The 60,948-nt window shown below is 42.0% G+C and overlaps 3 protein-coding genes across 3 annotated transcripts in view; all 3 read left to right on the top strand.

The window, feature by feature from the left end:
• Positions 1-2,311: 2,311 nt before the first annotated feature.
• Positions 2,312-20,711, top strand: LOC115380954 (oxysterol-binding protein-related protein 3-like). The gene is made up of 22 exons (XM_030082276.1): positions 2,312-2,386; positions 8,479-8,584; positions 8,693-8,809; positions 10,286-10,339; positions 10,420-10,533; positions 11,860-12,012; positions 12,114-12,204; positions 12,409-12,512; positions 12,620-12,709; positions 12,803-12,962; positions 13,111-13,235; positions 13,330-13,461; positions 13,887-13,977; positions 15,377-15,612; positions 16,241-16,378; positions 16,709-16,772; positions 17,206-17,284; positions 17,408-17,552; positions 18,342-18,486; positions 18,654-18,780; positions 19,299-19,421; positions 19,506-20,711. Exons 1-22 carry the CDS (start codon positions 2,346-2,348, stop codon positions 19,600-19,602), a joined length of 2,532 nt encoding a protein of 843 aa, XP_029938136.1. The 5' UTR covers positions 2,312-2,345; the 3' UTR covers positions 19,603-20,711.
• A 2,063-nt stretch (positions 20,712-22,774) lies between these two features.
• On the top strand, positions 22,775-29,728 carry LOC115380970 (gasdermin-E-like). The gene is made up of 10 exons (XM_030082312.1): positions 22,775-23,046; positions 24,619-24,853; positions 24,966-25,158; positions 25,247-25,415; positions 25,582-25,702; positions 26,798-26,917; positions 27,123-27,244; positions 27,704-27,875; positions 27,959-28,029; positions 28,552-29,728. The coding sequence occupies exons 2-10, from the start codon at positions 24,646-24,648 to the stop codon at positions 28,783-28,785; spliced, it is 1,410 nt and encodes a 469-aa protein (XP_029938172.1). The 5' UTR covers positions 22,775-23,046; positions 24,619-24,645; the 3' UTR covers positions 28,786-29,728.
• A 27,682-nt stretch (positions 29,729-57,410) lies between these two features.
• Positions 57,411-60,948, top strand: part of LOC115380971 (gasdermin-E-like) — an 11,774-nt gene continuing 8,236 nt past the window's right edge. The window contains exon 1 of the mRNA XM_030082313.1: positions 57,411-57,608. The gene's annotated coding sequence lies outside the window, so the exon portion shown is untranslated. The remainder of the gene's footprint in view (positions 57,609-60,948) is intronic.

Raw genomic sequence — 60,948 nt, 5'->3', positions numbered from 1 at the left:
AAAAACAGTGTTTAGGAAAGTGCTTTAAATGAAAACAGTCACAATATGTATACTGTCAAACTAAGATCAAAGTAGTTAGTCTATCCATGGGTGGATTCGGGGTCTAGTCAGCCTCTCTGCAAAGATTACATGGTTTTTGCCCATGTGAGGTCCAGCAATATCTCAGCATTTTTAGTAGAGTTTAGACAAGAATGAACAAAAAACAGTCAGTAGGTATTTGAATTCTTCAAAAATAAAGTTTGTGTTGCAAAAGGTTGACATTACAATGAAACATTTGTGGCATATACAACACTGAGGTCCAGCCAGCATTTCAGCTCCTCCTTGGCCACCAGCTCCTCAGTGTGCAATAACCACGGCTAACCTACAGATGACACTGTCATACACACTCTGCTGGCACAACTTCTGTGTGTCTATCCCTGAGTGGTTCAGAAAGCTGATGAGGATTATAAATAATTTTACTTGCATACACAGAAGCTTCATGTTTCAACTTGTATCACATTGTACAAGTGAAGCTTGTTTCGCTGTTTCTCCCTCAGCTCTCTAATGAAGACGTAAAACTTCCATAATGATAGACATTATTCGAAAGCAGTCATCACTATTTTTTTCTGCTGCATTTTCTTTGCAAGCTGATTGCACCTTTGTGTATAGACAGGCGTAGTTCAAAGTGCCTCCTGTATTATTTGCTCGGGTGTGTTCTCTTGTGTCACAGTTGTGTTCTGCTTTGTACACAGACTCCACTCAGGTTTGACCTAAAAGCAATGATACAGGCACACATGAAAGCCTATTCTTTCCTTCAGCTCTATTTTCACAGTCTCTCCACTAAATGTCTACAATCAGCATTTTCACACTCTCATATTCACTCCTGACCGAGTAGACCAACATTCCTTTCAGCGCCAAACACCGCCATTACTTTTAGTTGCTTCTAAATAACTGGACACACCCAGCTCTGACTCTTCTGTGCAAAGGCATTCTTCCCCCCTTCTTATGTTTTCCCTTCCCGCTGTTGCCATAGAAATAAACCCTGCCAGGAAGTGACTGCTTCATGCCCATGCAAAGGAGGGAATTTGCTTTGTTGGGTAAACAAATCCACATTATGAAGGTGGTGGAAGAGAGCAGCAAGGACGATGGAGGCGAAACCTATACGTAGGATGGTTTTAGAGAGAAAAGGCAAGGGGAGTGCAATATATGGACATCATAAGGAGAGACGTATGAACACATGCTCATTTGTTCCTCTGCTCACTCATTCCATCTGGGTGCAACCACACAAGTCCTCTCACTTACTCATCATTTGGGTGAACAGTTAGTAGTCATCAAGAAAGCAATCTTTTGCAAGCGAAACGTCTGACGATAACTCGAAAGCAATCTGTTAGTGAAGTGCTCCCAGTCTTAAGATGCATTTGACTCTCTTTATTTTACTGGACGCAGTTGGATTTATCTAAGCATACTGTAAATATGGCCTGTGGTTTTTAAGCTGCATGTGGCTCTTCTACCTCTCTCTGGCTCTCTGGCATTTGTTTTTCCGCTTGTCTTGGAACTTGAAGTGACACACTTAAATAACATATTTACAACTAGTCAGTTAAAATATATGTCACCTGCTTCAAATGGAGGATTTGCTCATAGTATGCTTTTACTGCCAACGATGCTGGATTACCTTAATGTCAGGTATAGGAAAAAACACAGATATGATGAATGGCAAAATAGCTAAATCCAGCTATAGCTTTCCAGAAGTGCCCAGATGGCTTAAAAGTGGACCACCTAAAGAAATCTGATGAAATCACCAGAGGGTTTTGTGTAAATAAAGCAAAACTTTATGTAAAACCTGACCTGTCAAGAGGCCTTATTGTTCCTGTTTAGTCCACAAAAGCAAATGTTGTGGTTGGAATTTGGAGAAATGACACACATTTACTTTTGATGTCTCGCTTTAAAATCAAGAAGAATCTCTTCAGGGGGAAAAAAAAAAACGGAATCGGTCAGTCTGAAGTTGAGGTGTGATTGTTGTTACAGCCTAATATACGTCACGCCAATGCAAAGAAAAGGTCGTGTGGTTGAGAGAATGGATATTAGGTCAGAGGTTTCTGTTCGTGTGACTTCTACCTGCCGTCCTCACGTCAGACTCTCACCTTGATATATATTTTTTTCCTCTCTTCCACATTCCTGTCCACGTCACTCAATGGCCTGTTCAGAAACGTGTTTGCCCTCGCCTCAAGCCCCGCCCCTTTTTCCTATGTACGCCGCTATGATTGGCTCAGATGACGTCACTCACTCCTGCCTACCGCACTGGCCCCGCCCCCTCCGCGCGCTGAAGCGAGGAGCGGCAGTTCACACAGACAGGTATTGTGTGTCCAATGCCCTCGCCTCGGGATGCGGTAGCTGTCTCCACTCAACCGTAAGCATTTCTTTTGTTTTTGTTTTCTTCTTCTATTTTTTTTTTTTTTTAATCTGAATCCTGTGAGATTATCTCCTCGCGAATGTGTTGTTTTCTGAATGAAACGGAAGAGTTGACAGCGCTCGTGTCTGTGTCTCGCGGACCGTTGTGACGATCTAACGCATCGTCTCGTTCGATAGAATTATTAATGGACTACTTCTGACACGACACAGCTCTTCTGCCGAGCTTCACTTTAGTGATAAACAGGTGTTTATGTGTCTGTAATTCGTGGCTGTGTGAGCGCAGAGTTCAGCGCCACATGGTATATTCTGGACATTTTGTCTCCGCTCACAAGTTTGAATAGCCGTGCTGGCATTGCTGTGGAGGTAGACGGGACACCTGTGGACACTCCTCTGTGGAGTTTGTCCTCAATATATAATTTATCTTACGTCGATCAACTGCTTTAATTACGTGAACAATGTAATGTTGCCTATCTGGTGTTGCTTTGTGTTTATATTATTACAGTATTTACAATAACCGGCGTGTTTTTCAACTACAGTGCATGGGATAGTCTGTTGACATACAGTATATGTACTGTATCTATTCATACCCCTATGTTAATTTAATTCAAAATGTGATATCAGCATGAGAAACTGCCATCTATCTTCTGAACTGCCTTTACCAATTCATGGGTACTGATTCAAGTGTACATCCAGGACAGGTTGCCAGTCACCTATTGACCTCAAATACATGTTTTAGGACTGCGGGAGGAAATATTTGAAGATAACCCACACACACATTTAAAGAACATGCAAACTTCACAGGCTCCCATCCGGACTCGAGATCGATCTGGTGAATAAATAGATAATAAATACGGGTTATTATACCTACATTTTCTTGATTTATGATTTTAAAAATATTCAGTGGGGAGCTTTTGATGGTACTTTGTGGAAAAGTTTATTCAAAGTAAAGTATTTGTCGGGGCGTTAGACACCATTTACTTCACACTTATTTTTTTGTGCTACTTTACCTTTTTTCTATGATACTGAAAGCCAATACTTGACCAATGGATCTCAGAGTCTAGACAAGATAATTTTATGCATGAATGGCGATGACGTAACTGTCAGGGTGCAGTTCAGAGGGAGAATGTGGGTGCACACTGATGATCCAGCACGCAAGGCCTACAACTTTTTTTGACATCTAAGTTAATTAGAATTCAGTGTAAGATATGTAAATGTGAGTGCTTTCACTTTACAGACAGGAACGGTGGAGATCTTAGTGGCATAGGCAGAGTTGAAATGACAGGATGTAACATCCATTTAATTAAAACAGTAGTCATGACGCCATTCCATTGATGCCTGTGTCGTGTTGTGTGTATGTAAACTAAGCTTAGCAAGCTTAGCAAGCTAGAACCAGGCCATCCAGTCTTCTGAACCCAGCACCGAGTCTCCTTAGTACAACAAGAGAGATGAAAAACTGAATAATAAAACAACAGAGGTCATAGCAATTTAAAAACTGGACTAAAAAGCAAACTTTGGACTACACTGACTCATTTCTGTCTTCCAGTGCACAAAACAGCTATTACTTAAATTTCACATACTTTACTTGAATCTCTTTCTATGATGGGGTCTTTCTCTTTTGTGGTATTACACTCTCGCCTTCCCCGAACTCTCTTGTTCTGTATGTGTTTGTGAAGTTTGCATGTTCTTTCTGTGTTTGCATTTGTCCTCCCCTGTTAGCCCCACCTTCCTCACGCAGGCTAATGACATGACTTGTTGAACCTCTGAGTTATGCATATGTGCCTTTGTGATTTTCCACTTCTAACACTCTTTACTTGTGATGGGCTTTAAACTTGCAGGTTGAAACCTGCCTTTCCCTCAGTGCCAGTATCAAGTATTAAGTTCGGTGATGAAACTGTGAATTTGATGTCTTTAAATTTGATGTGTCCAATGTTCGAGGAGAGAAGTCAACACATTTGTTAACAAAAATCAGTCTTCATTACAAAAGACAGTATTAATAACAAATGATGGTCCAACAGCAATCTGTAGCTTGTAACATTTGTTGGCCTGCTTTCTCCCTGTGGAAGTGCCCTTGAGATTAATTTCCTACTCCAGGTGGCGCTGTTCCAGGCTGCTTTCCCAGCTCTCATCTCATGCCAAAGAAGGATTATGATGATTTTAAGTCTCTCAATCAGCTCATTGCCGTCCAGCTAAAATGTTGTTTCACTGCTGCAACATTTTTGGGGCATAAACATCCAGCGTGGCCGGCGGCATGACTCACAGGGTTATCTCTGTGTCACCTTTTCCTTTACACAACACCCACTTTAAACCTGGTAAATACAGAGCACTCCTGCTTTACTAATAAAGCAAGTGGTCACCCTGAGAATAGCCCGTCTGGTTATATGTTTGCGGATGTTTTGCCCTACTTCCATTCAAGTCAGCTGGTCAGCACTGACTCATGTGGAACCATGTATTTGGTGGTAGATGTTCTATAAATAGTCCGTAGATAGTCTATAAAAAGTTTTATCCTGTCATATTTTTCATTAAGAACAAAGCCAGTGAATCCTTTGTATCCATAGCAACTAGTGATTGAGCAGCAACACAAAGTGTCCCTTGTCTCAGCAGGAAGGAGACATAAAGACATCTTTTGTGATGCTGTGTTTTAAAAATACATCGGTCAGGATTGTGAGGGCACGCTAGTTTTCAGGCTCATTCTGTTTCTGTCTCTGTTTGAATGAAAATAGCTGAGTCCTGAGTGGCAGATTGGGGCTGCTTTTCATCTGTTTGATCACTCGCAGATACTCACATTTAGTTTTTCTCTGGGTGCGCTCGGAAACACACGGGCGCTGGCTTTCTTTCAGATAGAAATGTGTCGTTAAAAATAACTTTAAACAAGTCAGTGCTGTCAGCGACGCGCTCAGACAGACTTGAGGTCAGAGGTCAACTGAGATAAGTGCTTCTGCTACCAAGCAAATTAAAAAAACATATGGTGCCACTGTGCCACACGTCTACACTCTATTTTTGCCATCAAATTTGAGCAATGCAATGTGAAATGAAAGGAATGCTACCAAATGTGGCTCTGTTTAAAGCGTCTTATGTCATCATTATCATCAAAGGATCATGTATAGATTTAACGCAGTAATTCTGTAAAGAAGCTTTCTCAGAAGATTGAGAGGTAAAGTCGCAGATGTGGACATCTATACGGACCTTTTTGCCGTTCCAGTCAGCCAGTAATGGAGAGGATATACAGCTATGAGCACTACAAGGGTTTATATCTGAACGCTTATTGCAAGAATGTGTGGCAGAAAGCAGATGGAATTGCTGCGAAGTCAACGTCTGTGTGTGTGTGTGTGTCACGCCAGGACTGGAAAGTCCAGACTGACAATTCCTCCAGGCTTCAGCCTGAAACTGAAGAACAGTACTGCTTTCTGAACAATCAGTGTATCTGCTCTCCTTAAACCAGATTTGTTAAATTATTTGCGTTCTTTGACAAACCTTCGCATAAAAGAGCTTCTGACAGATGTTTTAGTGAACACAGTTGGATTTCTTGTGGCTCTGATTGTCCCTGATTGTTCTGTGAAGCATGGGGACAAAGAAAAATGTTGTTGTTATTGATATATCATTTGAATCCTTGTACTTTGAAATTGGACTTAATGCAGTGCAGTTTTAGGCTGAGTCCAGACATGCACAAAGACATCACTTCAAGAGAGAAGTGTTGTTGCTATTTTAGTGTCAATGAACTGTGAATGGGATAGCTGTCACTTCACTCTGCATTCATGTTCCTTCATGTCACTTTCTGGTCGAACATTACCAGATAAAATGATTTTTATCTCTGAATGCCTCCTGTGTTGTTTGCCTTCTCATCAGCTGATCTCATATATTTTGACCCTGTTGTGGCCTTGAGAGTCAATGTAGCATTCAGCATTGCCACGAGAATGACCCCTTTCCATCTTAACAGATCATTTACAAGGTGTTGTGCTATTAATGATTCACTCACATTACATAAGAGTGAAGACAAAACCCCAGCACTTCTAGTCTTACAGTGCAAGAGGGCTCAGCGGTGTACAATCCTCCAGTGTTCGCTCAGTCTGGGTAAGTAGGGCACACAGTGTGATGTTCAGGTACTTTTTTCCACACGTAATTTACAGTTTATGTAAAACAGAAAGTCCTTTGGTAGGTGTCAAAGATATGCACCGTGTGTTGGGAGGTAGTGAAAATCCCTGCACTGATGCCGAGGCAGTTTTTGAGGTTTTCAGAGGAAGTGTGCAAAAACCGTTTTTTTTTTTTTTTTTGTCTGTTAAACGATGCTTCTTTCTCCCCTCTCCTCTGAAACATCTCCTACGATGTATCTATTGAAAGAATTTGGCTGAATCACGAATTTCCCCACCAAGTCTGTGAGCATCCACACTGCAGGCCAATACAGGACATGTTATAGTCTCATGTGATATTTGTTGTTTCAAGTCGTGGCTTATTGCTAGTATGTTAACAGCTGTATTGTGGTGAAGTTATGTGGAGTAGATTCCTGCTTTCATTCCTGTGCACGACGCTTCCCTGCGGCATGTCACAGCCTGAAAAGTACAAACATAACAGCTTGATGAGCTAAATCAAGCCTCCTGAGTTTATCATACAAGGCCTACTCAAACATGTTGTCTGTCCTTTTAGCCTGTGCTCCAGAGCTGTGAAGTAAGTGGGCCGTCCATGTGTTTCAGTCTGCTTTTAGCCCGCTGTTGACTGTGGCTAGCCTTGTGTTATGGTGTGTCGGGGGTATCGGGGCACGGAGCAGCACATTCTTTCCTGTTGATGACTCACGTCCTGAGCATGGTGCTGACTGCAAGCAAGGCTTTGGGGAACTACAGAATATGCACACACACACACACTAGCTTAAACCACCAGAGGGCTTGCAGAGGATGGAGATAGCAGCATGCTTAAAATCCAAAGGTTTACACAAATGTGCATGCATGGAAGTACAGACAAAGCCCAGAGGCATTCCCTCACTGAACTCATCCGCCAGGCAGCAATGTGCCCCTTGCATGTAGGGCACACAGATTTGTAATGTAGAAAGGGAGTGGTATGAAAAGCACAGATAAACACAGCCAAGTTGGAGCATGTCTTTTCTACCAAGGAGAGGAGTGATTATTACTCCATAGTGAATGTGTAGTCTCCCCACTTTACTGAAACAATCGCATTAAATTCGAATTAACAGTCAAGGATTAAGCCAAAAATTCTTAAACAGGGTAAGCAAAATAAGGGATAGCGATTGATAAGCAACATGTTTGGGAAAGATTTAAACTGATATGGAAACAGGAGTTCAATCTGCCAAAAACAACCAGAGATGTAGGAGCAAGAAACCAGTTTTCATTCTAATGGATTAACAACTGTGTTTATTTTCTTAAGTTTGGAAAAAAAAACAAGCAAGAAACAGTTTTGAAAGCACATGACCAGATGGTAAAAGAAGCATGTGACTACAGATACCTGGCACTGCTGAACTGCAGAGTTGTGGTAATTTCTAACCTTATCATTATAGCCTCTTTTTAATAGATTGTTGGGAGTTTCATAAGGGTGGCAGGTGTATGACTGTATGACTGAAAAAGACCTTTTGCAGCTCATCTTGTATAGTAGGGCCAAAACACATGACTTGTTATCTAGGAATCCAGATGTAGTTTTAATTTTCTGTTTGGCTTCAGGTCTTTGTAGTGACAAGTTTGCACATTCTCCCTGTGCAGTGTTGATTTTTGGCCTCTCGCCTGATGTGAGCTGGAATTAGCTCCAGCGTCTTGTGACTCTAATGTTGTGGGAGTGAATAATGGGTGCAGAAATCCAGTCTGTGCCTTTTGCAAAAGGCACAGAATCTACTCATATTTGAATGATTGTTTTTTTGGAAATGTATGTGTCATTTCCCTCCAAAAAAGTTGTTACTTTAGTCTTTATTTAGACAGGATGAGTAAGAGATCCTTCCTCTGTGTTTATCTGTCAGACCTGCATGCCGGTGTGTCGTGTCTGAATCTTTTTGCTTTTGACCTTTCTCCGCAGTGCTGAGTGTTGGCGTGGCCTTCAAAGGTCAAAGTGATGCTCCTAGCGGCGCTGCTCTGATATCTGTTGCCGCGGTTTCCACAGAAACGAGACAACGGTGGGCCGAAAGCTTTCGAGTCGCGGGAAGATGACATCGCCGTCGCCCACTCACAGCGACAGCAGCGGCTCCTCCAAACATGACAGCAACCAGGTGTGTATGCGCGGCACGTCTCTCTCCGGCGACAGTAGGTCTGATGCTCGTACGCACATCAGGAAGTTGGCTTGTCTCACGCTGCACTGCTCCCGTGTCTCCCCTCAGGACAGCTGGGAGATTGTGGAGGGGCTCAGAGGGGCTCCTGCCAGCATGCAGGAGCCTGACAGACAGCAGGGCTTCCTGCTCAAGAGGAGGAAGTGGCCCATGAAGGGATGGCATAAGGTGAGGGCGTCAAAAGGAAAGAAGCATCACAGTTACCACCTTGCTGCTGGTGGTTTTTATTGAAAGTTGCTTCTCTTCATACCTTCAGGCTACTTCTACAATGCTCAAGTTGGATTTACTGTTCAAATCCGATTTTTTTCTTTTAGACGTGCGGTTACATGTATTTCATCAGTGACTCATATCTGATTCTGGTGATCACGCCTGCCTACGACGTCAGAAACATTGTGCATGCGTACGTGTAGTGTTTACCAAGCTCCAGGTTACTTCTGAACCAGGTGCTAACTGCGAAACCAAAACAATGGATGATGAGAAAAGTTTGATACTGATGCAGCGGTGCCTGAGAGGTTTGACAAACATTGCCAGGGATTTTAGGCGGAGAAGGAGGGACAGGGCCATAATTACATCTTATGCATGCGGTAGCGTTGCCAGGGCGTGCTATGAATGAATCGCTGAGATTTCCTGTTGGAAATTGTCTTAGCTTGCAGTGTGAGACCTCCACTGGGTTTTCCTCTTGTCAGTTGCCTCCATGCTTCTCTTTTATTTACACCATATTCACTATTTATGTGACAAAGTAAGCTAGATCTGATGACGTTAGAGACTCTGTGTTAAGAAAATTTGATCAGCATGGTTACATGGCAGTCGCATCGGCACTTATCCTGTACATATCACATCACTTATTTCCACATACGAATGAGGCTTTTATCCCATCTCGAAATATCTTAATGCGTGTGTATTTTTCCTGCTTTCACTGTCTAAAAATCATATCCAATCTGTGCCATATAAGAGCAAAAAAAATCAGAATTGGGTCAGATTACTCTGGCAGTGTAAATGTGGCCTAACTAGTTTTGTTAGAAAGCGTAGTAGACAATGTACCGGAAGAATCAGCACCTCAGTTCTGTAGTCGTAGTCATCCTGGGATTTCTCAGCAGACAGATTGTACTCATCTGTACAGTTTCCTGTTTTTCCCAAATTTAAACCAACATGACTTTTAGTCCTCCGTAAGGTTCTGACCTATCATCTTTTAATATCTCGTGCTATTTCCACATTTCCTCCTCTTCACTGTTACAGTTCTTTGTATTTCCTTCTTTCCATTCTTTTTACTCCCAGCTGATTATACAGTAATACTGACTCACCTTCCTCCCCCTCTCATTTCTGTAAGTGTGCTCATATTTACCTGGAAACTTCTGACTTGCAACATGATGGAGCTGCCACTTCAATTGTCCTTGTTTTACCTGCTAAGACGTTCATAAGTTCAGAGCACCCTTTCAGTAGATTCTGTTTGCTGTAAAACTGGTTACGTCTACTCAAGATAATTATGCACTGCTAGCGTTGTAAAATCTGAATGTCAGCTTAAAAGGGAGATCTATAATTGGTAAAAGAAAAAAAATCCTTTGTTGTTTAACTCTTTATATAATAAGTGGTGAAGTAACCCTGCCAGTCCTGTCAATTAACATTGACCTACTTCTTTCCCCTTAGAGATTCTTTGTGCTGGAGAAAGGCATCCTAAGATATGCAAAGCGTGACTCAGATGTACGTATAACCTCCTGATGTCCATTTACACACCCACAAAAAACGCATTTTTACTGAAAATAAACTGTTTTATTGTGCAGTTGAAAAAGGGAAAGATTCACGGCTGCATCGACGTCGGCCTCTCCGTTATGTCAATTAAGAAGAAAGCCATGTGTATCGACCTAGACACCGAGGACAACATCTACCACCTTAAGGTAACTTTACGCTCTACATATATGTATATATATATGTGTGTGTGTGTGTGTGTGTGTGTGTGTGTGTGTGTGTGTGTGTGTCTATTTATATATATATATATATATATATATATATATATATATATATATATATATATATATATATATATATATATATATGAACTTTATTTCAGACATACTACACACAAACACTGAATCAAATGTTTCCAAAAGATGGATGTATATCTTATACTACTCTTAATAGGCTCAATTAAAGACAAAATTATTCCATTTTGTGACTCTTTTAGCTGACCCATAAATTTTTACATAAAATTTCTAAGCACTGCATGCATGGCGGATACATTTCGACTAACAAGCATTTGACTTGCACTGGTCCACCTGGGGAGTCTCAACAAGATTCTGAAGGAATCATTATACGCCACTTGGAGCTTTTTCAGCTTGGTCTTGCTATACCTACACCACAGGTGGGCAGTGTAGAGTGGAGTGCAGTATGATTTAAATAGAGATACTTTAACATCCTCTGTACACATATAAAATTTACGTGCGAACATGTTGGCCTGTGCGTATAATTTGCAACACTGACGCTGCACATCATCGTCATCACTGAAGTCATCCCCGATTATGTGACCCAGGTAATTTACTTTGTCTATAACACTGAGTACTTTATCTTTCAGGTAAAATACAGGAAACTTTTGTTTCTGGTCTTCTTTTGTTTTCGCAATCATGACAACGCTCTTTTTTGAGTTAAACTTCAAATTGTACTGCTCCCCATCCCATGAGCATACTCTTAGTAACTGTTGCAGACCAGCGCTGTAGGGAGATAGCACCACTATATCATCAGCATATAGCAGATGGTTAATAAGGCTTTCTCCCACCATACATCCAGTTTTACACTCTTTTAATCTCTTAGATAAGTCATCCAAATACAAGTTGAGCAAGGCAGGATAGAATTCCACCTTGTCGAACCCCATTTGTGACTTGGAAAGGTGCAGACACACTATCGCCCCACTGGACCTGCATTTTTTGATGTGCATACCAAAATACCAAAATCTGTATTAAATATGGGGGAACTCCACGCTCTCGCAGCTTTAAAAACAATTTACCATGGTCTGTACAGTCAAAAGCTTTAGACAAGCCTTAGACAAGTCTAAAAAGCACATAAACATTGTGGAATTTTGCATTCTGTACTATTGCATAGTTCAGCGGCGTCTGAAATGTGCGCACATAACCAAAGATCACACCGTCTTCATTTCTTTGGCCTGTTTTAACACAATCATGGTAGCATTCTCCAAGTTGCGGCTCCTAATTTAACTTTATGGCACCCAGGTGAAGTCTCCGGAGCTCTTTGAAGAGTGGGTGTCAAAACTGCGTCATCACCGTGTGTTTCGGCAGAACGAAATTGCTATGTATCCCCACGAGAGGCACCTTTTCCACCCCCACGCCTCGTCCTCTCCCTCCCTTAACGACTCTCTGCGAAAGGTAAGCTGCCCGAGTGCTCTGAAATGCATTTGTTGTAGGAGTGTGTTGGATGACATGATGTCTGTGTCGCCCTTTCTCATTTGTCTTTTTGCCTCAATCAGAGGGCCACTCTCACCAAGCAGACGTCATTTCACCAGGCGAAGGTCAGCTCCTGGCTCCACTCCTCAGAGGACATGGACAAGTGCTGCAAAGGTTGTTGTTTTATCTTTTCCTCTCTGCTTTGTTAAACAATTTGTTTCCTCGCTGTGCTTTGTCACTTGTTTTTTTTTTTGTCTGTTTATTTCGCACCCTGCTCCAGTGAATCTTATATTCTTTGTTATATATGTGTCATCTCTGTGCATGCACACCAACATTGTTCTAATAATAATATTATAAATATCTTTTCTTTCCTCTCAGACTTGGAGGAATGCGAATCGCACCTGCTTGAACTCAACTTGCTGCTGAAGAGCATGGAGGTTCTCCACCGCACATACTCAGCTCCAGCCATCAGTGCACTACAAGTAATTTAGCGATTTCCAGTCATGTCAAAGTAATATTTCCCAACTTTGTAGATGTAATAAAATAGTCGACAAAGTATTCAAGAGATTTTCCTGTTTTGGTTCCGCAGGCGTCAACTTATGACATTCCGAAAAAAGAGAAGAGACCAAGGAGGTGGCGATCTAAAAATAACGGCAAAGAAGCCAAGGCTACACTACAGGTACGCAGCTAACTTCTTTTTCATGTGATACAATTCATAAAGAGTACAATCAAACAAAAAATTAGAGCTCATCTGTCTGTGTTTTTCCACCAGGTCCCAAGCTGCATCTCCTCCAACTCCCCTCGACTACATGCCTCCAATCCCAACCTTTCCACCACAGAGTCCACCACGCAGGAGGTGTGTCCCGAATCTCCAGACTCGCCCACCGACGCCTCACGTCTACAAGAGGACTTCTGCCAACTGGCCAACAAGAGTGAGTCCCCGCTAGGGCGTCTGCTGGGTTGCTCGGGAGACGCATGTGCTGGATATAGAAAAACCAACTTCTCTCATGTTTGCTTCTTTATAATAAAATAGTTTCCATGACGACTCTGTGTGTGTGTTTTTTTTTTACTTCCCTCCAGTCCATGTCACACTGAAATCAGCCTTTAGCTCCCTGGCTGCAGAAAAAGACAGGCTGAGGCACGCCATCGACCTGCAGCCCCCTCAGCCAGCTCAGGTTATGGGCCTGAAGACCGCTTATGCCTCAGTGAGTGCCACTGTCACTCTGAACTCGAGTTTTCACTTCAGTGTGCCACTCCTGTCCACAGTGGATCTCAACTCATCTCCCATGTTCCTCTCAGGAGTGCGCAGGCAGCCCCCATTCCCTGGTCCACCAGACCTCCAATGAGAGCAAAGCATCAATCCCAGAGTCAATATCGGAGTTCTTTGATGCTCAGGAATATCTGCTCTCTTCTTCTTCATCTGAAAATGAGGTCAGACATTGTTTGTTTCTCTGTCTCGATTTATGTTTCTTTAACATTGAGTGTGTGTGCGTGCAGAGCAGTGTGAGCAGCATGTTTAAAACGCCGGACAACAGCGTTTTCACAGCACTCCGCAGCAACACGCATCAAACAGAGTGAAAGAGACTTCAAACCTAAAAAGCAGCTCATGTCTGCATACATATTGCATGCATTTCAGTGGAGCTCTCGCAGCAGCTGTATTGATTTACAGAGCGGCCCATTGTTCTGTCAGGTGTGTGTGAAGGATGATGGAAAATGCTTCTGAAGGCTTATAACCCTCCAGTGCGGTAGAGACGAGGGTTTAGTGATGTTTTCTTTGCAGACGTGTGTTTTTGTGCTTTTCTTGTATATTTTCTGGTGGCTCGCTGACCTTTCGCCACGGATTTTTCTGTCTCCAGGTGTCCGACGATGACTCCTATATCAGCGATGTCAGTGACAGCGTCTCCATGGATACCTACAGCGGGGGAGGCAGCGAGAGGCACAACTCTGGTACGGACTACAGTCACATGTTGTGTGGCCATGTGTGAAATATCATACAAAACTTCCCGATCGTACAGAAAGACGAGAGACGGTGTAAAAGAAACCTTATTCTGTCAAGAGCCAGGCAGCGATTGTCTGCGTGCGACTCTGATGGCGCCCCCGTTTGCATTTTTCACCAGCTGTCTTATAATTTATGGATGTTTGAAGCAGTGAAATTACTCACCCGCTCGGAAAACGTGTTGAAAGTGACCAACGCCAACTTCCAGGCATGTTTACAAACTCAGCGCTATGTTTTATGACGGCGTCTCTGTAAAAGCATCTGCGAATCGACATCATTAAGTCAAAGCTTGAAATAGTTCTTATGTTCTCACTGCATGAATGGCTGCCTCCAGTTGAGTGACACAAAAGAACCAATCATTTACTTTCACTGACGGAGGCCTGTTTTATCTCGACTGGATCTGAAAAAGCAAAACAAAAGTGTCCATATCAATATGTCGGTTTGTTTGAATAAAGATTTACAGATTATATCTTTAGTAGGCTTTTACCACTTTATCTAATTCCAGTCGTTTGAGCTGGAGCCACTCTCAAGGAAGGGCGCAGGTCACCAGTGTTTTCAGATATTTTGTTTTTGAAGTACTTTGAAAAACTGGATCCCCAGAGTTTTTGGATTTTCATTCACTTTTGTCTTAAGAAGCCTCAGAAGGAACATTTAGACCAAGGCTGTCAAACATAAGGCCTGTGGGGGGGGGGAAATGGCCTGCAAGAGACTCCAATCCAGCCTGCCTTCAGAGAGAGCATTCGAATGGCTACAGGAAAAGATTTTTGGACATGTCACTTCATTTTACATCAGAAGTTGTCTTTAAAATTGATTTCATGTAGGCATTTTCAATAGTAAGTGTTTAGTTTAGTGAAAATATGAGAAATTTTCAACTCATATACAGTATTGTGTGCCATGACAGAAAAATTAAAGTTAACTTGAAAGCTTATTATGATAAATTAGATCATCATGGAAGGTCTCAAAAAAGTGATCCTGGCTATCAGAGACTTGAAAGTATGACACTTTTACTACAAGCATATATGAGCATTATTACAGCTAGTTCATTGAAGGGAAAAAAGTATTTCTCATTATTCCACTTGTCATATCAACATGAAAAAGCCTTAAAGCCTTTAACTCTATAATTGAAGTGCTCCGTTTATTTAAAATTCTCAGAAACAGTTCGCACTAACAGTGAAAGATATTTAAGTTTTAAAAAAATACCTGTTCAAATTAGTTCTGAATAACGTGACCTAATTGCATCATTCTTCAATAAGTGTATTTATAGAGCCACCACGTCGTTTTTACTGCTCTCAAAGATGCTCTCTGTCACTACTCATTTAGAACATTTCTTTTTTTTTTCCCCTCCTCCAGTGAGCAGCGTGATCACTCTCACTCGACGGCGCTCCACGCTGCCGTCCCCCAGCCCCACCAGCAGCGTGAGCCTGTGGAACATCCTGAGAAACAACATCGGGAAGGACCTGTCCAAGGTGGCCATGCCGGTGCAGCTCAACGAGCCGCTCAACGCCCTGCAGCGGCTGTGTGAGGAGCTGGAGTACAGCGACCTGCTGGACATGGCCAACCAGACTCAAGATCCTTATCAGCGCATGGTAAACAGAAAGAACACGTGCATGATAACGTGCGCTCGTCCAGATCAAAACAACTGAAATTAGTCACACATGCTTGAAATTCATAAAAGCAACATTTCAAAATCTTCAAGTCATGTCACATGCGTGTTAACAGCCAAGGCCTTTTGACTCCCACTAATGGTTTGTATCTATCATGGAATTAAGCTGGAATTAATTCACAGGTATTTTGTTGACATTTTAAACCGTGAATCCTCTTTACATTTTGCCATAGTCCACGTAGGGGAAAATACCCTTGCAGCACAGACAGACGTTTCAACAGGAAGAACTATGAGATGGCCAAATGAGCGCGAGCTTGTTGCCTGGTAACCACATGGCTTATCTTCATGTTAAGCATGTGAGTTCATCTAGATGATTTGAGAAAGATCAGATCGCCTCAGGTGTACTAATCTTATCCAGAGTTGAGCTTTAGGTGAATTTGGCTGCCATTTAGATTAAATATTAAGTGGCTATATTGTCCTTCCTTGTGTCAGTAATTCCTTTTTTTAAGGTGTAAAATGGTTGGAAAGCAAAAACAGGAGCTGAACAAACCTCATTTTTAGTCCAAATGCTGTTGTAAAATGATCCATTTTCTTTGTTGTTTTTTACGCAGGTTTATGTTGCTACTTTTGCAATATCTGCCTATATGTCCACCTACCATCGAGCGGGATGTAAACCCTTCAACCCCGTCCTGGGAGAGACGTACGAATGTGACAGACCTGATAAGGGCTTCAGGTTTATAGCTGAACAGGTAGAGGTCACACAGTTCATATTTTGAATGGAATATGTACAGTATGTGTGTACTGCATCTTAACACCTTTAGAAAGGTATCAGTTTGCTTCTTTTTTTTTTTTGAAAACTGAACCCACTTCCTATTCAGTACCATTCATTTTTTCAAAAAAAAAAAAAGACTGGAAGCTAATAGTATAAACCTGTAAAACGTACCTGCTGACAGTGAATAAAGCTCGCTCACAAACTAAGGTGTAGTTTTTCAGATGGCGTTACTTTACAGACAATTTATCAAGACTGTAAGAAAACTTCTAATTGTGTGCAACCTTCTTGTTTCTTTGGAACTTTCCAGGTGAGCCATCACCCACCTGTGTCAGCATGTCACGCCGATTCAAGGAACTTCACTTTTTGGCAAGGTAAGCGCGACTTACCCTGTTTATTATTAAACATTGGATTTCCCCGCTGTCTGGCAGAATGCGTCAGCGTTGCCGTGTCTTTGTTTCTGAGAACTCGTGTTATCATGTAACCGCTATGAGGAATAATGAGGAAGATGTTTCCTGCAATCACTCTGTGACACTGTACTGAACGAGTTGACCCGTGGAAATCAATCTTATATGAAGCGTTTGTCAGTCTGATACTTTAATCATGTGTTGTTCAGAAGCAGCTGAGCAGTCGTTGGTCGTCAAACGCATGAGTGGCACTGTTTGCATTTCTCTCAATGCTGCATGAAGACAAAATCAATTGTTTGCAGAAGCGATTTGGTGAATAATCCAGCTGATACAAACAGAGATAAGTTGTTTCATTGACACAAGAACTCACTGGTTGTCTTTGTCATAATCTCTCTTGTAGATGTTCGGTGGAAAAATAAATTCTGGGGGAAATCCATGGAAATTGTTCCCATGGGAACCACACATGTCACATTACCTGGGTAGGTTCTCTGGTTACTCGGTGTGGGTGTATATTTGTGTGTGCATGATGGTGTAAAGTGTTTCTTCGTTTGGCACAGTGTAGGTTAACATGCGTGTGCGTGCGTGTTTGTGTTTCCCACCAGGTTCGGGGATCACTATGAATGGAACAAAGTGACGTCCTGCATCCACAACATCCTGAGCGGCCAACGTTGGATCGAACACTACGGAGAGATGGCCATAAAAAACACCAACGACGACGCCTGCCAGTGCAAAATCACATTTGTCAAGGTGAAGAAGCACATGGAAATATCTGTAGTTGTGAACAGATGAAGCTGACCTCCAGGAGATTTGGTTGTGCTGTGGAGACATGATTCTGCAAAGCAAGCACTGGTTATAACTCGGGTAGAGAGAGTATAGAAGATGGATGGATGATGGATGGATGGAAATCCTCCTGCAGGTTTTAGCTTCTTCATCCGCTTGAACAGACTCTCTCAATCTGTTAACAGCTGTTAAAGGATTATTGCAGTTTCCCTCTATGCCACACTGCCTATTAAAAACAGCCATGTTTAATCCTGACAGGCTAAACCCTGAACAGCATAAAGACGAAGAGCACCACCTGCTGGTCAAAGGCAGAACTGATTTTCAAACGAGAACAGAAACTTTGGAATTTTTCAGACAAATTTTTTCATGTCAAGGCTGATCATGTACCTCTAAATTACATTAAACAGTCTAAAAAGTCTTTTTTATTAAGAACATGTCATTGTTTGAAGTGACTTTTGTATTTAGGACTCATTTTTTAAAATCTTTTTCCAAATTAACTGTTTCCATTCTTGCTAAGTTGCCTCATATTTGTATATTTTAACATTTAAAGTCTAACTAAAATTTTAGGTGTAATTTGGACATGGCAGATATATCATTGCAAACATTTACATTCAGCTTTTCTTTATGTCTCCAATCCATTTTAAGGTTCCATGGCTAAATTAATATGTAGTCTGTGTTTTACAAGAATTCTTTGATTTTACCTCACCAGCTTCCTAATTTCCTCACACATTGACGGATTATGTTAATATCTTTTAGGCCAAATCGTGGAGCTCCGGAGTGAATGAGATCGAGGGTGTAGTTACAGATTCCGAAGGAAAGGTGGTACACACCATGTTTGGGAAATGGCACGAGTCAGTCTTTCAAGGAGTCCCCCCATCTGCCACCTGCATCTGGAGAGCAAGTGAGCGATCAGTGGATTCAACTCTGTTATAAACTTTGAGTTTTTGTTTTTTTCCCCCATTAAATTACAGCGGTTCTTTGCCCTTGTGTGTGTGTGTGTGTGTGTGTGTGTGTGTGTGTGTGTGTGTGTGTGTGTGTGTGTGTGTGTGTGTGTGTGTGTGTGTGCAGACCCCATGCCGGCTGACCAGGAGCAGTACTATGGATTCACTCAGTTTGCAGTGGAGTTAAACGAACTGGACTCCACCTTAAGACCTCTGCTACCCCCCACAGACACACGCTTCAGGCCGGACCAGAGGTGCCCGATCATTTCCTCTCGCTTCGTGTCACTTCACTGGATGCATATGTCAATTGATTGATTTTTTAAAAATTTTATTTCTAGTTAATATTTCACTCTGGCATTATGGATTGCACACACATTCCTTTGGATTTACATTTGCTTATATGCAGGAAGCCAGAATCACAATGTTGTTTCTCGCTTGTATAATCAGACTTTCAGATACTTCATGCAGCAATAAAAGTCAAAGATAAGCCCTTCTAATGAAAAAAATCATGCATTAGAAAAATATAGACTGAAAAAAATCAATCCCTTTACTTGTAATTGTGCCAATAAAAAGCATTAAGAGTATGGAGGAATGTGGGTACTTCTAAGTCGTGTAACAAATATGATGTAATTTTGTTTGCCATGTGATTCAGACAACATGGCGCAAGGCAGAATAACTTGCTGACACATTCGGTCAGCTACCATCAGAGGTTTCGTCACTCCAAAAGCCTTGTGATCCCAGCAATGACTCGGCCTCTCTTCACCTCTTCCAGGCTGCTGGAGGAGGGGAACACAGAAGGAGCTGAGGAGCAGAAGCAAAGGATAGAGCAGCTCCAGAGAGAGAGGAGGAAAGTCCTGGAGGACAACAACATGACGCACCAGCCGCGCTTCTTCAAGTATGAAAGTGTCATATCTGACATTTATGTTGGTTCCATACAGCTGTTTCGGTACTTTAAGAAGTGTTTTGTTTTGTTGAACAGGAAATCCAAGGATGACACGTGGGTGAGCAACAACACGTACTGGGAGACACGCAGAGACCCTGGCTTCAGCAAAGTCGACTTCCCATTGTTGTGGTGACCTCTGGCTATGGCCAAACATCTATTAAACTGAACTTGGAAGGTCTGATTGTCCTTGACCTGGTTATCATGTCATGACCACAGATGGAGTTTCAGCTTCCTTCTTCCGGACTGACGCGAGCCTGAGGAACTTGTGTCTCTTCCCCTCTCTATAGACCGCTCACCCCGTATCTGTCTGGGACGCAGAGTCCACGTATACTCCCAGTGCATATCACACTTTTTGTTGCATCTCAGCATTTATCAAAGTGCCTTTTATTGCAGTGCTGCATTCAATGACCTGCTGTAGCAGTTATGCAAAAACACTGTTATTCCCAGACTAATAATGTTTGGATGATGTCAGTCTGATATTACACCAGAGTCAAGGATTCATTTTAGAAGAGAATTTTTACAAGAGGTCTGAACTTGATCACTTATTTATCTGTGGATCCAACATCACCTTTCAGAATATCAGTTATTTTACCAAGTGGCTGACATATTGCAGGTGATATGAAACTTGGAGGGTTGGTGCAGTGGTTAGCGCTCTCACGACACAGCGAGAAGACCTGGGTTTGAATGCTGGCCGGGAAGTGTGTGGGTTTTTTCCCACAGTTAGAAAACACGCATGTGAGGTTAGTAGGTATTCCTAAATTTATTAGGTCTTCTGTCTCTGTGACTGACTGGCGACCTGTCCAGGATGTGTCCTCCCCTCGCCCACAGTAAGCTGGACTTGGCTCCAGCACCCTGCATAAGATGGATGAAATGTGGACATGATGCCTTTTTTTCTTTTTTCTTTTTTTTTTTCCTGTATGCTGCCTTGTTATATTCAGCCATGACTGTCGTCAGACTGTGGTTACAGTTACAGAAGGGAACAGCAATAATGGTAAATGTTTTGAAAGAGGACAATAAACTGTACAAATGATGGTCAAGTTACAGTGTCTCACATCATATGTTATGCATTGTCACAATAACAGCCGGATTGTTTGCTTGTTTCATTCGTCACTCCCAGTCACCCTTCAGCAAATTTTACCAATGCACAACAGCCAAATGCATAACAACCGTTACGCCTTTAAAAACCCCATTCATTAGTATGTTGAACCGGGTACCAGAAAGTCAAAAATCAACCTGACAGCGAATAAAATAATGAATAGATTGCAGAAAGTCCCAGGAATATTTTTTGGTATATTTGCACACGTTTCACTTGATCAGTCATTGTGGTTGTGGAGTCACAGTTTGGCTCCAGTACTCCAGTACTGTGTGTCAGAGACACTCCTGAATATGAAGCAACCTATTATTTATGGGCGAAGGTTACATGATGCTGATATAATTCCTCAGGATGAAACGGTATTATTATCAGAAGATTGGAAATGTAAAGCGGTAGTTACGATTTTGGCCTGCAGGGGGCACACTCAGCTCTCAATCACCACATCTCCCTCTCAGTATGCCGTGAGACTGGGCAGAGAGTGTCTTTCTAGTAATAGGACAGTGGCTCTTCCCTCCGTGTCTACCTCATGAACTCAGTATTATTTAAGCATATCAATCATGTTCTGAATTGATTTAAACTTCTTGAAGAAAGGTATGAGAATAGAGAAAAGTTGCAGGTAAACAAAAAAAAGGAGATTTGACTCTTATTGTGAGTTTTTTTTCTTCACCTATAAGGTATTAGGGTGATAAAACCATCTCAGCCTGCCCTCTGAAGTTTTAACCCTAAACTGTTTGACTGTATTGATCTCTGATCTGTTCATTTACAAACCTGTCCCTGTCATTCAGTGAAAATTTCAGCACCTTCATCTTATCTTAATGTTATCCACTTCCACTGCTTGGCGTGAGGGGTTAGATTGAGGTTTGCTCCAACACCGAGGGAAAAAGAGGACCTGGACTTCAGTCACCGTGACATGCTTCTGCTTTCTGGAGTGGGTCAGTCAAGTTCGATGAGGTCAAATCGTGGAGATCTTCACGGGCAGAGTGAGGATTGACAGAGAAGGAAAAACATCTTGGTGTTTCTCAGAAAGCAAGCAGTTATATTTTAAAGTCGTGTCATCAGCATTCGGAGTGCTGAGTTGTCATCAATGCTGTGAGAGATGTACAAATGTTAATCTTAAGAGTAATGAATATTTAACAAAAAAAATCTTGAGTAAGCAAGATCCATGTATGTTGAAACCTTATGAAGTTTGAATTTTTGAAGTTGTGTTTCAGGTTTTGCTTTGTGTTTTTGTTTTTTTCATTTGTGGTAATGCAGCCAGCAAGGTGTGAACTCAGTGGTTTCCTGACAAGGCCAGGATGTTTGTCATTACAACATGCTACTGCGGAAACAAACTGATTCAACTTCAGTACTCACAATTTATGGTAATGGTGCTTTCAGATCTCATGCCATTTCGAAAATTTCTATTCCTTTTTTTACATATAGAGAAAACAGTATTTGAATGTCTCAATAGTTTTAATTTCATTTGCCTTTCCTCAACATAAAATACTGGAGTTATGTTACTTAAACAAATTGAGAGGTAATGAATAAATTGATTTGATTGATTTGATGGATGGCTCACACCTCAAATATTTAGACTAAAGCTGCAAGGTTGTTCTGTGCAATCATTGGTATTTGTGGGTGGCCTGAGTGTATTCATCTCACACCAGCAAAGCAGAGTATCTCTACATCTGTGACAACTCCCTGCACACATTTACAAAGTAACTGCTTATCAACGCAGACAAGCCACAATACACCCACCCATTCTCTCTCTCTCTCTCTCTCTCTCACACACACACACACACACACACACACACTTTTCTTTCACGCTTAAATCTGAATCGTCAAGGATTTTTCCGCTTGGTTTGAAAATGCTCGTGCATATGCAAAAAAAAAAAAAAAAAAAAAAAAAAAGTTTGTGAGTAGAAAAAAGCTAGACACTTGTAAATTCCACAAACTGCCTGCACAGGTGTAGACAGGTGTGATGGTTGTGGGGTTTGCAGATGGAGCAGGAATGATTTGCACTGGCCTTCTTCCAGTGCTGGAGATGAACACAGACAAGATAGAAATGAAGAAATTCGTTGTTATCTTAATTTTAAGGTAAAAAAAACAGATTGAAAGAAACAAGTCTGCTCATGTCTCTGTGCGCGCACGCGCAGGAATACCAGCGCATTCATGTGGTCGTAATGAATCCCAGTCAGAGGAGGAGGAGGAGGAAGAGGACGAGGAGAAGGAGGAGGAGGAAGAGTTCATCCTGTGTGAAGTGGGTAACTTCGCCGTCAGTCAGTCCTCCTCCCTCCACGCAGCAGCAGGAAAGTGAAGCCCACCTTCTACTTCCCTTCACTCTGCGCGCGCATCGACAACTATTTCTGTCCGCGTTTTCTGAATACTTACTTCGGCGCGCGAGCGAGCGAGCATCATCCGCTAGATTCCTGCGGTGACAGCCGGACACGCGCCTTTCAAAGTCACAGCAAAGTCGACCTGAAAGGTTTCTCTGCTAAAAACCAGGTAAGCCGAAGTCTTCATCGTGTTTCTGACCCGCTGTGGTCTTTTCCACGTGACTCTCTGGTCAAACCGTCGTGATTTTCTGTCATGTTTCTTTTAATGCGTGACCATTGGTATTCATAATGTGAGTCATGGGTCTGGGAGCGCACTGCGCAGGAGCGGCATCTGTTTCCACACGCTGGAGGTCTTGCATTAGAAATAAGTGGACTGCCGGGAAACACGCACGCGCCTGGATGCATGCCTGACAGCGTGTGTAGTTCGATATACACAACAGGAATGTTGTGCAGCTCAACAGCGCACTTAGATTATCTTTAGCAGATTGTCTATTGGGAAAGTTTACCAAATCATATCTACAGTTTTATTTAATTTTTTTGTTGCATTGGTCCTTCAATTTTGCCAGAAAAAAAATCAGTTTTTCCCACCTTGACGCATTTAATATATGCAGATATTTAGAATTCATGTATTTAGAACTTTGGAATTTGAATTTGGGATGAGCCTGAAGGTCCCCAGTGAGATTATGTCACCTCCTTAATAATGAAGCACAAATGACTCAACTCACTGAAACCATGTGGAGTCACTGTTTTTGTTCAGAAGGTTCAGAAGTGGGTGGTCTTCTTGATTCCATTAACCATCCCATATTTCACTGTCCTCCAGCTAATGATCTGCTGTGTGTTTTTTTTTTACATTCCTCTGTCTTTCACCTCCAGTTATATCCTGTTGAGCCTTCACACTACCAATCCTCCTCACGCCTCATTACTTTAAATATTTAAGCTATGAAAGCTGAGTCTGGAGAATAAGTCAGTGGTGTGTGTGTGTGTGTGTGTGTGTGTGTGTGTGTGTGTGTCTGTGTCTGTGGGCGTTCTCGTATTTCTATCCTTGTTGGGGCCAAATGTCCCCACAAGGATAGCAAAACATGGAACGACGTGCCTTGTGGGGACCTTTTTCCGGTCCTAAGTAGGAGAAACAGTGTTTTCTTGACCATGTTGTTGTTACTGAAAAAAGTAAAAGTGCAAAAACATTTCTTTAGGGTTAGGCTTTGTTGTGGTGTGGGTTAGGGTTAGGGTAAGGGTCAGGGTTAGGGGCTAGACATGAATGGGAGTCAATGGACGGTCCCCACAAGGATAGAAATACAAGACTGAGCGTGTCTGTGTGTGTGTGTGTGTGTGTGTGTGTGTGTGTGTGTCTGTGTGTGTGTCTGTGTGTGTGTGTGTCTGTGTGTGTGTCTGTGTGTGTGTGTGTGTGTGTGTGTGTGTGTCTGTGTGTGTGTGTGTGTGTGTGTGTGTGTGTGTCTGTGTGTGTGTGTGTGTGTCTGTGTGTGTGTGTGTGTGTATTTGATCGCATGTGTTTTGACTGTGTCACTAATATGTTAACAACCCGGGGACTTCCCTTGTACCACATGAGTCACTCTTTTTGGGGCAACATGACACCCACACATGCTGCGCTCAGCTCTATAGGCACTACTGAGACAAACTTCATCAAGACAGAATATTGGGGAGAGTACCAACTGGGAAGTACCTCGTGACATTTTGTTTCAATCAAACCAAAGCACATTGGATTGCCCCCTTCTGCCCACAGTGTCTGCAGCCGTCGCTTGCCGAAGTGATGTTTCCCAAGGCCACTGCCAAATTCGTCCGTCAGGTTGACCATGAAGGAAGCCTCATACCTGTGTCCCGACTGAACGACTCGGAGAAGCTGGATCTCATGGCGCTCGTCGTCAAAAGCAAAAGATGGTTCTTTCAAAAACCCAACTACCAACCGACCGATTTCACCCTCGGTGACTTGCTGCTGGGCGATGAGGTGCTCAAACCTGGTATGTAGGTGTGCATACAAACTGTCAACATTGAGAGAAACTCTTTGATTAATTTTCACAGTGTGTCAACCATTACTGACACAGCTCTGTGCGACACCTTGTGTTCTGACAGAAGTGTCTGAGAAGCCCTTCGTGACCTTTAAGGGGACTTTTAGAAACCGCCTCTCTGGGAGCTTTGACGCTGAAGTAAGCTCTGTCAACTTAGCACTGGAGGGAAGAGGCACTTACAAACGGCATACCAACTTTGGCCAGTTGAAGAAGGAGGAACTGAGTGTAAAGAAGCTTTGGAATGACTCCAGAGACAGGTGACGAACAGGAACACGTCTTTCTAACATCCGTGCCTTCTGTGACGGACTGGTTCCGATCACTCACACGGCCTCCTCTCTGCCTCAGGCTCGTGGACATGCAGCACGTGCTGGTGCAGCAGATCAAGAAAAGAGCGGAAGTGTTGGCGTTGGTGAAGGAGAGGATCCTCACCACCACCTCCTGTCCCATCGAACAGCAGACAACGGAGCAGTGCAAATTGATGGGGAAGCTGGGATTGCCGGGAAGCCCTTTCAAAGTAAATCTCTGAGTTACTTTTTAACAAAGTCTTCGTTTCACTGTTTTTGAAGTGATTTCTGATGTGACAGTCACTTTTATTTTGTTTTTAGTCAGGAATGCTGATATTTCTCATCTATAAATGTGTAATTCTTAGTGGGAGTGTGTGTGTGTGTGTGTCTACTCAGGGTTGTCTGAAGCAAAGCAACAGCGTTGAAGTGGACAGTGACCTCTCCATGGAGATCCCGGCTGGCACAGTCATTGCCTACAGCATTTTGGAACTGGAGATTAGAAAAGATGGACGCTGCAGTGAGTGTGTTTGTGGTCACAACAATGTTTGATCTTCAGTTGAAAACCAAACCCTCAGTATGTTGCTCTTTTGTGAACTTCAGCGTGTTTCCTGCTGGGCTTTCACTTTAAATATTTCAACATGTTCTATGGATCGCTTCCTATTTCTGGGAGTGTTTGCACTGCGTCATCGTTACTTTTCGGGCAACTTTCGCATCCTTTAACTCGTACAGTCTTAAAGGAGCCACTGACCGGATGAGAGGATTAAGTAAGAGACGTGTTTGCATGAGTTGGTACTTTCGTTGTGTGTTTTATTTATTCCTGGAAGTATTTACAACAACAAACTGCAGGTAGTGATTTTTGATATTTTTTTGGCATCAGTTACTGAGAAAAACGATTGAGGGGGTTGAGCAATTTCATAGAATAGTCAAGTGGAGCAGATTTGTAGTTATATATCCATTAAAAATAACTTCCATTATCATTTGTGAGATATGGAGTTATATTTAAAAGTTATAAGTTGTGTTTATGTAATTATACAGCTAATTCTATTAACCTTTTATTGAGCGTTTTCACTCTTGGGTGTTGATGGAGATGGGATGAAGGGTTTTAAATGAGCACCGACAAATGCCATTTATATATAACAGAATCTTCTGGAAAAGTCCTGAAATTGCATAATATTTTACAACTTTCAGTGAAAGAAAATCTCCAAATCGGAAAAGACTGTTACTGGATGTTTTCATAAATCTTTTATAATCCTGCGCACTGCATGGTACTAAAGTCCTGCAAAACCTGATATTTTTCTGATAGGTTATTTTCACTGAAATTGTTAGTCATCTCACGATGACTACTTTAAAGAAATAAAAAAAAAAATTAAGTTACTGGTAATGGTCACATTCTCAGTGAAGAGTAGCCAAAGTTACTGGATTGTAACTTTCTTTTCCTTTATTATGGAATGAAATGCCTGCCAATGACAGTGCAATCAAATGAGGTTGAAAACCTCATACCTGTTAATGAATTTAATTAAGGCAATGCACCGAGTGGTCATAGACTTCTCATTTCCAGTACTCTTCCCTTTAAGTTCATTCCTCTACTGAAGCCTGATGTGTGTCATTCCAGCCATCTGCCTGCAGCCCAGCGTGAAAGGAGGGTTCGAGGCGGACTCGATGTCGACCTCCGACCTCGACCTGTATGACGTCGATAGCTGCGTCCAGCAGCCTTTGAGTGCACATCTGAACGGTTTGTGTGTATTTATTCACAAGGCTGGATTATTACTCAGAAACTGGAAATGACTCGTTGAGTGTTCGCGAGGAAGTGAAACGCGGTGGGAGGATGACCAAACTGTTCACGGTTCTGTTTCTTCTTTGAATTATCGCGTCTGTATGGGTGTCTTGCAAAATCGTGATGCTTCGCTGCTCAGAAGGTATCATGTGATTTCTTTCAGGAGCTCAAGAGCTTGACCTCTGTCCTCTGGCAGAACTCCCAGAGTCGACTCGTTGTGCCTTTTTCGGGATGCTACAGGAGGCTATGACGGACCGGCCTGCTCTGACATCTCTACAGTTTGTTGTGAGGAACACACTGGGATCATCCACGCCGGGGTTTTCAGTGGCAGCTCAGAAACAGGAAATGAAAATATGCTTGTTGCAGAATGCGTTGACATTTCGTGTCTGCAATGAAAGGGAAACACAACACGTATAATGACAATTACCTAAAGTTTCAATGAATCAAAGTTAATGAGAACTTACTTGCATAGACTGCTTTAGATTTTCCACTGCCAAGAAAGGACGCCAAGTTTCATTTTTAGAAGGAGCTATAATCAAGAGATAAAAATTATGTAGGCTCTAAAGAGACCATCAAATCACAAACCTCAATTCAGTTGTAAAATCTCACTTTTTCCTGATCAGCTCATTTGTTAATCCCACTGTGATTCTTTACGGCCTCTGTCATCAAAGTCTCATGTTTTTGACTCTTGTTGAACTGGAAAATCTGGATTGTTGTAGACTGACCTCTTTCTCATTTTTTTAGCTGGAAGAGTTGTGTAATGGCGAAACACTCACAGCTAAAAATGGTGAGTGCTCAGAGGATCAGGAGATGTTATTGGCAGCCATCTTGGACCAAGTGGGCTCCGACAGGCACTCTGGAGACGGCATCCCTGCTCCGCTGAGCGCAGCTCACCAGTTGGTCAGTGCAATTGAAGGTGAGAGGAAATGGCAGGTGCTCTCATCACAACACCGGAAAAATCCGTTTTCCCCGTCTTCACTCTGTTTTCACTTTACGCAGCGCTTCCGGATGAAACTCTGAACCTTCTGAGCAGGAGCAGCCAGGAAGACCTGAAGGCTTTTGACACGCTGGTCAGTTCTGCTGTTGGCTTCTGGGTTATTTCATCAGTGAGAAAAACTTGAATTCAGAGAATGGTAAAACAAGTTTATATGGAATCTAAAAGTATGTTTACAGTTTTGAAACCCAAACACACACACACTAATGTTCCTCTGTTTCCAGTGCAGTAAAATTCATATCTCGTGTTCTGCATCGTTCCTGTTTCGCCATCCTGAATTGGTACTTGAATACAAACTCTGATGATCCTATATAGTGTGAAATTACAGTCGTCAGCTCACCTCACAAGGCGTTGTCGCCACCCAGGAGTGTGACTAGGTGACACTACATCAAGTTATAGGCTCATGACCATCATAAAAACAGGCCACAGACCCCAGGCCACCTTTGGGTGACGATCAACCAGCTGAGAATCGCTGGTCTGAAGCCTTCTTCCAGACCAGATCATGTTACCTCTCACAGTTCATGCCTCTCAAACCCCCTGAAATGAAAACTTTGTGACAAAGTGCTTTTTGTTTACATCTGTCCTGCTGTTTCCACAGATGTGCAGGTTGAAGGAGAGCAGCAAGCCTGTGTCCGTGCACTCTCTCCCCGTCCTGTTGCGGGACAGCCAGCGCCTGCAGATGGCCGAGCAGCTGTTCGGCTCGGCAAAAGTCACCCTGAGGAGAGACGCCGACTGCCTGTGGGCGGAGGCTGAGAGACGTGCTGGAGTGCTTCCCCTGGTCCTGTACCTCAGCATACATGGACTGGCTGTGCTGTGCAGCGGGCTGAAGTAGTCGCGGTGTGTTGCATCTGCACCATACTTCACTAAAGTGATGGTATTCTTGTTATTCACTTAATGTTTGTTGAGTAAGCTTACTACACATTGTAATTTGTATTATTTTTTCATCAAAAAAAATAATTTTTCAATATAGTACAGAACACTTCTTTGCTACTTTGCTATTTTCTTACATGTATTTTCTACATATACAGACCTATTCGTGGGTGAACAATCCAACTACATATACAACACAAGCACTTGATATTTTTGCATTTGAAAAAGAAATATATATTTAATACTTAGGAGGAAAAGTAGGAACATGGATTTACTGTTGCTTTTTTGTGTTATTTTATTGTTGAAAAGCCCAGTATTTGACCAGGCATCTTCCGTACCTCCATTGAGGTTTGTTTCTTCATTGATTTTAAACCTTTTAGTAGGAGATTGATAATTAAAGCAATTCTGATTGCTGAGCTCAAGAAATGTTTACATGTAAACAAATGCATGCCAATAAGTCACAATACTTTGAATGTGTATTGCTCTACCCATGTCATGTGGAAGCTGAAGCACATGACCGTTGCTAATGAGATTTGAGAAATGATGCTGCTCCAGATTCCACAGAATATTTTTAACATTCCCTGTGATCCTGGTGTTTGATTGATGAATTGTTTTTTAAAAGGCACTATTTACATTTAGTGCATAAATTGATGTATTGTAACTACAAGGTTACATGAAGCTGCTCTTGCCATGGCTTCTCTGCCACTTTATAATTTATTGTTTAAAAAAGAAACTTTATGCTTTTTAAGATAGATTGAATACAATCTTCACTTATATGTATTAGTGTCATTTAGCATTTATATCATGCAAGAAACACCAAGTTTTTTATATACTGCATGAACAGTGTGTCCTAGAGATGGACAGTTTCAGTCATCTCTCTTGGAAACAATAAAATTGTAGTTTTGAAAGGAAGTATGTTCTCTTGTTATTGTCTCGTGGTGGGGAGGAGAAGTTGTCAGAGCAGTCATTCAGGAAATAAAATGGAATTAAGAGTATGATGGTGCCTGGTGGTGTCTGGGTCCTTCTGTTGCCCCCTGTCTGTCCTCACCTTCACTCCTCCTGATGCATGATGGGTGTGTGCTTCTTGGGTCGGTGGCTCTCTGGCCATGGTCGCTGTCCGCCCTGGTCCGGGGGGGGGGGGCGCTCCTGGCCCTGTCCTTCATCGGGGGGCTCCTGGGTGACGGGGGTGCTGCGGCATCCCCGGACACCCCTCTCCCCCCGCTCTCATGCACACACACATAGGGCTTTGGGAGGTGGGCTTATCAAGTTGGGTGTGGTGGAGGGGGCCATCTGAGTGGCCCCAATCACTGCACGCTTCAGTGGCTCGCCTCTCAGTCTTAATTGCACTTAGTCATCTAACACGACCAAATACATACAAACACACACGTCGGGGGGTCTTGGCGCGCTGTGTCGGGGGTGGGGCTGTTCAGGTGGATGAGACTGCTCGTTTGGTCTCACTCGCGGCACGGTGTGGTTACTGACCCTCAAATTTTAATCGCAAACAACTAGGGGTGGGACGAGACACAAATTTCACGGGACGAGATGTCTCGCGAGATTGAGTCCACGAGATCGAGACGACACGAGACGGGGGGGGGGGGGGGGGTCGGTACTTGGAGAGGAGTGCCCCTTGTACGGCCACGTTGCCCTCCGCTCTACACTGCGCCCGAGGCGGCCGCCTAGTTCCCCTATTCCCATTCAAACCGCGGCGCACAGACGACGCCATGACTGCATTTGCACTTCATGCCACTAGTTGCGCTGTTTGCATGTTCAACCTTATTTTACACAGACACCACAGAGGAAGAAGGGCGCCGCAGCCGCTGCAGGCTCTCTCTGCATGTTGTTAGAAAAAGAGTGTGAGCCGGCAAGACGTGGTAAAATGTTCATTGATGCGATGCACCGTTTTTTTCAATAAAAGAGAAGAACTGAACGATCGTTTTCGCACATTTTCTTTACGTCGTATCAATTAAACTGTATCACAAGTAGTTTGTGGACTCAAAAGACCAAGATTCCTTGCAGATAGAACATGCGCAGAACAGTATTTCATGTCCTTTTCGACCGGATTTTTTAATATGAAGATGAGCACATTCAGGGGTTTGCACGTGTTTATATGGCTGTGCGCCATGTAATGTATCATTCCGTCAATATTCCAGTTAATAAAGAGTTTTTGCCTTGATATAAACGTACTTAATCTCGCGGCATTCGATCTCGCGAGATCTCGCGGCATTGCGATCTCGCGAGATCTCGTGACACGAGATCTCGTCCCATCCCTACAAACAACATATACTCCATCAACACTCACGAGACGGAGGGGGGGTGGGGGGGGGGGGGGGGGGGGGGGGGGGGGTGGGGGGGGGGGGGGCAATGGGGTCTTCTGCGCCCCCGTTTCCGGATTCCTTCTGGTGGGGGGTGGGGCTGTTGTTTTCCCCACAGGCCTGGGGTTTGGAGCGGCTGTGGTTTGGGGGGCTGCTGGCTCTGGGGGGTGCATATCTGTCTGCGGCGGTGGGGTGGGGGGGTGGAGGCGGCTGTTGTGGGTGGCGGGGGTCCTGGATGTGGGGTTCGGTGTTCCCTTGCCTTCCGGGGGTGTCTCCCACAGGATATGACAGTTGGATGACGCGGGAATGTGAGTGTGTTTGGGGTAGGATGGACTGTGTGTGTGTGTGTGTGTGTGTGTGTGTGTGTGCGCGTGCTTGTTAGCGTGCGCGTGAGAGTGTGTTGGAATGTGAGTGTGTGTGCGTGCGTTTGGTTTAGGGATGAGTGGTTGTGTGTGTGCGTGTGTGCATGTGTGTGTGTCAGTATGAGTGAGTGGGTATGAGTGTTGGGTTGGGGCGGGGGGGAGTGAGGCGGGAGAGGACAGGGGGTGGGAGGGGTGGGCTGGGCGGTGGACGGGGGGGTGGGTTCCGGGTGGGGGTGGGGGGATGCCCTGGATCTCGGGGTGCGTGGCCGGAGCGCTGGGGGGTGTACTGGCCTGGGGTGGGTAGCTGCCCGTGTGGGCTGGTTCTCCCAAGTGGGTCATGGCCCTCTGCCCGGGGTGGGGGGTTGGCTCCTGGGCTCTTGGGCCTCGGGCTCTCAGCCCTGCCCGCCCCGGGCGTCCGGCGCCCGGGGTGGACCGGCTCCTGCCGGTCGTGGCTCCGCGGGGCCCGGGCCCCGGAACTGCCGGGGTCCCCGGCCGGGGCTTTCCTCTGCCCCGTTTCTGGACCGGAGCGTGGGCGTCTGCCTGGGGGGGCGGCTTGGATCCGGGCTCTGTGATGACCGCCGGCTGTCTGGGCTCTGAGGGCCTCTCTGGCTTGCTTCTGGCCTTCTCAGAGGTCAGAGGTCATATATGCATGATCACTATCACCATCACTGTCACCATCATATTCACATGATCACGTTGATCTTTAATCACTCTTCACACACTCGGTTACCTTGTTTTCTTGTGGTGGTTAGACTAATGGTGATCTGTAGTAGACCTCTCTTGATGCACGCCCCGAGTTTACTACTAGTTACGACTAGCTATATTCAAAAAACAAAAAAAAGGGTTTGTGGTGTCCTTGCATTTCCTTCCTCCCCTACACCTCCTTTTATTTTTGTGGCCTGGTCTGTTCACTAATATGGTTCGGAAAAAAAAAAAAAAAAAATGTATGTATGGTTCTGTAATTTTCTGTGTTGGTTGTCGGCTCTGTTTTGGTGTTGTCTAGATTGGGGGTTTGGGATTGTTCTTGGTTGCGTGTGGTGCGTCGACAACACTGTTTTGTATTGTGACTTTGTACATAGGTTGTGCCCCCCCCTTCCGTTCTCCCTCTCTTTATCTTGCTCTCTTTCTGTCCCTGCTCTCTGAGCGTTTCCGTCCTGGTCCTGTCAGGCAGCCATGCCGGATGCCAGCTTTAAATAAAGGCAGCAGCAGGAGGAGACTCAGTCTCGTCCTGCTGCTAACATTAAAATCTGTTCGGATAGTAAAAGGCTACAATCATACAATATTGCACGCCCCAGCTGCCGCACAGGACAAGGGGAAAAAAAAAAAAAAAAGAGTATGATGGTGCCTGAGCAAGTTGTACTGCTTTTGTCGTTCGATACAGCGGAACTCGGTGGAAATTTTGCAAACGAAATGCTGTTTGTTGAGAACGTTTTTAATTATTTGGATCCAAACGAATTTAATTCAGTTTATAATAGATTGTTTTCATTTCACCAGTATGAAATATTCCCAAATAATCAAATGCCAAATAATTTCTTGAAAAACAGATCAATACACAGATAAAGCAGAATGGAACCACCAATGTAAAAAAAAAAAAGAAAAAAGGTTTGAATGTTAATTAAAATTGTTGGTGTCTGCACACTCAGAATGTTACAATCCTCACCAACACACAGACGGTGAAGCACATCCTTTAATCTCTTCACTGACTGCCTGAGTGTCAATTTTGACTTCAAAATATTACTTCTGGTCTATAAAGCTTTTAATGGTCTTGGGCCTAAAACATCTTGCATTTACGTGTAGAATATGAAACATCCAGACCCCGAGGCCCTCAGGAAGAGGTTTACATGTTCCCAGAGTCAGAAGTGAAAGGGCGGAAGCAGATTGTAGTTGACCTACGCTCTTCATTAGTGGAACAAACTTGCTGAACAACTGAGGATTGCTGATACACTCACTTCTTCTGAATCAGAAAACAGTCTCAGGCTTTCCATTAAAAAAAAAAAAGATTTCACGTATTTAACTAACTTTATCTTGATCAAGTTGGAAAATGAAGTTTTCCGGTTACAGTGGACGCTCTCCTTTCGACTTCGATCTCCCAGTGATCACAGATTATAGTGTGTTTAGTGTAAAATCTACGTTTCTTCGTCTGTTTATTTGTGGCACAGTTGGTGAGTACAATATGACATCGAAGAAAACAAAATTTACTTTCCAACGGAGGCAAGACAGCACGGCAAGCTACCACTGCTGTGTTCCAAGATGTTCTTCTTCAGCCCGGTGTAATTCTGCTTTCAGTTTTTTACGTTTCCGATCATTCCGAACAACGAAAAAAATGGCTAATTAATATTAGAATTGACAAATTTGTCGTGACGCAGAACACCAGAGTTTGTTCCCGTCATTTTGAATCCGTGGATGTCATGCAGCCCTCAGCCTCACAAGGCCGCCGTATTTTAAGAAGAGGGGCTGTCCCTGTCCTGTTTGACTGGAACAATTTTTTGATTTCTGCTCCACAACCAGGTGTTTGGGAGCAGAGAGAGCAGCCAAATCCTCCCCCTTTAGACCTTGAAGAGGATGTAAGGATGGAGGCAGCTTGCTCCGACCATGACTACTGCTCCACCACCAACGAGCCGGCCTCGCTGGATTTAGCCGTCAGCGAGGTTGAAGTTGCCTCGTAAACCAGACCCGCTCACTCCTCATCCGTTTGGATTGTGGAGAGCTCAGTCTGGGTAGGAACCCATAGAAGGGGATTTCACGCAGTCCTGAAACGATCTAGCCAATCAGCGTTGCCGATTTTTGTTTTCAAAATGTTTTGGCGCATTCCGGTGGCTAAACCGGAAGTGACGCTTTCGCTGTGCGTATCGGAGATGACGGACTTTAACTTTAACTATCGTCTGAAAGCTGTAACCAGTAAAGTTATAGCCAAAATACCAAGAATTACAACAATCAAGCAAGAGCAAGAGTCTGCGCCTGGTGAGTTTCTCACAGGAAAAGACGTTTTCGCGTGTCTTTGCGTGTAAGGAAGCTCGAGCTAATGAGCTAGTAGGTGCGTTCACGATAGAGTTGCCAACCGTTCCTTGAAAAACGGAATCGTTCCGTATTTGGATGTAAAAGTGTGCGTTCCGTATTGAGCTGAAAAGGAACGCACTTTGTTCCGTATTTTTGTGAGAGTCAAAACGTGAGAAATGGAACTTGCGCTTTTTATGAAAACTTACGGTAAATTGTTCAGCGGCTCTCTGACGTTCTGTGACCAATGAGCTGACAGAGATGACTTGACAACACAGAATCACTCTTATCTCATTGGTCAAAAAAAGACTGTTCCTCGTAGGCTACGGCAGTTCATTGGCCAGTAGTCAGTTTGGTCACAGAGCGCATGGGAGGAAGTAAATCACAACATTAAAGCAGCACCATGGCTTCCATAGACACGTAAGTTTGTGCCGTTTCCATATCGGATATATCATGTTTAGTTCATTGATGTGTGTCTGCTGCTGCAGACGGTGGTGTGTTTTCAGTTTAGAAACGGAACCTTGTTGAGTTTTTTTTGTTCGGAAGTTTTTTCAGCTTTGATTTTGCACTTTTTTTAGTTGAAAATAAAAAAAAGAACATGTTAAAATCCAGAAGAGACAGCAGCTGTTTGATGTTATTTTGCACATTTAGCAATAAAAATAGAATAGAATATAATAGAATATAATAGAATAGAATAGAATAGAATAGAATAGAATAGAATAGAATAGAATAGAAGACTTTATCAATCTCACAGTGGAGAAATTTGCAGGTGTATCGGCTCATAGAACCCACAGCAGGATGCAAAAGTAATGAATGGTGCAATAATTAACAAATGATAGTGCAAATCATACTGGGATTGATAATAGAAGCAAAAGACAATAAAGATTTAACTGTATGTACAACCTGAATCTTAAAATTATAACAGGATATATATATATATTATATACAATATATACAATACAATATGTAATATATGATGCAATATATAATTATACAGTATGAGATATAATATGCACAATATGTTTTAGCGGAGTGAATGGATACAGCAGAGTGAATGGATGATAAAGTGTCACTGAATTTCTTTAGGGGGGTGCAGAATATTATAATGTCCAGGATTATTGCACATATTCTACACAGTAGAACTGTACAGCCTGACAGCGGTGGGGATGAGAGACCTGTGGCAGCTCCTTCCTGCTCTGAGGGTCTCAGTCGCCTCTGAAGGAGCTGCTGAGCTGCTCTACCGTCCGGTGCAGTGGCTGAGAGCTGCTGTCCATGATGATGATGATACTAGAATGATAACTGTCTCACTGTAGGCCTCAAATACAAACAGATCAAGCTGATCATGAGTTATTGTAATCTTGCTACTGTAGGTGTAATGCAGTAGCCTAATGTGTTTTTATAGTCTGTAATAGGTATAACTGTGGCAAAATGCTGTTATATATGCGTTTTTCACCCCCCAAAAACCCAGTTTTTTTTTCAGCTGCCCGCGAGAGGCGTTCCTTATTTCAATCTCTGGGAGTTGGCAACCCTAGTTCACGATGGAAAAGCCAGAGGTAGACAGAGCTAGATGAAGCAGACGGCGCAGCCATGGGGCGGAGTTATAAGTCTGCCTCCAACTCGGACAACCTTATGTTCTCCATGTTTGTGTTTCTCATGACTCCCACCGTGGGTGTTGTTTACAGGCCCGGCGTCCGGGGTGTCAATTAGGGGGGCAATGCCTCCCCGCCTGTGCCTCCTTGCCCCCCCTGGCTGTCAGAGGGGTAATTTTGTTTTTCGTATTAAAAACAAAAGAATTCATAATTTCTTTTGTGTGTCACATTGTGTTAATTCATATTCAGTTAACTGAAATAAATAAAATTTAAAAAACAAAATAATTTTAAGTTACGTTTTGGCTTCTGTCATGTGAAGCGTGTGTGCTGCTGCAAGTGCAACCAGGCATCAAGGGGGGGCAGACTGCCTCGCCCCCCCAGTCCAAAAAATTAATAAATAAAGTTTTCAGTCTATTTTGTGCTTAAAAAACAACAGCAAACTCCGCTGGCTTGGTCAAATCAATATGAAGTGTTGTGCTATTCAAAATTCCAGAAAAAAAAAGAGGAGACTCCAGCTCTACTAAAGGTGAGAGCTGCTTATTTTATCATTTGTTTTATTACTATTTGTGCTTTTTAGCAAAGTGATTAATGATCAAACATTGTTGGACATGGTAGAACAGGCCTCTGATCTCTGGATTCTGTTTTTGTGTTGCTCCGTTACTTTTTCGCCACCTTTGCGCCCCCCCCCCCCCCACCCCCCCCCCCCCCCCCCCCCACCGTTTGTAGCCGTCGCCGCCCCCCTCCCCCCTCCCCCCTCCCCCCCTCTACACTGGACTGGAGCGGGACTGGGTGTTTATTTATGCAAATAAAGCGTGTTGTCATCAAACTGATGACGAATGGGCTCGGGTCCAATCCCCTGCCTGTATGAACCAGAGAGGCGGGCCAGGTAGCCACGGTCACAGATATCTTATATAACACTGGATACCTCGTCTCCGCTGCTGGCCAATGAAGTCGGACGTCTGCAGAAGTCGGCCATCTTTGTACGGGAATCTGGCTCGCTCATAACATTGTGTTAATGAGACATGAACTGCTTAACAAGCTATAACTTGCTCAATTTTTTACCGATTTTCAAACGGATTGGTTTGTAATAAACATCAAATCTCTGTTAATGACATGACATATGTTTGATGAGGATGGCATGCCTTAAATATATATCATAAATATATATCATATCGTAAATATTCATATTCTTCATATTAGGCTCCATGTTCAAATCCTTACACTGAGATATATTTATAGCACTTACGAATAATTTAGACAAGTCATACATGTCCATATTTTTAGTTTTGTGTGAAAATATTTTAAGACGTGGCAGGGCTGTAGTGGAGGCTGAAGATAAACAATTTACCCACCTGAAACTTCAGAAATACTTAAATCTCATGAACCTCATTATATTGAATGTATTATATTATTTTTCATTAATATATAACATTAAACAGTAACCTTCCACATTATTAAATCTATTGTGAATGTATAATGTCCCCCCATTGATTATTTAAACATGAAATAGTGCACCAGAAAACACATTGTTTAAAAAAAAAAAAAAAATTTAATTAGGCATTGTAAAAATGTATAAAAGGAGCTCAGAAAGTTTCATATATGGAAATAATATGGAAATGTCAAATAATGGAATTACAGTCACAATATAATTAGGTAAACGAATAAAAGGCAACTGAGTCAATCTCTTGATCAATCAATTTTTATGTAACTCAGAGTCACAACAGCAATTGCCTTATAGTGCTTTAAGATGTTCCATTAAAAAAATTCAGTGAAATAAGAGTGTAAAAGTCTGCACAGATCACCAACCTTACATTGCGTTCCACAGAAACTCTGACAACTTTCCCGTACAAAGATGGCCGACCTCTGCGGACGTCGTGGAATCTGCCGTAAGGCATCTCATGTTCTATAAGATATCTATGGCCACGGTGAGTTGCTCTCCAGCAGCTCACGCGGCTACCTCTGGGACCGATCTCGTTTGGGTCTCGCGAGTTTTCGATGCCCTACGTAGGTCCTACGTATCAGTGACGCCGGGCCAAACCTGGGCGGGGCGGCTCAAAAGTCTTAAAGGTCTGCCTCTGGCTTTCTCATGTCGAACGCACCTAATGCCAATCCTTAGAGAAGCTAACGCATTTTGATGACGCATTTGTTCTGAAGCGCTGATTGGCTGAAGTGCGCTGTCAGTCAAAGGAGTAACCGACACCCCCTGCAAGAAGTTTCAATGGGCTCCTATCCAGACTAAGCTTACAGCTCGTGTCCGGAGTTTCCGTTCGTTTCCAGTGTATGTATCATTTTTCAACAGAGCTTAAATGTGTCAGTCTGGTTCGATACTACAATATAATATTAGCATAAAGCAATATAAAAATTTATTTATGAGCCCCGCCTTCATCTCATAGACCCCCATGTCATCCGAAAAAGCGCCGGTCAGCGTCAGCCAATAGAGTTCGAGCTTCCGCATTCTCGTGCTGTCAATCAAAGTGTGGAGCAGCCAGAGAGCACAGCCGCTCGCCCAGCAGAGGAGAGTTAGCTCTGCAGCAGCCGCCCCGCTTACCTCGGATATATGATATATCAGCCTGATCCCCACTCTCAACTGACCAAGGCAGAACACACCCTGCACAGGTCTCACACACACTCACATTCACACCTACAGTCAGATTGGAGCTACCTGGTTCAAAAGGAGAACTAGGAAGTAAAATGTAGTTAAACAGTTACTTCTGTTTAATGAAGCAACGTTTCAATGGAAGACTGGAAGGCTTCTCATCTTATTTTACACATTGATTACATTAATTAGCGCCATTAACGCGTTATTTTTGACAGCCCTAATTTTATTCTGTCACGTCAAAGATATATTTTGATTTTTTTATTGTACTGATTTGATAAGCATTAAGAACTTTGCTTACATCCTCCTCCTCCTCCTCATCGCCGTCATCACTCTGTGGCCCTGGTCCCTCTTGCGACTTGAGAAGAAAATGACCAAAGGTCAGTTTTCCATATAAAAACGCAAGAGGCAAGTAAACAGAAAGTCCCACAGTCAAAATACATGCCTCTTCGTGTTCCTCCACTGGAGGAGTATTTTCTACAACTGATGCTGCCCTTATACGGTCCCAGATGGCGACTGCATCCCTTTTTAATTTGAATCTGGGGTCTATTGCTGTGGCTTCCTCCAAGAAGGCTTGGACATCAACATCCTTTATAGAAGAAAAGGTAAAGATGTTCAACAATTTGAGAAACACAGGGCATCTTGAGAACTTACTTCAGTGTCTGTGACATGTCATTTGTAAGAGTACCGGGTATCTTGTTGACAGATCACCCCAAATCTTTTTCTTAATCATACGGGAGAATGGAGAGTCTCCTGGTTGGACCGAGAAGTGGTTCTGAAGCTTCTCCAGGATGGGAAGAATCTGCCCACATGTTGGGCTTGTGTCACTTGAGACACACAGTGTGGACGTGTAGAGAACCCGCATGAGCTGCACAAATTCCTCAGCCTTCCTGAAGTCATCTCCATCTGTAGCAGACCTTGGAGTGACGAGGCGTGAGCTCATACTGATGCGCAAGGTTTCTTTATTTCACTCAAGATACGTTGCTTGCGGCACCGTGAAACTGTATTTTGAAACATGTATGCAGACAAAAAAAAAGAGATAAACATTTCAAATCAACATTTCACAGTGCAATCAGATCATTATATTAAACGTTTCACAATTATAAGTTCACCGATTTACCTCGCTGCGCTCTCCAAAGAATGCAAACTCCAAGTGAAGCCGCCAGCAGCAGCGGCTGCCGGACGGCTGTGTCAAACAAAACAGCTGACAGCCGAGCGGACGCATTTAAAGATTGCGTGCAGGTAACTTCCGGGTCGTCGTTTACAACGCAAAGAATATAAAATATACAAAATGAATCACTCATTACTCAACAATATTCAAATCCATATTTGTCCAGCCCTTTGTCTTTTTACCTGTTTCGTTTTCCATTTAATACAAATTGAAACACAATAAAATAACATTATGGCCATTTACACCATCCATTTTCTCCAAAACTCTCTCATTGGAGATCAGTGTATTTAATATTTAACATTCACTTTAAATTGTTGAAGAATAGGATAAATCAACAAGCCATGTTGAAATAGTCACATAATCTCATCTTACTTGTCCCTCTCACTCAGCCTCCTGAGACGTGGATCCATGACTGCGGCCTGAATGGCAGGGAACTGCTCAAAAAAACGTTCCACCATTAAAAAGAGGGAATTCCACCTGGTTTGTACATTCAGGATGAGAGTGTGCTGAGGGAGATCTAAAAAAAAAAAAAAGAAGCAAAGTTGAAGCACACAAAAAACCCAAAATGTTAGTAAGAGACCACATTTTATTAATGTCAAAATGTTATTTTTACAGTAAAATAATACAGTAAAATGTAATTATGACATTTAATTCTTACCGAGGAGCTGCTGTTTCTCCTTAAGGACAACTTTGGCCATATGAGATCTCTTCATCCACACCACAGTGGTCCTTATTCTTGCAGTCCAGTTGGAAACAGTTGGGCACCCAAGTATCTTCTGTGCTGCTAGGTTTAGTGCATGTGCAAATCCTTTGCATATCTCCCAGCTTCCTCACTGCCACAGTCATGTTGGCTGCATTATCTATAGTGGCTGCAACAATCTTCTTCCTGACTTTAAAGTCTTCAAGAACACTGCCAATCTCCTCTGCAGTAGCTGCCCCTGTCTGTGCCTCATAAACCGCTTTGGTTTGGAGAACCTTGCCCTTGATCTCAGCTTTACTGACATAATGCACCATCACAGTCACATAATGGTCCTGGTTCAGGCTTGTCCAGCCATCTGCTGTGATTGCTGCCTTTGGCACATTCTTAAAGTAAGAGTTAACCAAAATCAGACATTTTCTTCTAAACACCTTAAATAAGTCATAAATGTGTTTCTTTACAACATATAAAAGCCATTCCTCCATTTATGATTTAATTTTGGAGGTAGACTTCACAGACTTTTTTCACCGCTTCTGTGTTCAGGATTTAATGGGCGGGTCAGAAATGAGGGCCGCGTTACGTAACGTGGCCCTTATTGGCATAAACCCGCCTCCCGGATGCTGAGCGATATGAAAACATCTAGCGCATTATCCCTCATGCACACTGGATGCGGTCCGACTCCGGAACGGCTCCGGTCCGGCTCCGGCCCGGTACACCGCAGCACTGTGATTCACACCGCCTGCGGTGTCTCCGCAGTCAAGCCGGAGGAGGTTGCCAGATCTGTCGTTATCCCCCGTACACAATTTGAAACCCGTTTTACTCAATAGAAAGCAGCGCAAACCGCCACCTCGGATGAAAATGCACGTTAAAACCATATTTGTATGATAAAAAACATGTCATAAACACATAATCATTTCATCAACCCGTCCAACGTGTTCAAAAAAGACGCTTTATTTGGAACAAACCCGCCCAATCTGGCAACACGGAGCTGCTCCGGTCACAGAGCTGTTTTGAGCCATTTTGGTGTCATTTGGCTTGACAGCAGTGATGAAATGCAAAACCCGTTCATTCTTCTAATGCGTATAATAACTACATGACATTGTTTGTTATGTATTCTACCAGAAGAAGTAAAAAAATAGAATATTATGGCAAAAACACGGCACAGATTTTATTTTGAAGTGACTTATTTTGGAACACGTATCGCGTTTCCTTCCGGGCACCCGACTTGCTTCCGTCCTAATTGACGCGGTAGGGCTCCGGCATTCGGAAAAATAGGATCTTTGCGGAAAGAGACCGGAGCTCCCCAGAGGCTCCGGAACTGGACCGGAGCCGGACCGCAGCCGGACCGCGGCCGGTGTGCATCACAGCATTGATTTTAATGACTACGGATTAGCTGCGGTGTCCGGACCGGAGGCGTTTCGGAGCCGGCCCGCATCCAGTGTGCATCGGGGTTAGCATTGGTGGTTTTCCCGCTAGCTTTCGAGTCTCAGATAGCATCTTGTACGACAGTTTGCAGCTAGCTAACCAGTCAACCAGTCAGCTAACCAGGCATGTCACCTCCACGTCGCTCGTGCATCTTCCCTGGGGCCACAGTGTGCAGGGTAACGATGCCGTTAGCTACATAAACCCGCGAGGCCCTCGTCCCCGGGGGGCGCTGGCTCACCCCGGGCCCGCCACCGCGCGGCGAGGCGCGGCGGGTCCGGGAGGCCTTCTCCCCGGGGGTCGCGGGGGTTCCTCCGCGGGGCGGTGTCCGCCGCCGCCGTGGAAGGCTGGTCGGTTTCGGAGGGGGTCGGGTTGGCGGTCGGCGGCGGCGACTCTGGACGCGCGCCGGGCCCTTCCCGCGGATCTCCCCAGCCGCTGACCCACGGCTCCCCCGCCCGGAGCCGTGGGTCGACTCGGCTGGTGCCCAGCAGCTGGCTTAGAACTGGTGCAGACCGGGGGAATCCCACTGTTTAATTAAAACAAATAAATGACCATTCTGATGGACACTGTGAGGAACGAAGCTGAGCACTGTCAGCATCTGACTCAGAGTCAGTTTTGGCTCTGATGGCTCTAATTGGTAGGGCTGGGTCTGTCTCATGAGGCTGTTGGAAGCTAACGCTAACAGCCTCAGGACCCAGCTGGAGGCGGCTCCCCTCCCGCGTGTGGGCATGGTACTAGCGCTGCTAGCTGACACACCCCCAGCGTTTCACAGCAGAGAGAAGTACTTGTTTTTACATGATTTTGAGACCTTATTTTATATACTTGGCAATTTTTTTAATCATTCAAATGTGGCTCAGTGGTTAATGACACATGTTTATGCAGTGTGACAAACTCATAACACAAATTTATTTCTGCTTAACTCGGACTTTAAGTTCTTCCATTAAATTGTCCTTCTCAACATTGTACCAGGCAGGGATGAGGTGGTTTGAAAGCATGTCTCTTGAGGGTGGCTTATATCTGGGGCATAGTGTTTCAGTCAACTCCCTACAAAATGTTAAAAAGGTAAGAACAGGTTATATATGTTAACATTATTAAAACTGAAGTTTGGAAAACTCATTACATACAGCTTCTTTATAAATCCATACATTTTTGCCAAGAAAACAGGAATACATGCTCCAGAGAGCCCCAACAAGAATTTAATAATTATTATTAAGATACGACTTGAAAACAGACCTACTGTTTATTAAAACTCATGACATCTGCCCTCAAAATCCCTAACCTTAACCTACCGGAATGCTGGCTCCTCAACTGTGGCGAACGGGTGCAAACCTTTGACTACAAATTTTGTAACTGCACGATGACATTCATCCACTTTCTCTGGAGTAATTTTGCCCTTAGCAGCGAGTGTGAAAGGGTTTTCCTGCAAGTCAACAGTGGGGCTAGCGACATTAGCCGGAGAGCTAATGCTGCTAGCACTAGCAGCAGAGGTGCTCGGTCCACCATCGCTATCTCCTAAAAATAATACAACAGCGAACTATTGGTACAGCTTTTATATCGGTCGGTATTAAGTCAAAATATGACATGATTAAAAAAGAACGTACGTACCTTCCACACCATGCTGAGACGCAGCAGCAGCGGCTGACGACCGGCGGAAAGCATCAAACACATGCGACTCCTTGTGTCTGATGCTGTGCCCCGACGATAAATGCTTCAGCATGTTGCTTGTATTTCCACCTTTGCATGTTAATCACTGCTTTACAGATGTTGCAAGTCGCACTATTGGCATCTTTCTTCGTAAAATTAAGCCACACTTTGGACCGCTTTTGCCTACTCTTTGTAGCGTCCGCCATTATTCCCCGGAGTATGAGTTCTTGTTCGCATTTTCCGGCTCTCGCGAGACCGTTTTTTCAGGGCACCCGGAAGACAGGAATCGTTAAGGGAATCGCTAACATAAAATGAAAACGATGTCGATGGATTGGACCATTTGGAACCGGTTCTCAACGGGAACCGGTTCTCGATTCCCATCCCTATGCTTGACAGTTTATTACAGGTAGGGGAGCTGCTGCAGACTGCTCTATGGAAAACCATGGTGGGGCCCTTTCTGGAGGCAATGCCCAGTGCACAAGGTCTTTCAAGCTGTATGTATAGTAATAAAATACTAGCTTTGGAAGGCCCAAACCCCCTTTTTCTACAGGTTGTTGAAGTTTACCAAGCTGCATTTGTGGATGTTTACCACTCCAAATGAAATCTTTGCAAATAAGATCAAATTTCTTGAAGTAACTCAAGGGGGAAGAGAATGCAGCAAATAGTTAAGTCTTGGGATAGCATTCATTTTAAGGACATTAACCTTACCCCACAGAGATAAGGCCACTGATGACCAGCGCTTTACATCTATCAAAATTTTTTTGTGTAACCCACTTCAGGGTATGTACACGTCACAGTCTCGGTTCGTAGGAGCTCAGAGTAAAACAATAACCACTGGATACAGAGGCAGGAATGATTTGAAATTCTTTAGTTTCACAATTATCTAAACAATACAAAAACACACAATAACATTACATCCTAGGGCCCATAAACTAAGAAATAAAATAAAATCAATGTCCAAATGGAATTGTTCCTTGGTTGATTGGATCCAATAGTCAAAAGTCAAAGTCAGAGTCAAAAGTCAAGGATATCCGATGAAGGCTTTCGTTGGTGTCCGTCAGTTGGATTGACACAAATCCTACCACTGAATCCGTTGAGCGGTGAGTTGGAATTCAAAGTTCTGCTTGAAGCATCGAAGGTCAACTGGGAGGCTCGCCATCAATTGGATCTCTCATCAGCTTCGTCAGACACGAAAGCTGAAGCTTCACTCTTTCCAAGCATCACAAAAAACCTGACCTGTATTTGGAAAACAGGTTTACAATCCAATTCAATGCATAGAACATCTTCAAATGATCACCAAAGTGTTTGAAATGTTCAATTCAAGGTGGTGGTACAACACTGATATATCTTTATCAAACAGGAATCAAAATACTATGGTTTACATCCTGAAAACCATAATTAATCTTAACAATCAAGAGTTTGTCATGTCAAAATGGATCACTGTAATTAATTCAAATCAAAAGGAATAATGTTTTAAAGATTTCATTCAACCGATGCATTCTTACTTCCACATGAAGACATAACATGTGCTTCCTCATGGGTGTTCCTCTCATTTCAACTCTTTTAACATCAGAGAACAAATTTTAACTGAAATACATCAGTTCTGATAACAGATTTAATTCAAATTACAGCTTTGCTGCTTCTAGTCAACTTAAATGAACTTCTGAACACATTTTAAGTTCCCATCACATGTGCAAAAGATGAGGCATTTCACACAGTAAAATTCTCACATGTGCTCATTCCAGTAAAATGGAGCAAATAAACATCACTTTCACCATGAATCCGTTAATATAAATGCTTTTAAGTGCAAAATATGAATCAAAAACAACTTAAAATGTACAAAACACCCTTAATTGAAACAGCATGGTCACCTCATGCACACACACATTGCAACACGTGGCTACTAGCTTACCAGGGGGTTTTTCAGGAGAAACGCAGCCGGAAAGTGCTTCAACGATGGTTTTTCCACTCTCTAAAACGGAATTTTCGGAGCATGGTTTCAACAACTACTTCATTTCTCATTTTGACTGCAAATTGTACAGTTTTCATACCTTTTTCCCCGTTTTTCTCTCTCATAAGGAAGTGAAGACCTGTGCTCCTTCTGTGCATTATTAAGGTTAACCTGCTTCACTAGCGCGGCCTACTATTTCCGGTCTTCAAAATAAACTTCTGTTTTTTTTCAAAATAAAATACAAGACACTTATAAACATAAATAAATAATTACCTCCTCCAAGAAGGTCATGTAATCACTGCGGTTTGTTGGTTGGTTGGTTGGTTGGTTTGTTAGCAACATTACGGAAAAAGTTATGGAAAGATTGCAATGAAACTTTGTCTTGGGCTAACTTAGAATCCATTAAATTTCGGTGATGATCCAGATCACTGTCTGGACCCAGGAATTTTTTAAAGGATTATTTATCATTGAGAGATAGGGCAGTCTTTGACATAGTTGGGCATAACTCAACAATAAATGACAAGGGGGCTCAGAAAAAAATTACAGTGTAAGTTCTTCAATGACTCTAAGAGATATCAGCTGCTGATACAGATCACGAAAGTATTCCAGATACCAGGATCCAGAACAGATAAAAAAAATAGGGGGATTCCGGAGTGTCAGTCACTGTGAGGCAACACATTGAGATATGAACATGCAACAAACAGCTTTCTCCTATACATTGTTTGTGTTGGGGAGAAATAAAATGTTTTTTATTATATATGGTGTTTTTATTGTTGTTGGTGACTGATTTGAGCTGTGGCAGAGGTCTCCGCTCTGAGTGCCAAATTTTAGTTAAATAACAATTGCAAATTAATGGATTGTATTTATTAAAAACCCTCCTGGAGGTGGGTTACGTTTGCATCAGTGCTTCAAAATTCACCTTAATGAGATCATCCAAATGAGGGGAAAACAGAATGCCAAGATCTTTTAAAGCCTGTCTGGGCCAGAAAAAATTGCCTGATTGAAGCAGAGCAGTAGGACAGAACTTTGTCAATGGAAGAGCCTCTGATTTTGCCCAATTAACTTTGTACCTTGAAAATGTGGTAAAACAGTTAAGTTTAGCAATGAGGGGACAGAGACCTGAGGATTGGATGCAAATATCAAGATATCGTCCGCATACAGCATTAATTTATGGTTAGTCCCATCAATATCAATTCCATGAAAATTCTTATCTTGACGAATCACTGCTCCCAACGGCTCTATTGCTAAGTAAAACATTAATAGACTGAGTGGTGATCCTTGGCGAGTGCCCCTGCCGACTCTAAAATAGGAAGAGTTTACAGTCAGTTCTAAAGTCAAGGACACTTCAACACAAGAACTCCACCCAGAGTTCCCTGGAACCAGCTCCATACAGCAGTAAACCTAAGAAGGCTGAAGTCTAATTTATGTTGAACAGTAAAGATGGATCATTCACAGTAGATAATAAAACATTATCTATTCTGGGAGGTATTTGTTCTGGCGGTGTTCAGCACATCCGATAACAGAGTTTGTGACTTGAGTCTCAACGTGACAACTTCAGACTCCACAGTTGACAGTCTGCTTGTACGACTTTGCTTTTCTTGACGGCATGATCAAGGCAATATTTAACTTCTAATCAGTCCTGGAACCAAAACCAAGCAGAAAACCTTTGAAAGTCTCACTCTGAATCTCATGAAATCCAGCTGGAAAACACTGAACCCAGTTCTAATTGTTGTAGTGTATCGCCCCCCAGCTCCATACTCTGAATTTTTATCTGAATTTTCAGACTTTCTCTCCAGCTTAGTTCTAAATTCAGATCAAATCATTATAGTGGGTGACTTTAACATTCATATAGATTTTGACACCAATAGCCTCAGCAGTACATTCAGGTCATTACTTGATACAATTGGCTTTTCGCAGAAGGTGAATAAACCTACTCATTACTTCAATCAGTTTTTGTTGCATCTCAGCATTTATCAAAGTGCCTTTTATTGCAGTGCTGCATTCAATGACCTGCTGTAGCAGTTATGCAAAAACACTGTTATTCCCAGACTAATAATGTTTGGATGATGTCAGTCTGATATTACACCAGAGTCAAGGATTCATTTTAGAAGTGAATTTTTACAAGAGGTCTGAACTTGATCACTTATTTATCTGTGGATCCAACATCACCATTCAGAATATCAGTTATTTTACCAAGTGGCTGACATATTATAGGTGATATGAAACTTGGAGGGTTGGTGCAGTGGTTAGCGCTCTCACGTCACAGCGAGAAGATCCGGATTTGAATGCTGGCCGGGAAATGTGTGGGTTTCTTCCCACAGTTAGAAAACACGCACGTGAGGTTAGTAGGTATTCCTAAATTTATAAGGTCTTCTGTCTTTGTGACTGACTGGCGACCTGTCCAGAATGTGTCCTCCCCTCGCCCATAGTAAGCTGGACTTGGCTCCAGCACCCTGCATAAGATGGATGAAACGTGGACATGATGACTTTTTTTTTTTTTTTTTTTTTTTGTTTCCTGTATGCTGCCTTGTTATATTCAGCCATGACTGTCGTCAGACTGTGGTTACAGTTACAGAAGGGAACAGCAATAATGGTAAATGTTTTGAAAGAGGACAATAAACTGTACAAATGATGGTCAAGTTACAGTGTCTCACATCATATGTTATGCATTGTCACAATAACAGCCGGATTGTTTGCTTGTTTCATTCGTCACTCCCAGTCACCCTTCAGCAAATTTTACCAATGCATTGCAGCCAAACAGGGCCGGCTCTAGGCATAGGCGAACTAGGCGACCGCCTAGGGTGCCACGTCCCGAGGGGGGCGCCGCGGTCGTACAAGGGGCGCCACGACGCTCTGTGTTCCGTGTGCCCCGCTATGCAGCGGTCCTACGCACTGCGTTTCTCGTCCACGGCGCTGCCCGGCACTGATCGGTATCGTTCGGCATCACTCCTCAGCAACCCCCCCCCCCCGCTCAACAAATGTCCTCTCGGCTCGCCTAGGGCGCCTCTGAAGCCCGGGCCGGCCCTGCAGCCAAATGCATAACAACCGTTAAGCCTTTAAAAACCCCATTCATTAGTATGTTGAACCGGGTACCAGAAAGTCGAAAATCAACCTGACAGCGAATAAAATAATGAATAGATTGCAGAAAGTCCCAGGAATATTTTTGGCATATTTGCACACGTTTCACTTGATCAGTCTTTGCGGTTGTGGAGTCATAGTTTGACTCAGTACTGTGTGTCAGACACTCCTGAATATGAAGCAACCTATTATTTATGGGCGAAGGTTACATGATGCTGATATATTTCCTCAGGATGAAACGATATTATTATATATTTAATTATCAGAAGATTGGAAATGTAAAGCGGTAGTTACGATTTTGGCCTGTAGGGGGCACACACTCAGTCACCACATCTCCCTCTAACCCTTTCTCACTGCAACAAGCGGGTCGACCCGTGTTCTCGACCCGCAGCGACCCGGGTCTGATGCAGAGTGATCCCTTTCACACTGCCACGAGGAACCGATTAAGTAGCGGGTTTAAACGGGTTTTTTGGCCAGTGTGAAAGGGGTATCACGTAGGGTGGCCATACGTCCGGATTTAGGCCGGACAGTCCGGATTTTAAACGCCTTGTCCGGCGTCCTCCTCAGCCTCAAGCCGGACGCTCATTTGTCCTCCTTTTTAGAGTTGCACCTGAATGCAACACTGCATCTCGTCCAATGGTGTAAGACTTTTGGTTAAAAAAAAAAAAAGAAACGGGGTTAAAAATGATTGGCTAATAGCAGTGTCACTCAATTCTCTGGTTTCTCATTGGTTGAAAAAATGTAAACAAGCCGCCCCTGTTCCCGTGTGCCGCATTTCGTTGAATGTCAACATGCGAAAAGACGGACGTCATTCAACTCAGAATGGTCAAAAGAGCACGCATTTATTAGCAAGAGCAGCAAAGGCGATTTACATGCTTATTGCACACTTTGTCGATGTGATGTTGACATTAGCACCCAAGGAAAGGCGGCCATTTAAAGACACGCGGCACAGAGAAGCACCTATGCAACGGACCGGCTGCAGGACTGCGGTCAAGTGAGCCTACACTTCTTAGCCCGCAGTCAAATGAGCCGCACGTTCACTAGCTGTGCGCAAATACACCGAGCATTACGGTAACACCGTTCCAAAACCCATTTCAAAAAAAAGTGGAGCACTACGGAACACAGCTCACTGCATGTAATACATTATATATTGATGATTATATATTACTGCACTTCATGAATTATATATTACTTTCATAAACACTATGATGTATGAATACTGTGTACTTTTACTCTCATTTGTTGCCAAAGTTCATTAGACATAGTAAGACAAGCCATTGTTATCTGACTTTGAAGTGCATTACAATCCTGTTTTTCAATAAGTAGTCCACAAAATCAGTACTGCTGGACTTAATACATTAAAAATTACCTGCACAAGTACTATGAAGTACTATTACTGTGTACTTTTCCTGTAATTTGTCGCCAAAGTTCCCCGTTGTTGTAAATAAAATCCAATTTCGCCCGACTATGAAGTGCAATAAAATCCTTTTTTTTCATAAGTAGTCAAATAAATCAGTACTGCTGGACTTAGTACATTACATATTACTTGTACAATGACTATGAAGTACTATTACTGTGTACTTTTCCTGTAATTCATGGCCGAAATCCCCATTTCATGTGAATAAAAGCCATTTTTGTCTGACTTTGAAGTGCATTAAAATCCTTTTTTTCAATAAGTAGTCCACGAAATCAGTACTGCTGGACTCAGAACATTACATATTACTTGTACAATGACTATGAAGTACTATTACTGTATAGTTTTCCTGGAATTCATAGCCAAAGTTCAACGTTGTTGTAAATAAAAGCCAAATTCGCCCGACTTTGAAGTGCAATAAAATCCTTTTTTTCAATAAGTAGTCCACGAAATCAGTACTGCTGGACTTAATACATTACAAATTACTTGCACAAGTACTATGAAGTACTATTACTGTGTACTTTTCCTGTAATTTGTCGCCAAAGTTCAACGTTGTTGTAAATAAAAGCCAAATTCGCCCGACTTTGAAGTGCAATAAAATCCTTTTTTCGATAAGTAGTCCACAAAGTCAGTACTGCTGGACTTAGTACATTACATATTACTTGTGCAATGACTATGAAGTACTTTTACTGTGTACTTTTCCTGTAATTCAGTGCAAAAGTTCCCTTTTGTTGTAAATAAAAGCCAATTTCGCCTGACTTTGAAGTACATTAAAATCCTTTTTTTCAATAAGTAGTACACGAAATCTGTACTGCTGGACTTAGTACATTACACATTACTTGTGCAATGACTATGAAGTACTATTACTGTGTACTTTTCCTGTAATTTGTCGCCAAAGTTCAACGTTGTTGTAAATAAAAGCCAAATTCGCCTGAATTTGAAGTGCAATAAAATCCTTTTTTTCGATAAGTAGTCCAAAAAATCAGTACTGCTGGACTTAATACATTACATATTACTAGTACACGGACTTTGAAGTATTTTGACTGTGTACTTTTCCTGTAATGTGTAACCAAAGTTCCCTGTAGGTGTGAATAAAAGCTAATTTTGGCCCAAATTTGAAGTGCATTAAAATCCTTTTTTTCAATAAGTAGTCAATGTCATCAGTACTGCTGGACTTAATACATTACATATTACTTGTACAATGACTATGAAGTACCTTTACTGTGTACTTTTCATGTAATGTGTCACCAAATTTCCCTGTTGTTATAAATAAAAGCCAATTTTGCCTGACTTTGAAGTGCATTAAAATCCTTTTTTTAATAAGTAGTCAAATAAATCAGTACTGCTGGACTTAGTACATTACATATTACTTGTACAATGACTATGAAGTACTATTACTGTGTACTTTTCCTGTAATTCATGGCCAAAATCCCCATTTCATGTGAATAAAAGCCATTTTCGCCTGACTTTGAAGTGCATTAAAATCCTTTTTTTCAATAAGTAGTCCACGAAATCAGTACTGCTGGACTTAGAACATTACATATTACTTGTACAATGACTATGAAGTAGTATTACTGTGTAGTTTTCCTGGAATTCATTGCCAAAGTTCCCTGTTGTTGTAAATAAAAGCCAATTTCGCCTAACTTTGAAGTGCATTAAAATCCTTTTTTTCAATAAGTAGTCCACGACATCAGTACTGCTGGACTTAATACATTACAAATTACTTGCACAAGTACTATGAAGTACTATTACTGTGTACTTTTCCTGTAATTTGTCGCCAAAGTTCAAGGTTGTTGTAAATAAAAGCCAAATTCGCCTGATTTTGAAGTGCAATAAAATCCTTTTTTTCGATAAGTAGTCCACAAAATCAGTACTGCTGGACTTAATACATTACATATTACTTGTGCAATGACTATGAAGTACTTTTACTGTGTACTTTTCCTGTAATTTGTCACCAAAGTTCGTTGTTGTAAATAAAAGCCAAATTCGCCTGATTTTGAAGTGCAATAAAATCCTTTTTTTCGATAAGTAGTCCAAAAAATCAGTACTGCTGGACTTAACACATTACATATTACTTGTACAAGGACTTTGAAGTATTTTTACTGTGTACTTTTCCTGTAATGTGTCACCAAAGTTCCCTGTAGGTGTGAATAAAAGCTAATTTTGGCCCAAATTTGAAGTGCATTAAAATCCTTTTTTTCAATAAGTAGTCAATGACATCAGTACTGCTGGACTTAATACATTACAAATTATTTGCACAAGTACTATGAAGTACTATTACTGTGTAGTTTTACTGGAATTCATTGCCAAAGTTCCGTTGTTGTAAATAAAAGCCAATTTCGCCTGACTTTGAAGTGCAATAAAATCCTTTTTTTCGATAAGTAGTCCACAAAATCAGTACTGCTGGACTTAATACATTACAAATTACCGGCACAAGTACTATGAAGTACTATTACTGTGTACTTTTCCTGTAATTTGTCGCCAAAGTTCCCCGTTGGTGTGAATAAAAGCCATTGTCGCCTGACTTTGAAGTGCAATAAAATCCTTTTTTTCGATAAGTAGTCCACAAAATCAGTACTTCTGGACTTAACACATCACATATTACTTGTACAAGGACTTTGAAGTATTTTTACTGTGTACTTTTCCTGTAATGTGTCACCAAAGTTCCCTGTAGGTGTGAATAAAAGCTAATTTTGGCTCAAATTTGAAGTGCATTAAAATCCTTTTTTTCAAAAAGTAGTCAATGACATCAGTACTGCTGGACTTAATACATTACAAATTATTTGCACAATGACTATGAAGTACTATTACTGTGTACTTTTCCTGTAATTCATTGCCAAAGTTCCCTGTTGATGTGAATAAAAGCCATTTTCGCCTAACTTTGAAGTGCAATAAAATCCTTCTTTTCAATAAGTAGTCCACACAATCAGTACTGCTGGACTTAACACATTACATATTACTTGTACAAGGACTTTGAAGCATTTTTACTGTGTACTTTTCCTGTAATGTGTCACCAAAGTTCCCTGTAGGTATGAATAAAAGCTAATTTTGGCCCAAATTTGAAGTGCATTAAAATCCTTTTTTTCAATAAGTAGTCCATGACATCAGTACTGCTGGACTTAATACATTACAAATTACTTTCACAAGTACTATGAAGTACTATTACTGTGTAGTTTTACTGGAATCCATTGTCAAAGTTTCCTGTTGTAAATAAAAGCCAAATTCGCCTGACTTTGGTGACAAATGACAGGAAAAGTCCACAGTAATAGTACTTCATAGTACTTGTGCAAGTCATTTTTAATGTATTATGTACAGCAGTACTGATATCGTGGACTACTTATTGAAAAAAAGGATTTTAATGCACTTCAAAGTCGGGCGAAATTGGCTTTTATTTACAACAAAAGGGAACTTTGGTGACACATTACAGGGAAAGTACACAGTAAAGGTACTTCATAGTCATTGTACAAGTAATATGTAATGTACTAAGTCCAGCAGTACTGATTTTGTGGACTACTTATTGAAAAAAGGATTTTAATACACTTCAAAGTTAGGTGAAAATGGCTTTTATTCACACCAACGGGGAACTTTGGTGACACATTACAGGAAATGCACACAGTAAAAATACTTCAAATTCCTTGTACATGTAATATGTAAAGTGTTAAGTCCAGCAGTACTGATTTTGTGAACTACTTATTGAAAAAAAGGATTTTATTGCACTTCAAAGTCGGGCGAAATTGGCTTTTATTTACAACAAAAGGGAACTTTGGCAATGAATTCCAGGAAAACTACACAGTAAAGGTACTTCATAGTCATTGTACAAGTAATATAGAATGTACTAAGTCCAGCAGTACTGATTTTGTGGACTACTTATCGAAAAAAAAGGATTTTATTGCACTTCAAAGTCGGGCGAAATTGGCTTTTATTTACAACAATGTTGAACTTTGGCGACAAATTACAGGAAAAGTACACAGTAATAGTACTTTATAGTACTTGTGCAAGTAATTTGTAATGTATTAAGTCCAGCAGTACTGATTTCGGGGACTACTTATTGAAAAAAAGGATTTTAATGCACTTCAAAGTCGGGCGAAATTGATTTTTATTTACAACAAAAGGGAACTTTGGCAATGAATTACAGGAAAACTACACAGTAAAAGTACTTCATAGTCATTGTACAAGGAATATATAATGTACTAAGTCCAGCAGTACTGATTTTGTGGACTACTTTTTGAAAAAAAGGATTTTATTGCACTTCAAAGTCAGGCGAAATTGGCTTTTATTTACAACAACGTTGAACTTTGGCAACAAATTACAGGAAAACTACACAGTAATAGTACTTCATAGTACTTGTGCATGTAATTTGTAATGTATTAAGTCCAGCAGTACTGATTTCGTGGACTACTTATTGAAAAAAAGGATTTTAATGCACTTCAAAGTCAGGCGAAAATGGCTTTTATTCACATGAAATGGGGATTTCGGCCATGAATTCCAGGAAAAGTACACAGTTAAAGTACTTCATAGTCATTGTACAAGTAATATGTAATGTACTAAGTCCAGCAGTACTGATTTCTTTGACTACTTATTAAAAAAAGGATTTTAATGCACTTCAAAGTCAGGCAAAATTGGCTTTTATTTATAACAACAGGGAACTTTGGTGACACATTACATGAAAAGTACACTGTAAAGGTACTTCATAGTCATTGTACAAGTAATATGTAATGTACTAAGTCCAGAAGTACTGATTTTGTGGACTACTTATTGAAAAAAGGATTTTAATGCACTTCAAAGTTAGGTGAAAATGGCTTTTATTCACACCAACGGGGAACTTTGGCGACAAATTACAGGAAAAGTACACAGTAATAGTACTTCATAGTACTTATGCAGGTAATTTGTAATGTATTAAGTCCAGCAGTACTGATTTTGTGGACTACTTATTGAAAAACAGGATTGTAATGCACTTCAAAGTCAGATAACAATGGCTTGTCTTACTATGTCTCATGAACTTTGGCAACAAATGAGAGTAAAAGTACACAGTATTCATACTTCATAGTGTTTATGAAACTAATATATAATTCATGAAGTGCAGTAATATATAATCATCAATATATAATGTATTACATGCAGTGAGCTGTGTTCCGTCGTGCTCCACTTTTTTTTTAAATGGGTTTTGGAACGGTGTTACCGTAATGCTCGGTGTATTTGCGCACAGCTAGTGAACGTGCGGCTCATTTGACTGCGGGCTAAGAAGTGTAGGCTCACTTGACCGCAGTGCTGCACTGCAGGTGCCTCCTCCCTCCAGCTATTTTTTTCGGGAAGCAAAGTCACCTGAAGATGACAAGATATCTGCTGCAGAACTTTGTAAAGTCTGTCATGCACATTTATTGTTTACATAAAAAAAAGCTGTATGTATTTTTTGCACTACACTTAGAAATGTTTTGAATAAATACAAATATTATGAAAAAAATCACCTTCTCAGGAAATACGCCCCCCCACCCACCCGCCCTCGCCCCCGCCCTGACCTGTCCTCTTATTTGGTGTTGTGGAAATGGCCACCCTAGGTATCAGTATGCCGTGAGACTGGGTTGAAAGTGTATGTCTTTCTGGTGATGGGACAGTGGCTCTTCCCTCTGTGTCTACCTCATGAACTCAGTATTATTTAGGCATATCAATCATGTTCTGAATTTATTTCAACTTTTTGAAGAAAGGTATGAGAATAGAGCAAAGTTGCAGGTAAACGAAAAAATGAGATTTGGACTCTTATTGTGAGGTTTTTTTCGCCTTAACATAAGGTGTTAGGGTGATAAAACCATCTCAACCTGCCCTCTGAAGCTTTAACCCTAAACTGTTTGACTGTATTGATCTCTGATCTGTTCATTTACAATCCGGTCATTCAGTGAAAATTTCAGCACCTTCATCTTATCTTAATGTTATCCACTTCCACTGCTTGGGGTGAGGGGTTAGGATTAGGTTTGCTCCACCACTGAGGGAAAAAGAGGACCTGGACTTCAGTCACCGTGACATGCTTCTGCTTTCTGGAGTGGGTCAGTCAAGTTCGATGAGGTCAAATCGAGGAGATCTTCACGGGCAGAGTGAGGATTGACAGAGAAGGAAAAATGTCTTGATGTTTCTCGGAAAGCAAGCAGTTACATTTTAAAGTCATGTCATCAGCATTCGAAGTGCTGAGTTGTCATCAATGCTGTGAGAGATCAAATGTTGATCTTAAGAGTAAAGAATATTTAACAAAAAAAATCTTGAGTAAGCAAGATCCATTTATGTTGAAACCTTATGTAATTTGAATTTTTGAAGTTGTGTTTCAGGTTTTGCTTTGTGTTTTTGTTTTGTTTTTTTCATTTGTGTTAAGAGAGAGAGAGAGAGAGAGAAAATGGGTAAGGGGTGAACTCAGTGGTTTCCTGACAAGGCCAGGATGTTTGTCATTACAACATGCTACTGTGGAAAAAAACTGATTCAACTTCAATACTCACAATTTATGATAATGGTGCTTTCACATAGATGTCATGTCATTTCGAAAATTTCTATTCCTTTTTTTCATATATCTGGAGAAAGCAGTATTTGAATGTCTCAATAGTTTTAATTTAATTTGCCTTTCCTCAACAAAAAATACTGGAGTTATGTTACTTAAACAAATTGAGAGGTAATGAATTAATTGATTTGATTGACTTGATAAATGGTTCAAACTTCAAATATTTAGATTAAAGCTGCAAGGTGGCCTGAGTGTATTCATCTCACACCAGCAAAGCAGAGTATCTCTACATCTGTGACAACTCCCTGCACACATTTACAAAGTTACTGCTTATCACCGCAGACAAGCCACAATACACCCACCCATTCTCTCTCTCTCTCTCTCTCTCTCTCTCACTCACTCACTCACTCACTCACACACACACACGCACACACACACACACTTTTCTTTCACGCTTAAATCTGAATCGTCAAGGGAATTTCCGCCTAGTTTGAAAATGCTCGTGCATATGCAAAAAAAAAAAAAAAGTTTGTGAGTAGAAAAAAGCGAGACACTTGTAAATTCCACAAACTCTGCCTGCACAGGTGTAGACAGGTGTGAAGGGCTTGGGGTTTGCAGATGGAGCAGGAATGATTTGCACTGGCCTTCTTCCAGTGCTGGAGATGAACACAGACAAGATAGAAATGAAGAAATTCGTTGTTATCTTAATTTTAAGGTAAAAAAACAGATTGAAAGAAACAAGTCTGCTCATGTCTCTGTGGATACCAGCGCATTCACGTAGTCGTAATGAACCCCAGTCAGAGGAGGAGGAGGAGGAGGAGGAGGAGGAAGAGTTCATCCTGTGTGAAGTGGGTAACTTCGCCGTCAGTCAGTCCTCCTCCCTCCACGCAGCAGCAGGAAAGTGAAGCCCACCTTCTACTTCCTTTCACTCTGCGCGCGCTTCGACAACTATTTCTGTCGCGTTTTCTGAATGGCGCGCGAGCGAGTATCATCCGCGAGATTCCTGCGGTGACAGCTGGACACGCGCCTTTCAAAGTCAGCAAAGTCGACCTGAAAGGTTTCTCTGCTAAAAACCAGGTAAGCCGAAAGCCTCAGGCCTCATTCACACAGACGCGGCTGTGCGGGCGCGGATCTGTCCGGGTTTGCACGGTGTCTGCGCGGAAAAGTCAGAACTGCATGCACACAGATCAGTCCTTTCACACTGCACGCGCGGGTAACGCGCCCTTTTAAATCCGCGCGGCGGTTTCTAAATAGAAATGAAGTCTATTTTTCTGCGCGGACTTGAGCGGGCTGTGCGCCGCGTCCCGTTGAAACCAATGGCATAAACACACATCTCGTGTCAGCTCGGCTTTCCATGCATGCATTGAGCTCATGTCTGCCCACAAACTGGTCTACACAAGAGGCTTTTGCCAGTGTTCTCGTCCGTCTATTTTTCCGCGCGGCTTGGAGCGGGGTCCCATTGAAAACAATGAAGACAGGTCCGAGTTGTCATATATGCAGATATATCCCACTGAGCAATAGACGGCTAGTAGACGTCTAGTATTTTTTTAGACCTGATTTCAACCGTCTAGATTCCGTCTGTTTTTAGACGGAATTTAGACGTTGCAGTTTAATCAATTATTCTATAATTATTTATTAAAAAAAACAACTGTAAGGTGCATAGCTAATCTCCAAATACTGAACTAATATAATTATGAAAGCTGTTGAGCGATATACAGTATAGTATAAATATAGCCGAGATTTAGACGTCTAAATCTCTACCGCATTTCAACGTCTAGATATAGACCGAATCTAGACAACTGAATTTAATCCATTATTTAAAAGTTGTTTATTTAAAACAATAACTACAAGTTGCAAAACTGATCTCTAAATATTGGATTGAGATCATTTTAATAGCCGTTGAGCGATATACAGTATAGTATAAATATAGCCGAGATTTAGACATCTAAATCTCTACCGCATTTCAACGTCTAGATATAGACCGAATCTAGACAACTGAATTTAATCCATCATTCAGTACTTTAAACAATAACTACACGTTGCAAAACTGATCTCTAAATATTGGATTGAGATCATTTTAATAGCCATACTCGTTATAAGGTATAGTTTAGATGTAGACGTCTAAAATCCCTAATTTCAGCGTCGATAATTACACCATTCAATTTATTTTACATCTTTAGAATACAGGAAAACAAAAATCTGATGGAAGAGCCAACTCTTTGAAGTGCACAGCTTTCACAGTAGAGTGATCGGTGTTTTCGCGTTATTCCATCAAAACGTATGAAACCTCCACAAAACCTTCGGTAAATCTGAAAGCCCAGATCCTGCTGAGCACTCGACAACGAAGTTTGTGGCTGAAATTCCCTTAGATTATTAGATGTCGGTTGTGTTTTCTCAGCCTCTGTAACGCTGACTGCCACCATGTTGCTTTCGTTGTTGACAAAAACCTCTTTGGTGTACTACGCTCACGTGACGCACCTTGCAACCACTTCTGGGAAACGTTCTTCCGCTCAAAGAGAAGTAGTCCGTGATAAAACTTAACTACTTTACAGTCTTGTGGAGATTGTACGACCATAACCTGAAAACGCCTTCAACTTGTGCCTGTGGACTGCGCTACTTCCAACTGTGAAATCCTTGTGCTCATGCGCTCCACTGTACTGAAACAACCGCAGAAAAGTTGGTCGAAGAAGTGCTGTTTCAGGCATACAGAGGTGGGTGTCGCAGCAACTACTACAGAAATTTTTTTATTTTTGCAATGTTTGGTCCTTTTACCGTCATTCATTAATTTAGCATTTGCTTATTTTAATTAAGGGCCTGCTCTCTCTGTAGGAATTGAGGTTAAAAGCTTCTGCTTCGGCTATTTTCCAAACATTTTACTGTTTAACTTCGAAGACGAGATATATTCAGATGCCAATACTTGACCATAATACACATAATTCACCATAATTCATAATACAATAGGCAGCCACATTTGCAGTTTTTCTTCATTTGTTCTATTGCTTTGTTTGCAGAAGCAATTCGGAAGAATTTTAAGGAGGCTACAGACGACCAAATCCGCTTGGCCATGGGATTCTATTTCAAACAGGCCCCAGCTCGGACTGGTGGAGGGGGGTACAGGAGACCCAGGACACCAGTGGTGTAGTTTTATTTTAAAGGTTTGGTTTGCAGCAATAAAACAAACAAACAAAAAAAATATATATAAAAAAATGTTGTTGTTATTGTTATGGTTTTAATTTTGTATTTACAAGTTGTTCTATTTTTTCAGTGCAATGTTTATGTAACCCAGCTCCAGAAGGGTTAATAAATAAAATCAATTAATTTGCAGTCATTATTTAATTATTTCCTTATGTTTATAAGTGTTTTGTATTTTACTTTGAAAAACCTGAAGTTTATTTTGAAGACCGGAAGTAGTAGGCCGCGCTAGTGAAGCAGTTTAACCTCACTAATGCACAGACGGAGCACGCCACTTCACTTCCGCGTGAGAGAGAAAAACGGGAAAAAAGGTATGGAAACTGTACAATTTCGCAGTCAAACTGAGAAATGAAGTAGTTGTTGATACCATGCTCCGAAAACTCCGTTTCAGAGAGGAAAAACCGTCGTTGAAGCACTTTCCGGCCGCGTTTCTCCTGAAAAAACCATTGGTAAGCTTGCCGCTGCGTGTTGCAATGTGTGTGTGTATGTGGAGATGTGAGGCGACCATGCTGTTTCAATTAAGGGTGTTTTGTACATCTTAAGTTGTTTTTGATTCATGTTTTGCACTTAAAAACATTTATATTAATGGATTGATGGTGAAATTTGACTGGAATGAGCACATTATGAGAGTTTCACTGTGTAAAATGCCTCATCTTTTGCACATGTGATGCGAAGTTAAAATGTGTTCAGGAGTACAAGAAGTCATTTTAAGTTCATTTAAGTTGCTTAGAAGCAGCAAAGCTGTAATTTAAGTTAGTTAGGTTATGAGAACGGATGTATTTCAGTGAAAATCTCTTCTCTGATGTTAAAAAAAAACTAGAAAATGAGAGAAACACATGAGGAAGCACATGTTATGCCTTCATGTAGAAGTAAAAATTTCTTGGTTGAATGAAATCTTTAAAACATTATTCCTTTGAATTTTAATTGATTAAAATACATTTTGACATGATAAACTCTTAATTGTTAAGATTAATTACGGTTTTCAGCATGTAACCCATAGTATTTTGATTCCTGTTTCATAAAGATTATCAGTGTTGTACAACCACCTTGAACTGAACATTTAGGTGATCATTTGAAGATGTTCTATGCATTGAATTGGACTGTAAACCTGTTTTCTAAATACAGGTCAGGTTCTATTGTGATGCTTGGAAAGAGTGAAGCTTCAGCTTTCATGTCTGACGAAGCTGATGAGCGATCCAACTGATGGCGAGCTCCCAGTCCACCT

Source organism: Salarias fasciatus, chromosome 22 (assembly GCF_902148845.1).
Source record: "Salarias fasciatus chromosome 22, fSalaFa1.1, whole genome shotgun sequence".
Lineage (NCBI taxonomy): Eukaryota > Metazoa > Chordata > Actinopteri > Blenniiformes > Blenniidae > Salarias > Salarias fasciatus.
Note: the sequence above shows the minus strand (reverse complement) of the source record. Positions and strands in the feature narration are given on the sequence as shown.

Coding starts and splice junctions, on each gene's coding strand:
- LOC115380954 (XM_030082276.1), top strand. CDS start 2,346: ATGCCCTCGCCTCGGGATGCGGTAGCTGTCTCCACTCAACC. Junction 12,205..12,408: donor CATGGACAAGTGCTGCAAAG/GTTGTTGTTTTA, acceptor CTTTCCTCTCAG/ACTTGGAGGAATGCGAATCG. Junction 15,613..16,240: donor AAGATCCTTATCAGCGCATG/GTAAACAGAAAG, acceptor TTTTTTACGCAG/GTTTATGTTGCTACTTTTGC.
- LOC115380970 (XM_030082312.1), top strand. CDS start 24,646: ATGTTTCCCAAGGCCACTGCCAAATTCGTCCGTCAGGTTGACCATGAA. Junction 25,159..25,246: donor TGGAATGACTCCAGAGACAG/GTGACGAACAGG, acceptor TCTCTGCCTCAG/GCTCGTGGACATGCAGCACG. Junction 27,245..27,703: donor TGACATCTCTACAGTTTGTT/GTGAGGAACACA, acceptor TCATTTTTTTAG/CTGGAAGAGTTGTGTAATGG.